Source organism: Dasypus novemcinctus, chromosome 14 (genome assembly GCF_030445035.2).
Source record: "Dasypus novemcinctus isolate mDasNov1 chromosome 14, mDasNov1.1.hap2, whole genome shotgun sequence".
Taxonomy (NCBI): domain Eukaryota; kingdom Metazoa; phylum Chordata; class Mammalia; order Cingulata; family Dasypodidae; genus Dasypus; species Dasypus novemcinctus.
The window spans coordinates 109,679,854-109,734,739 of record NC_080686.1 but is presented as its reverse complement, the minus strand read 5'-3'; the positions used below and the strand labels follow the sequence as shown (position 1 = coordinate 109,734,739).

General features: G+C 45.9%; 2 protein-coding genes across 8 annotated transcripts; both read right to left on the bottom strand.

Moving 5' to 3' along the window:
- Positions 1-2,585: 2,585 nt before the first annotated feature.
- ZNF34 (zinc finger protein 34) lies at positions 2,586-23,199 on the bottom strand. 7 transcript variants are annotated; one of them, XM_004454591.4, is made up of 6 exons: positions 23,130-23,199; positions 18,620-18,667; positions 18,179-18,266; positions 17,736-17,862; positions 17,139-17,258; positions 2,586-6,151 (listed from the first exon to the last, which is right to left on the bottom strand). In XM_004454591.4, the coding sequence occupies exons 3-6, from the start codon at positions 18,209-18,211 to the stop codon at positions 4,788-4,790; spliced, it is 1,644 nt and encodes a 547-aa protein (XP_004454648.1). In that variant the 5' UTR covers positions 18,212-18,266; positions 18,620-18,667; positions 23,130-23,199; the 3' UTR covers positions 2,586-4,787. The 7 variants fall into 7 exon arrangements, with proteins under 7 accessions (XP_004454648.1, XP_071064208.1, XP_004454650.1 ...); XM_071208107.1 differs by having other exon boundaries at positions 17,139-17,217; positions 23,130-23,188; XM_004454592.4 differs by having other exon boundaries at positions 3,474-6,151; positions 18,179-18,263.
- A 1,983-nt stretch (positions 23,200-25,182) lies between these two features.
- On the bottom strand, positions 25,183-27,553 carry RPL8 (ribosomal protein L8). The gene is made up of 6 exons (XM_004454590.3): positions 27,476-27,553; positions 27,106-27,253; positions 26,890-27,031; positions 26,394-26,612; positions 25,590-25,705; positions 25,183-25,376 (listed from the first exon to the last, which is right to left on the bottom strand). Exons 2-6 carry the CDS (start codon positions 27,241-27,243, stop codon positions 25,218-25,220), a joined length of 774 nt encoding a protein of 257 aa, XP_004454647.2. The 5' UTR covers positions 27,244-27,253; positions 27,476-27,553; the 3' UTR covers positions 25,183-25,217.
- Between the last annotated feature and the right edge of the window lie 27,333 nt (positions 27,554-54,886).

Sequence of the window (54,886 nt, the reverse complement as noted above, 5' to 3'; positions counted from 1 at the left end):
GGAAAGGGGTTGCACTGTCCATCTTAACTTCCCTCATTTTCTCAGCTGGGGTGCTCACCACAGTCGGATGCTGTATCATTCCACATGCCCGAGGGCTAGTTCAAAGACTCACCGAAACCACCCTAACCAACAAATGCCCTTACAGTGTAGGCAAAACAATCTGCACCCCCTTCAAGAAGGAGATCCCTACGATGAAGAGTGTGAGCTAGTGCTTAGAAAATTTGAAGAATGGAAATGTGAAAACCAAAAAGAATTTAAAAGAAAGAGGAGCAATTGTAAGAAACAAAGATTAGTTTAGTTTTCACATAAAGGAAGACAGTATTAATGAACGTAACCTGGCAGCCTCCTGCCTCAGTCTCCCACTCCCGGGTTAAACAGCAACAGAGGAAAGCAGCTTAAGGCAGTCTTATAGGCAGTAAAAAAGATGCCCAAGAAAGAGCTAAATCATACCAATTCAGCACTAAATTCCATTCCTTATTTGGTAAAAGGAGCAGGTAAAAACTAAAATGGTTGGAATGTGATGGGGGAAGCGGTTAACCACAAACTTTTGCATGGGAAAGTTAGATCTTCTCAGACAGGCTGTAACCTCTGAAGTATCCAATCTATGGAGAAACAGAGGAAGGGCCTGCGTGCTAGGCTGAGGGTATAAATTGTGTCATTCTTCTTCATTCGGGGTATCAGCCATGTTTTCTGGTTGCGTGCCCCTTCTTACAAGATTGAGAATAAATTTTTTCTTCTCCACAATCAGGTGAGCCTTATTTTCTTCCAGAAGATTTCTTTCTTACGTTAGTAAAGATTATCCTGTAGCGCCCAGGAAAAACGGGTGCTTCCTTGCATTGCTGATGACATTAATATAATCCTTTGTCATGCAACATGAAAACTTTTCTAAATAAAATTACATCCAATAACCATACAATTTGTCTCTTGAGTTTTCCTTGGCATACCTTAACTCTAAAGTAGCTGCTCCTATTTTTCCTAATCAAGCTTTGGGGCCACAAAGTGGCCTCTGCCGTGTCCAGCCTGACAGGTGTGGGCACGCAGTGGCATGTCCTGCCCCTGCCCTGGAGGAAGATGGCAGTGCACCTGGACTTGGCTTGGCAGCGCTAAGAAAAACAAGGATGCGCCCAGGGCACAGGCTGAGCAAGCTCAGGCCACCAAACGCCACTCAGAGGGCACAGGGGCTGCTGGTGGGGCCGGGAGGACTTTGCCCAGGACTTGGACTTGGGGGGCAGCCTCTACCCTGGCCCATCTGGGTGAAAATTGGGCACATTTTGGTTTCGAGCTTTAAGGTTCCCAGAGCTGACAGACGCAGGTGAGGTGGTGAAGAGCAGGCCAGCGCGTGCCTCACCGAGTCTCAGGTTCTCATTTCTAGACGAGAACAGTGTCGTCTGTTAGGGGCGACTGTGAGGATTAAGAGGATTCACCACAGCAGCTGGACGCGGAGCCAGACCCTCGCGCCACGGCCGCTGGGCTGGGCCTGGGCAGAGGGGGGCTCTCGCGGAGCCCCTGGACCTGCGAGTGGGCAAAGCCTGGCTGCCCGCCGCGGTCAGCCTCCAGCAGCGGCCACGCCGAGCCGCTTGCCGTCGGGCCTGGAGTCTGAGCTGACCCTCCTGACCCGCTGTGCCTCGTGGACACTGGCCGGAGGAGCGCGGGGCAGCGGCGAAGGCTTCTGACTCGCGCCGGGGACGCGGCCTGAGCACCCGCAGTCTGCGCTGGTTTCTCGCCGGAGAGTCGCACGGCGGGTGCGCGGGCGCAGGTGGACGCTGCGGGGTCCTCCTTCCCAGTAGCCGGGCCGGCGAGCTGCGCGCGGACCGGGAGGGCCGAGGCCCTCCCCGCACGGCCCGGCGGCCGGAGGTGGCTGGGGCGGGGGACCAGCTCGGCCTGCAGGGCCGCGGAGGCTGAGCCGGGCTGGTGCCCAGGCTGGTGTGGGAGGGCCTGAAGGGCCGAGGGCGCGGCCGGACGCCGCGGGGCGCAGGGCCAGGGGCGGGGGGCGGGCTCCACGGACGCCGCGGGGCGCAAGGCCAGGGGCGGGGGGCGGGCTCCACGGACGCCGCGGGGCGCAGGGCGCAAGGCGGGGGGCGGGGGGCGGGCTCCACGGACGCCGCGGGGCGCAGGGCGCAAGGCGGGGGGCGGGGGGCGGGCTCCACGGACGCCGCGGGGCGCAGGGCGCAAGGCGGGGGGCGGGGGGCGGGCTCCACGGACGCCGCGGGGCGCAGGGCCGGGGGCGGCCACGTCTGCTCCGCGTCCCGGCTGCGCGCAGGGGCGGGGGGCAGCACCGCCAGGACCACCGGCTGGGGCAGGCGGGAGGAGCCCACGGGCGACTCGCCGGCCCGCCCGCCCTGCTCGCGGCCTCGCCCAGGGGCAGGCTGTCCACGCGGGGCGAAGGGAGCCCGGCCTCGGCCCTGGGGTCAGTCGGCGGCCCCCCACCACCCAGGCGCGAGGTGCGGCCGAGGGGGTTGGAGCGGAACGGCTTTTATTAGCCCGAAGGATAAGCAGTTGGGGGGCGGGAAGGGGGGTCACAAAAGGAAACCAGGAAGGACACTGAACAATCCTAAAACTAGAGAAAATTAAAACAGGAAAAGTAATCACTGAATCAAATCGTTTTTATGGAAGAAAAAAAACAAAGCAAAAAACCACGAACGCCAGTCTTACCCGGGGTAGGAGGGAAGCGCGAGGGTCGCCCTTCCACTGCACGGCCGCAGTGACGCCCCCTCCCACGCCGGGCCGCCCGCCCCGGGGCCGAGGCCAGGCCAGCGGAGGCGGCCACGCGGAGCTGCGCCCCGCAGCGCGGGCTCCCCCGGGGCCTTTCCAGCGGACCTGGTCCCTTCCAGCCCCGGCGGGGACGACCTGGCTCCGAGGCCCTGCGCTCAGCCCACGCGGGAGAGGCGGGAGGAGTCACGAGCCAGCGGCGGGCGCCCGGGCCCGGGGGTCGGGGCCCGGGGGTCGGCCGCCCCGGGCTGCCCGCCCTCCCCGCGCGCCCCGGCCCTGCGAGGGCCTCCCGCCTCCGCAGACACGGGAACTGCTGCGAAACCTTACTTCTGTGGCTTGCGTTTTGAAAACCAGCACAGTTCCCTTTTTCCAGCGTTTATACCGTTAAACACGCTTCTTGGGACTGCGCTGCCCCCGCACCAGGCCCCGCCACTCCTCCAGCCGCGCCCAGGCGCCCCGGGCCCCTGGGGCCACCGGCTCTGGAACCGCCACATTAATGGCACGAGGGGACCCGGAAGAAGGCCCCAACAGCCCGATGACAAAGCATTGGGCTTGAAGGACAGGAAGCTACGGGCGCGAGCCTGCGGAACAGAGACAGGCCAGCGCAACGCCGGCTGCAGAGCTGGGTCTATCAGCCAGCAACAGGCGAAGACGCAGTGTGCAGTGCGGGGAGGTGGCGTGGAAACCGCTGTCCACGCGGCTCTCCTCGACCTTGCAACCCGGCAGGAAGGGCACCCTCAACAAACGGTTTTTCAATGAATTAGTGCTGGTGTCATATATTGGTATATTATAGAAAACATTTGTCAACAGACATATTTTAAAATAAGTTAAAGACTTGAAATTAGTCACTGAGAAATAACATACGTCCAAATGATAAACTTTATAAACTAAAATGTCAACTGGAAAGAAATTATGTTGCTATTTAAAAACAATTACTGGGAGCAGATGTGGCTCAAGTGGTTGGGCACCCGCCTTCCTCATGGGAGGTTCCAGTGCCTCCTAAAGAGAAACGAGCAGACAACAAGCAAAAACAAGCAGGGAGCAGACGTGGCTCAAGCCGTTGGGTGCCCACCTCCCACATGGGAGGTCCCGGGTTTGGTTCCCAGTGCCTCCTAAAGAGAAGACAGATAATGAGCAGACAATGAATGCAAACAATGAGCAAAAACAACGAGCAAGCAGACAAGGGAGCCATCTCGGAGGGCAAAGCACTTTTAAAAAAAGACAAGACAATTATTGCCAACTCTGTTAACATATTAATTTTTTAAATGTAGAACACACAAAAATATGCAAATACGTAGAATTCTCTCCAGGCTGGATTTTCCGGCACTGAGAAAATCACAAAGGAGAAGTGCTAAGGTACTACAATCACAGGTGTAACAGTATATTCATTTAAAAATGCTCTTCAAGGGCGGCGGACTTGGCCCAGTGGTTAGGGCGTCCGTCTACCACATGGGAGGTCCGCGGTTCAAACCCCGGGCCTCCTGACCCGTGTGGAGCTGGCCCATGTGCAGTGCTGATGCGCGCAAGGAGTGCCCTGCCATGCAGGGGTGTCCCCCGCGTAGGGGAGCCCCACGCGCAAGGAGTGCGCCCCGTAAGGAGAGCCGCCCAGCGCAAAACAAAGTGCAGCCTGCCCAGGAATGGCGCCGCCCACACGGAGACACAGATTCCCATGCTGCTGACAACAGAAGCGGACAAAGAAACAAGACGCAGCAAATAGACACAGAACAGACAACCAGGGTGCAGGGGGAGAGAAGGGGAGAGAAATAAATAAATAAATCTTTAAAAAAAAATGTTCTTCAATAGATTTGAAAGGAGGCATAGACCAAAGTGTCAGTGGTGAATAATTCTCTTTTTTTTCCTAAGTAAGGACATTACAGAAGCTTCTCTTTTGGCTCCACTTCCTCTCTGTTTCTCTAAAATGAACGTGCATTCCTTCTGGGTTTAAACAAGAGGTTTCTTTAAGGAGACATGCCCCCTCACCCTGTGTCAGCTCTCTGTGGACAATAAATAAGGGGAGCTGGGGTGCAGAGGTGCCTTGGGGAAGCACGCGGGGATGCTGCCCTTGGCTCTCCTTCCCCTCACGGGGAGAAGTCCTCGCGGAGGTGGAGCCTCTGGTGCTGGAAGACGTTGGAGCTGTGCCGGAAGGCCTTCCCGCACTCGCTGCACTTGTAGGGCTTCTCGCCCGTGTGGACCCGCTGGTGCTGGGCAAGGTAGGTGCTCTGGCTGAAGGCCTTCTTGCAGGCAGCGCATTTGTACGGCTTCTCCCCGTGATGGGATCTCTGATGGTGAATGAGCCGGGAGCTGTTGTGGAAGGCCTTCCCGCACTCGCTGCACTTGTAGGGCTTCTCGCCCGTGTGGATCCTCTGGTGCTGGATAAGATGTGTGCTCTGGCTGAAGACTTTGCCGCAGTCGTTACATTCATAGGGCTTCTCTCCAGTGTGGCTTCTCTGATGTTCAACAAGTTTGGTTTTTTGGATGAAGGCTTTCTCACATTCATTACACTTATAGGGTTTCTCTCCAGTGTGAATTCTCTGATGTTGGATAAGGTTAGAACTCTGGGTAAAGCCTTTGCCACATTCTTTACACTCAAACGGCTTCTCTCCAGTGTGAGTGCGACGGTGTCGGATGAGGATTGAGCTATCGCTGAAGGCTTTCCCGCAGTCGGTACACTTATAGGGCTTCTCTCCAGTGTGGATCCTCTGGTGATAGATAAGGGACGAGTAGGCGCTGAAGTGCTTCCCACACTCGCCGCACTTGTAGGGCTTTTCCCCAGTGTGGATCCTCTGGTGCTTCATGAGGTTGGGCCTCCGGTTGAAGGTCTTCCCACACTCCTCACACCTGTAGGGGATCTCCCCCGAGTGCATCCTCCGGTGGTTGATGAACTCGCAGCTTTGGCTGAAGGCTTTTCCACACTCGTCACATTTATAGGGCTTCTCTTCACTGTGGAGCCGCTGATGCTTGACAAGGTTAGCATTGTACCTGAAGGTTTTCCTGCAGTAACTACAATAATGCAGTTTTTTCCCAAGAGGAATTTTCTGATCTTCATTAACAATTACATTCACACTGAAAATTTCCCCAGAACCATGAACTGTACTTGTCTTTTTCGACTTGTGCACACGCTTGTGGTTGTTGAGGTACGACCTCTGCTCAAAACTCTGCTCGCATGTGTCACATTTGTGAGGCCTCTGATCAGGGACAGGGCCTGACCTCACTCTGAGGCTTCCCCCGAGCTCCCGGCCGCGCTCCTCGCAGGCCACCACGGCTGGCCTGGGGCCTCTCAGCCCCACTGGCGTGTCTGGGCACTCCTCTGGCTCCCCAGCATGTTCGTGCGCCGCTCCAGGCTCAGACTCCTGGGGAGCGACCTCCCTGAGCCGGCCTAGCTCTTCCCCATCAAACATCTCTCCTGAAGTCAGTTCATTGAACTCAGTCCTCGTCCCAGGATCTGAAACAACAAACAGAACATCTCAGGTCAACGGTTTTGATTCTGGAAGGAATGTAAGAAGATGCTGCCTACCACCTAGTACCAACTTGATCACCTCCAAAGCTGCAACAGCCTCACAGGGAGGAGCGCCTGGAGCTGAGAGCGCAGGACCTCAGCCAGAGCCATTATGCAGCAGTGCAGGGACTTAAACGCAGGTTGACTGTAACACTCATGCCCTTGCAACACTTGCCCCCAGCCTTCCTGTCTTTCTGCCCATAAAACGTGACTGACTCAGAGTGTCGGAGACCTGTCCTCATCACTGCCAAAAGGACAGAAGATGGAGACTTTACAGCACCATGGAGACCACAGCAAGGAGGGAACTGAGGCCAAATTAATCTAAGGCTGCCTCAAAATAGCTAATCCACCCCCAAAAACCATGGCAGGAAAACCAGTGGCCTTCCCGGGAGGATAGTGGGCCGAGCGCATGCCAGGGAAGGGGTGAAGCACCCCTGGGTCTGGTGCCCCCTTTCCAAGGGCTGGGGTCCTTCTTTCCTCCCTAGCAGGTCACATCCAGGGCTCTCCATGGGCACCTGTGAGTCAACTGAGGTGCCATCAGCACCTCAAACTCAAGACACCTATAGGGAACGTTTCATATTCTACTACTGACTTCTTCTTATTCTAGCAACTAGAAGAACTTTTATCACTGATACAAAGGTAGTAGCCATGAAGTTCTAAGGGGAGGGAGAGGGAAGAATAGGTGTGATATGGGGGCATTTTGGGGGCACTGGAATTGTCCTGCATGACACTGAGATGACAGATACAGGCTATTATATATTTTGTCATAACCTATAAAATTGTGCAGGACAGAGTGCAAACTATAATGTAAACTATAGTCGGTTAATAGCAGTGCTTCAATATGTGTTCATCATTGTAACAAATGTTCCACACTAATGAAGGATGTTGTTGATGTGGGAAAGTGTGGGAGCGGGAAGGAGTGGGGCACATGGGAATACCCTATATTTTAATGTAACATTTATGTAATCTAAAGCGTTTTTAAAATTTTTTTAAAACTTAATTAAAAAAAGAAGAATGTTTCATAATGCCCCTTCAAACCTCCATTCCTTCCTTCCTTGATTCAGGGCACACATTCCAAGCTCCTCCTGTGTGGCCACTCCCCAAGAGGCAGAGGGACGAACTCCCAGGTGGATACCTGTGTGAGGCCCCTCAGAGGCCAATGCCAGCAGCCATACTCAGGATACATTCTGGACCCTACTTGCCAGCTGAATGACCCAGGGCAGCTTATCTACCTTTCTGAGTCTCAGTTCCTCCATCTAGAAAACAGAGGTCATTCCAGCTAGTACGTAATAGCACTGTTGTGAGAATGGAGAAGAATTAAACAACAGAATGACCCTAAAGCACTAAGCACAGCACCCAGCACAGTAAGCCTCAAGCAGGCAGCTGCACAATTGCTACTTTCGGTCACTGCTCCCTTCCCAGCCCTGAAAGTGCTGTCCATTGCCCCTCTACCCACCCCCTCCACCGCAGAGGCCAATTAGCATATGGAAAGGGGTTGAACCACCTCAGTTCTCAGAGAAATGTAGGTTAAAAGCACAGGGTGACCAGAACAAGGAAAGACATACAGAGCAATGGAATAGAATTGGGAGTTCAGAATTAAACCCTCACATCTATGGCCAACTGAATTTTGATAATCTCTACAACAAATGATACTGGGAAAACTGGAAATATACATACAAATCAATGAAAGTGGACCCCTACCTCACACCATATACAGAAGTTAATTCAGGGATCACTGACCTAAATATAAGATTTGAAACTATAAAACTCTTAGAAGACAACATAGGGGAACATCTTTATGACCTTGTATTAGGCAATGGATTCCTAGACTTTACACCAGAAGTAAACCATAGGGAAAAAAGAAGCCATAGGGAAGAAGAAGTGACTCCAGCAGTTGGGTGCCCACCTACCACATGGGAGGTCGCAGGTTCAGTTGCCAGTGCCTCCTAAAAAGAAGATGAGCAGATAGAGAAAGCAAACAAGGGTGTGTGGGGGGGGAATAAATTAAATAAAATCTTAAAAAAAAAAGAAGCAATAAATTGACTTCATCAATATTAAAAACATTTGTGCATGAGGATAACCAGCAAGATGGCGGCAGAGTAAGGAGCTCCTAGAGTCAGCTCCTGTTGCAGGGCAGTTAGTGAACACCCAGAGCTCTCTTGAGCTACTGAAGCACCTGTTTGGGGGCTCTAGGAGACCAGAAGAGCATCCTGCAACATCTTTGAAGGAGTGGAAGGAGGAGACTGCCCATCTGCAGAGAAGACTTGTAAGTACAGCACTCCAAGCCACGGAGGCCAGTGCCCATCCTCCACTGGAGGCACAAAACACCTTGGGAAATGTTCCATGGCTGGAATCAAAAGCTCCACTTCCCCAAAACAGGTTGGGCACCAATTTCAGCTACTGATGAGGAAACTCAGTGCACTACAGTATAAATCCTGAAAACAGCTAAAGCTTGAGCCTGTCCAAGTCAGAAAGAGGCCAGGAGCTGCCATCTTAACTCTGCGCCTGGCACGAGTGGAAGCGGGGTGGACTGAAAATCCCAGTACTGGTGGAGACCAGCTTCTTCCTATCTAGACCATATTGCAGGTCTAGCCTAGGCCCCAGAACCACCTCCAGCAGGGAGGAAGCTGTGGGGACTTGTGCCAGCTTCTCCGGGAAATTACCAGCCAAACCGTGGAAGCTGGTGACTATCCTACTCTGGCAGCACAAGCCGCCCCTGTTCTATGACGGGAGTTGGAAGCTCCAGTTCCCAGAACCAGGGGAGGAGGAGAGGGTTGGCTGCCAATTTCAGCTACTGATTGGTAGACTTGGCTGGCTAAGAGATAACCCTGGGAACAGCTGGGGTGAGAACCAGCTAAAGCCAGAAAGAGGCCAGTAGCCGCCATTCTGATTCCATCCCCAGCCTGAGGGGAGGTCAGGCTGACTGAAACTCTCAGTGTTGGCAGGAACCATTTCTTGCACGCAGATCAGCCCACAGCCCTAGCCTAGGCTCCAGCCCCGCCTCTGGCAGGGAGGAGGCTGAGGAATCTTGCACCAGCCTATACAGGTAATTGCAGGTAACTTTGGTTGCCATAGATTGAAAATCAGAAGTCTATCAGGGCAACTGCGGTCATCTTGGACCCGCACTGCATAGCTTGCTGCCCACACCCACAGCTCCATCCTGTCTCAGGCAGGGGAGAAAGGGATGTGAAGCTTTATCAGTCTCTCTGGGCAACTACAGTCTAGGCCTGCACGTGGATTATTCCACAGAGCTGTGACTCTGTCCCTATCCCTGGCAAAGGAGAAAGTTGGAGGAAGCTTCATCGGTCCCTGGCACGATGAGGGCAGCTTGAGCCTCCAGAGCTTACAGCACCAACTACATGCTTGGCTCCTATTGCACCAGCAAGGGAGAAACAATAGGAAACCCTAACTAAAGAGAAAAACTGCACCCAGAATAAATACTCTAGTAAGCCAGATGCAAAGACACCAACAAAAAATTACAATCCACACCAAGAAACAGGAAGCTATGGCCCAGGTAAAGGAACAAGATAAGCCTCCAGATGACATAAAGGAGTTGAGACAACTAATTACAGATGTTCAAATAAATCTCCTTAATAAATTCAATGAGATGGCTAAAGAGATTAAGGATATTAAGAAGACATTGGATGAGCACAAAGAAGAATTTGAAAGCATAAAGAAAAATAGCAGATCTTATGGGAATGAAAGGTGCAATCAATGAAATTTAAAAAACATTGGAATCATATAATAGCAGATTTGAGGAGGCAGAATAAAGGATTGGTGAGCTTGAAGAAATGGCCTCTAAAAGTGAACATACAAAAGAAGAAATGAAGAAAAAGAATGGAAAAAATTAAACAAGGTCACAGGGAACTAAATGACAGCAAAAGATGTGCAAACATACATGTCATGGGTGTCCCAGAAGGAGAAGAGAAGGGAGAAGGGGCAGAAGGAATATTTTTAAAAATAATGGTAGAAAATTTCCCAACCCTATTGAAGGACATAGATATCCCTGTCCAAGAAGCATAATGTACTCCCATCCAAAAAAAAAAATCCAAATAGACCAATTCCAAGACACATACTCATCAAAATGTCAAAAGCCAAAGACAAAAAGAGAATTCTTTTTTTTTTAAAGATTTATTTATTTATTTCTCTCCCTTCCCCCGCCGATCCTGGTTGTCTGTTCCCTGTGTCTATTTGGTGCGTCTTCTTTGTCCACTTCTGTTGTTGTCAGCGGCTCAGGAATCTGTGTTTCTTTTTGTTGCATCATCTTCTTGTGTCAGTTCTCCGTGTGTGCGGCACCACCCCTGGGCAGGCTGCTCTTTCTTTCGCAATGGGCAGCTCTCTTACGGGGCACACTCCTTGTGCGTGGGGCCTATGCGGAGGACACCCCTGTGTGGCAGGGCACTCCTTGTGCCCATCAGCACTGCGCGTGGGTCAGCTCCACACGGGTCAAGAAGGTCCGGAGTTTGAACTACGGACCTCCCATGTGGTAGACAGACGCCCTAACCACTGGGCCAAGTCCGCCACAAAGAGAGAATTCTGAGAGCAGCAAGAGAAAAGCAATGCATAACATATAAGGGATATCTGAAGAGATTAAGTGATTTCTCACCAGAAACCATGGAGGCAAGAAGACAGTGGTTTGATATATTTAAAATACTACAAGAGAAAAACTTTCAGCTGGATATAAGGAATCTTATATCTAGCAAGACTGTCTTTCAAAAATGAGGGTGAGGGAAGCAGACTAGGGTGTCCGCCTACCATATGGGAGGTCTGCGGTTCAAATCCCAGGCCTCCCTGACCCGTGTGGAGCTGGCCCATGCACAGTGCTGATGCGCGCAAGGAGTGTCGTGCCACGCAGGGGCGTCCCCTGTGTAGGGGAGCCCCATGCACAAGGAGTGCACCCATAAGGAGAGCCGCCAAGCGCTAAAGAAAGTGCAACCTGCCCAAGAATGGCAGCACACACACGGAGAGGTGACACAACAATAAGATGACACAACAAAAAGAAACACAGATTCCCGGTGCCGTTGATAAGGATAGACGCGGTCACAGAAGAGCACACAGCGAATGGACACAGACAGCAGACAACTGTGGGAGGGGGATGGGGAGGGGAGAGATATAAATAAAAAATAAATATTTTTTAAAAAATGAGGGTGAAATTAGAACACTCACAGATAAACAGAAACTGAGAGAATTTCTAAGCAAGAGACCAGAATTTCAGGAAATACTAAAGGGTGTGCTAGAGCCTGAAAAGAAAAGACAGGAGAGAGAGGCCTGGAAGAGAGTCTAGAAATGAAGATTATAACAATAAAAGTAACTAAAAGTATCAAAAGAGTGGTGAAAATAAATATGACAGATAAAACTCAGATAGTCAGGAATAAACCTAACCAATGATGTAAAGCACTTGTATTCAGAAAATTGCAATTCAATGGTAAGACAAATCAAAAAAGCCCTAAATAGCTGGAAGAACATTCCATGCTCATGGATTGGAAGACTAAATATCATTAAGGTGTCAATTCTACTAAAATTGATACACAGATTTAATGCAACCCTGATAAAAATAATACCAGCATTAAAGAAAAAATTGAAAACATGATCATTAAATTTATTAGGAAGGATAAGGAGTCCTGAATAGGCAAAAACATCATAAAAAGGAAGAGTGAATCCTCATCTCCAGACTTTAAATCATAATACCTACCTATAGTGGTAAAAACAGCATGGTACTGGCCTAAAGACAGACACAATAAACCAATGGAACCAAATTTATGGTTCAGAAACAGACCCTCGCAAGTATGGTCAAGTGATTTTTGACTAACCTGTCAAACTCACACAGCTCAGACAGAACAATCCATTCAACAAATGGTGCTGAAAAAATTGGATATCCATCGCTGAAAGAAGGAACGAGGACCCCTATCTCACACCTTTTCCAAAAATTAACTCAAAATGGATCAAAAAACTAAAAACAAAAGCAAGAACCATAAAACTTCTATAAGAAATCACTGGAAAATATCTTCAAGACCTGGTGGTAGGTAGTGAATTCTTAAAGGAGATAAGAGAAGGACTGAGATGGACTACTGATGTTTAATGTATGTAGAAGTTTTAATTAGCTTTACTGTAAAATTGTGAAAATGTATAGAGTGGATTGTAACACAGAGTAACAGCTAGTTTATAAATGGGGATATGACTGAAAATGGTAGTCTAGTTATGTAAATGCTAATTGATAGAATGCTTGAGAATAATCTAGGAACTGGATAGCACAGTAAACCAAGAGTTGGGTGAAAATTGTGGTTGATGGTACAGATGCAAGAGTGACCTTTGTTAGCTAGAACAAATGTATATACTACTGCAGGGTTATGGGAATGTGGAAAGCATGGGAATAATACAGCTGGAGGGACCTATGAACTGTGGTTAGTAGTAATAATATAATATTCTAGCATCCATGCAAAAGATGTACTGTGTCAATACTGAGGCAGTATGGCAAATGTGAGTCAAAAGTACACTATGGACATGGTAACAATCAGATATTATTTTATCTGCAGCAAATGACACACCACATTGTGGTGTGTTGATGGAGGGATATTGTTTGGGAACTCTGCACATATGCATGATTGTTTTATAAGTTTATAACTTCTGTCATAAAAAATATATATTTAAAAAATAATAATAGGGTGGGTTGGGGAAAAAACACACCAAATGTGAGATAAGAACTATGACTAGTAGTAAGATTTTGACAGTGTTCTTTCATAATTTGTAACAAACATCTCATGACAATGCAAGGTGTTGGTGGAGGGTTGATGTATGGGACCCCTGTATGATGTTATACATGTCTGCTTTGTAAGTTCAAAACTTTTACTATACACTTGTTTATGTATGTTTGCATATAAATTATATAAAGATAATAATTGTATTGGTTAGGGGAAAACTACTTTGTTTAGTAGTAATATTTTGACAATGCTCTTTAATCATTAGTTTAAAAAGTTTAAAAACAATGCAAGTTATTGGTGGTAGGGTGAGATATTATATATGTTTGTTTGATGTTATATATGTTTGGTTTGTAAGTTCACTATTATACACTTATTTTTTATGTATGTTTATGTATGAGCAATATATTTCAGCAAATTAAAAAAGAACAAAAACATTTGTGCATGAAAGGACATTATCAAGAAAGCGAAAAAACAAGCTACAAATAGGAAGAAAACATTTGGAAACCATATCTGACAAGGGTTTAATATTCTGAATATATAAAGAACATTCCTACAACTCAACAATAAAAAGACAAACTCTTTCACGCTGGGCAGCTCTCCTTACGGGTGCACTCCTTGTGCGTGGGGCTCCCCTACGCGGGGGACACCCCTGCACGGCACGGCACTCCTTGCACGCATCAGCACTGCGCATGGGCCCTGATACCAAAGCCAGATAAAGACAGCATAAGAAAAATAAATTACAGACCAACATCTCTTATGAATATAAATGCAAAAATCCTCAACAAAATAGTGGCAAAGTGAATCCCACAGAATGTTAAAATGTTTATACACCATGACCAAGTAGGATTTATTCCAAGAATGCATGGATGGTTCAATGTAAAAAAATTAATCAGTGTAATACACCACATTAGTAGAGTGAAGGAAAAAAAACCACGTGATCATCTCTGTTGATGAAGAAAAAGTATTTGACAAAATCCAACATTTTTTCATGATTAGAAACACTCAGAAACTTTATCAACATGATAAAGGGCATTCATGAAAAACCTACAGTAAATATCGTACTCAACAGTACAAGACTGAAAGCTTTCCCCCTAAGGTCAGGAACAAGACAAGGATGCCCACTTTCACCACTGTTATTCAACATCATACAGAAGTTCTAGCCAGAGCAATCAGGCAAAAGAAAGAAATAAAAGACATCTGAATTGGAAAGGAAGAAGCCAAATCATCCCTATTTGCAGATAACATGATCCTACATATAGAAAATCCCAAAGAATTCACAATAAAGCTACTAGAACTAATAAATGAACTCAGCCTAGTTGCAGGATACAAGAAAACACAGAGAAGTCAGTTGGGTTTCTATATACCAGTAATGAAAAATCTGAAAAGGAAATCAAGGAAACAATGACCTCTAAAAGAATAAAATACTTAGGAAAAAATTTAACCAAGGAAGTGAAAGACTTGTAGACTGAAAACTATAAACAATTGCTGAGAGAAACTGAAGACCTAAATAAATGGAAAAACATCCTGTGTTCATGGATTGGAAGACTTAATATTAAGATGTCAATTCAACTGAAGCAATCTACAAATTCAATGCAATCCCTCTCAAAATTCCAGCAACCTTTTTTGAATAAATAGAAAAGCTGATCCCCAAATTCATATGAAATCGCAAGGGGCCCTGAATAGTCAAAACAATCTTGAAAAAGAAGAACAAAGTTGAAGGACTCATACTTCCTCATTTCAAAACTTACTATAAAACTGCAGTAATTAAATAACATGGTACTGGCATAAGGATAGCTATACAGATGAACAGAATATAACTGAGAGTACAGATATAAATCCACACATTTATGGCCAGCTGATTTTTTATAAAGATGCCAAATCCATTCAATGGGGGAAAGAATAGTCTCTTTAACAAATGGTACTAGGATAACTGGAAATCTACATGCAAAAGATTGAAGGTAAATCCCTCTCTCACCACATACAAAAATTAATTCAAATGGATCAACAATCTAAATATAAGAGCTAACACTACACAACTCTTACAAGAAAGCATAGGGAAATATTTTCAGGATCTTTTAGTAGGAAATGGACTTTAAGATTTTATATCAAAAGCAGAGAAAAAAATTATAAAATGGATTTCTTCAAAATTAAAAAAAAATTTTGCATCAAAGGACATTATCATTATCAAGAAAGTGAAAAGACAACCTCAGAATGGGAGGATATATTTGGAAACCACATATATGATAAGGGTTTAATATCCAGAACATATAAAAAAACTCCCACAACAGCAAAAAGACAACCCAATTTAAAAAAAAACACAAGGATTTGAATAGACATTTCTCCAGAGAAGACATTCAAATGCCCAATAAGTATATGAAAACATGTTCAACATCGTTAGCCGTTAAAGAAATGCAAATTAAAGCTACAACAAATATCACTTCATGTCCCCTAGGATGGCTATTATTTAAAAAACGGAAAATAACAAGTGCTGGCGAGGATGCGAAGAAATAAGAAAACTTGACCATTGTTGGTGGGAATGTAGAACAGTGCAGCCACTATGGAAAACAGTTTGGCAGTTCCTCATAAAGTTAAACATAATTACCATATGACCTGGCAATCCCACTCCTAGGCTTATACCCAAATTAAGCCAGAACTCAAATATTATTTGCACACAATGTTCATAGCAGCATAATTCACAATACAGATGAACGAATAAACAAAATGTGCTATATTCATACAATGGAATATTATTCAGCCATAAAAATGAACTTCTGATACACGCTACAACATTGATGAATCCTGAAGACATTATGTTGAGCGAAATAAGCCAAACACTAAAGGACAAATTTTGCATGATCTCATTTACATGAATTAAACAGAATCTGCAGATTCATTTTTTTAAAAAAGCACTGGGTGCGACCCATGGCATATTCACCAGACTGGGTATAATCTTTAAAGACGATTCCACTGCTGGCCAGATTGTGCAGCAAATGAAGCTCTCAGCACTGCTGGGAGGGTGAGCTGGAGCCACCATTCTGGAAAGCTTTGGCAGCATCATTCAGTGCTGATTCTGTGCACATCCTAGAAGCCAGTACACACTGGACAGAAAGATGCACTCTGTGCACCAAGAGACACACATGCACAAGAACATCCCAGCATCGGACACAGCAACCCCAAACTGGGAACAAGGAAAGTCTACGCAAGCAAACCAGAAACTAAACCACACTATGTTCCTACAACGTAAAACTACATGGCAACAAAACAAAACAAACTGCTACTAGGCACAGCAACAGGGAAGAATCGCATAATGCTGAGGGAAAGAAGCCAGGCAGAGAAGATGCCCTGTAGGATTCCAGCCATAAAATGGAAAGCATGGAAAGCAAACAGGAGTCAGGAAGAGAGGTTCATGTGGGGTAACAGAGGAGGCACAGGGGCTCCTGGAGGCTGGGAATGTTCTCTATCTTGACCTGAGGATGGGTTTGTGCCACTTCTGTATGTATTTATATTTGAATAAGTAAATTTCCAAAAGAAAAATTTGAATCCTGTGAGCCAGCAAGTTCCTCCACGGACGTTATCAGACAGGTGTACACAGTGCTCATTAGAACCATCCACAACTGTGAAAACCACAGAAGAGCTTTCCTGTCGGCACCTCAGTTAGTGAGGAAAGGTGTTGGCACAGCACTGTCTGGAGGTGCCACTCGGTTACCAGGCAACACTGTGTCCAGGTGTGACCAAGGGAGTGGACAAGGTAAGCAGGGTGTGTCTCCAGTGTGGGGTCTATGGCCATCGGGGGGGGGGGTTGACTTAGGAGCAGGGCTGCAGGAAGGTACTCCATCACAACATCTTTGCCTGGCTCTCTGCACAGAGCATGTGCTCTTGAGGGCACAGCTGCTTGCCCGTGGGGTCCTGTGGGCTCCCAGCTTCCTCTCACAGCTCACCCCTCTCTGCATTTCTCCCTCTGAACTGGCTCTGCCCAGAACACCCTCGCCCTCTCCATCCTCCTGGAAGACTCAGCCTGAGAATCATCTCCCTGAGGGCTCCTCAGCTCTGGAAGTCAAGACTCAGACTGACACAGGGTTATTGTCACAGGCTTTGGCCGAGGCCACTCTCTCAAGCTTCCTGTGCTGACACCAGTACACTGTCCCCCAAATTCCTGAGTCAGTAACCAAACACCTTGGGCTCCAACAAATGCTCATTCAAAAGCTGAGCTGGAGGGCACACTCCCTCTCACTCACCTGAGCCGTCAACTCGCAGTCGTTCTTTCCCCTTGGCACCCCGTGCGTCCAGGACCCATGGCTCAGCCCCTCGCTCCAACTGCAAGATCACCCCAGGTTTAGGACCTGCAAGTCCTTCTCCTGGGAAGCAGACGGGGTCTGGGAGTTGGTACCAAGGACACGTGGCTGAACCGAGCACAGCCTAGCACTGGGGTCTGCAAATGGCAGGTGGGAGGGGAAGCACAGGTACAGAGAGGGGGGACGTGATGTAAGACCCAGGACTTGAGGGGACTCAAGATTGGGCTGGGGCCAGTTGTGAAGATGAAGACCTGAGCAAAAAGAATAAAAGCTCAGGGGTGCTCAGCACCAGGGTAGGAAAATGCCCCCTGGAGAGGGGTCTGCCCTGGGCCTGGGACAGGGAAGCTGGTTTCTTGCATGTGCTCAGAGGCAGAGGGGCTGCCTGGAAGGGTTTTCCCAGCCTCTGCACCAGGGCTGCCTGGGGCAAGGGTCAGATCCGCCCATCTCTGGGCCCAGGGGCCAGGAGCTGCTGAGCCCAGCCCAGCCAAGCCTCAGTCCCCAGGGCTGTCCAGGGAGCTGAGTCCTGGAAAGGGGCCTTACCCAGAGAGACCAGGTTCCCGTAGGTCTCCAGCATCACGTCCCTGTAGAGGCCCCGCTGTGCAGGGCCCAGACGGCCCCACTCCTCCCGGGAGAGGAGCACAGCCACATCCTCAAAGGTCACCAAGGCCTGGAACAACAGGACCCTGCTGCAGCCCTGGGTCCAGCCCAGGGGGTCCCTGGAGCAGAGGGGCCAGAGGAGGTGGCCTGGGGGCAACTGCACAGGGGGTACTTGCAGGCATGACAGTCCCCCGCTGGCCCAGGGGAGTAACCTGACCCTTTTGCTGCTAAGTCAAGCAGAGGCCGGGGAGAGGAGCAGGGTGGGGGAGTCCAGGATCCTCCCTCCTCTACTGTCAGCACCCCCGGCTGAGACGCTGGGCAGTGCTCGCTGGGGCAGAGAAGCCTCAGCTGGGACCTCGCACCTCCCAGGAAGGACAGACGCTCACCTGGGGCCGGGCAGACAGGAGTTCGGTTGCCATGGCCCCGTGCCCTGGGCGTCCCTTGGGTGGTGGGCAGGACCCTGTCACTCAGCTGCTGAGGGGAGAGAGAGGAACGTGTGCGGCCGAGGCTGCAGACTGGCCTTCTGCTTCCACAGCTCAGTCCTGGCCCTCCCGCCGCACCCTCGGGCCCTTGTCATGGCCGACCCTGGCCAGTCTCCCTGCCGCCGCTGCTCCAGGGCCCTCCCGTGCCCATCCAACGTGGGCACCAATGGCCCCAGCACAGGGCCCTGCCCCCTGCCTCGGGCTTCCCTCCCTGCAGGCCGTCTGTGCCTCCTCCCTGGCAGGCTAAGTTGCCATCTCCTTCAGGAGTTCATGAGCACAGAGTAAGTGGTTGGAAAAAGTCCAAATGCATGAGTAGTGAAAGAAATATAAAAAGATTAAACTCACCTATTAGAAGTACAAGACTCTCCAATATACAAAATGCAGCTATTTAACCTAAAACACAACACAAAAAAGGCTGAATATGAGTAAACGAAAACAGACCAGACACACAAATAAAGCTGCTGCTGCTATATACCTTTTCTTGTACTCTTTAAGCTTTTTATTGGTATGATTTATGCAGAAAAGTAGACAAATCCTAAGTGTAGAGCTTGAAGAATAATCACAAATTGCACGCATCCACATAACCACATTTAGATCAAAAGATAGACCAGGACTGGCTCCCGGGCAGCCTGATTCCCCTGCAGTTATCGCTTCTGCCCCAGGACCCTCAACGGCAGCCTTGAACTCACAGAGGGACGGGGAAGCCCCTGCTCCTCCGCCTGTCTTCCGTTCAGCACGGTATTTGTGAGCTTCATACACACTGCTGGGTGTGGTTTAGCAATAATAACACCAATCAAAACAGAACGGAAAGCAGAAATCATTAACAGGAATAAAGACGGACATTCCATATAAATAAAAGGAGAAAGTCACCAAAAAGTGGAAATAATTATGAAAGTGCATGTAGCTAACAACAAACCCTCAAAAGTAAAGGCAAAGTTAACTGAACTACCAAAGGAATTGGCAAATCCTTCTTTGTACTTCCCTCAGAAACAAGTGGATTGAGTAGAGAATTCTGGACTTAAAATATAGAGAACAAAGACATTTTTTCAAGATGCTCACTGAATATTACCAGGCAACAAAGGAAGTTTTAACAAATTCCCAAGGCTGATATCATTTGCAAAACAATCTCCAGTCATATTACTGATATAGCAGAAATGTACGATAAAGAAATATATGTAAAATATATGATAAAAAAAGCACAAAAACCACAAAAAACATAGAAATGGAAACTACAGTGGAAATAGAAACAAAGACTACCTGCGGAAAAATGTGTAGCCTTTCAGCATGTATTTTAACACAAGAGATTGAAAAAACCATGACCGACACATTTAACAAGCAACTAGAAACAGAATAAGGAGGTAATTCAAAGAAAGATGAAAGAAATAAAAACAATTTAAAGAAACAGATAATCTAAACATAGGTTCTTTGAAAATGTTAAATAAAATACACAAAAACATTTGGCAAGTTCAAACAAGGGGGAAAGAAACAGCAAAGTAAATACTGTTAGGACCAAAAAAGGGAACATACCTTAAGATACCATAAAGCAGTATTTGTCAGAACGTGGTCCAAGGACCCCATTGCACCCATGTGCACACAAGTCTATTTTCATAACAATACTAACATGTTTTTGCTCTTCCACTCTTATTTTCTCACAACCCTACCATGGAGCCTCCCAAAGGGTCTATGAGATCAGATGATGGCTAACAGACTGTGATTGTTAATTCTTGTGTTTTAAATTTTTGTCTTCATTTCTAATACCCTAAGTATTGATAGCTATAACACATAAAAGTTCTTTGGGGCTCCTCACTAATCTTTAATAGTACAATGGGGTCCTAAGACCATAAAATTTGAAAACACACCCATCGAAGTTTAAAACAATAATACTATAAACATTTTTTAAAACAATTTAAAATAGGTAACACAGACAATAGACTCAAGAATAAAAATCTGACTAGGTCAATAGCCATTAAATAAATTGAATGAGTAGTAAAAAAAAAAAAATCTGTCCTGGCTAAGAGGCAGAGGGCCCAGACAATTTTACAGGGGAGATTTTACAAATCCTTCAATAAACGGATAATTCTGTCTTTATTCAAATTGTTCCAGAACAACAATAACAAAATAGTGCATGCTTTTCCAATACATTTTCTGAGGTTAATAAAACTAGACAAAGAAAATATAAGAAATTAGGGGCCAAAGTCATTTGATGAATATAGATGCAAAAATCCTTAATAAAATACAAGCAATTCAAATATAGGCTTGGAATTTACGATGTACACAGAGTAAAAATGAATTCACATCCAACCTGGAGGAGGATGACAACTGTGATAAATAATACAAATACAAGGATGTTCTTCTATGAATTAAAACAAACGTGCATCACTATTACAAGGTGTTAAGAATATGGTGATGCACAGGAAAAATATAATTAATGTAACCTATGACTATAGTTACGGAAATATTGTAATATTTTTGCATCAATGTCAAAGAAAGTATTAATACTATATCAAGGCTAAGGATCAGTAATAGGGGGTAAAGAAAATGTTCAAAACTTTACTGAGGCGATGACTGCACAAATGAGGAAAGTGAGAGCCACTAAGTGTACACTTTGGATGGATGGTGCAAGGCATGGGACAGTATAACACAGTGAACCATATGATGGGAGATGACTATGGCTAACAGTACAGATATAAGAGTGTTCTCTCATGAACTATAACAAATGTACAATACTAATACATAGTGTTAATAATAGGTGGTATATGGAAAAAATATTACAAATGCAAGCTATAAACCATAGCCAGTAGTAAAATTTTGATGATGTTTTTATAATCTATAACAAGCGTTCCACAACAATGCAAAGTATTGGTGGAAGAGTGATGTATACAAATTCTGCATGTTATGCATGATTATTTTGTAAGCTCATAACTTTTTTTCCAAATGTACAAAGTTATTTTTTCTTGGCAATTTAAAAATACATAACCAACATAACTTCTTTAATAATAAAAATTTATTAAAAATATATATAGGGAAGCAGATGTAGCTCAAGCAATTGGGCTCCTGCCTATCTCTGGTTCGATTCCTGGTGCCTCCTAAAGAAGACAGCAAGCTGGCATGATGGGGAGGCACAGCAAGCTGATTTAACAAGAGACACAAGAAGAAAAACATGAGAGACACAATAGAGCAGGGAATGGAGGTTCTTGGTGCCTCCTAAAGAAGACGAGCAAGACAGTGAGCTGACACAATAAGATGATGCAACAAGAGACATGAGAAGAAAAACGTAATAAGACACAACAAATCAGGGAACAGAAGTGGTTCAAGTGATTAGGTGTTCCTCCCACACTGGAGGTCCCAAGTTTAGTTCCCAGTGTGTCCTAAAAGAAACAAGGAAGATGAACAGACACAGCAAGTGCAAACAATGAGGGGATGGGGAGTACTAAATAAAAAATCTTAAAAAGAATCAGGGAGTTGATGTGGCTCAGTGATTTGAGTGCTGGCTTCCCTTGTATAGGTCCTGAGTTCAACCCCCAGCCCCAGTACCCAAAAGAAAAGAAAAGAAAAGAAAAAAAAAAAAATATATATATATATATATATGTATATATGGGAAATGCAAATTAAAACAGCATTGTAAGCCTTCTTTCCCCAGCGTGGGGGACAATATAAAATACTTTGTAATATCAAATTCTGTTGAGAACTGGAGGAAACATGAAGACTGTTAGTACAACCAGTCACTCTAGAAATCTGTTTGGATGCCCCTGATAGAACCAAAACCCTACATACTTCTAATTCAGGAATCCTATTTCTAAGGATGTGCCCTATAGAAATGCTTGCTTATGCATTCAAGGAGACTCACAAGAACGATATGACATGCCCATATACTAGAAGAAAAGGGAAACAACAGCAATGTCCATTATCAGGGTAAGGGGCAAGTGAACTGGGGTCACCGGGATTCAAAGGAATGAAACACATCAATGTCATGGTACCAAGGGCTGGGAATTGAACCTGTGACCTTGTATGTGGGAAGCCAGCGCTCAACAACTGAGCCACACAGGTTTCCCTGAGTTGGTTTTTTCATTTGTTTTGCTTGTTCCTTTTTTTTTTTTTTCAGGAGGCACTGCAAACTGAACCCAGGACCTCCCATGTCTCCCTTAAATGTGGATTTTTAAAACACAAAAACAAAGGTAGAAGAAAGTGGGTTAAAAGGATATTGCTCAGAATAGGGATTGCCTGGGAGGAGGTGAAGGGAACACGGAACACTTTACCAGTATTCAGAATTTTTCTTTAAAAAAAGGAAAAAGAAAAAAGAAAAAGACTTGCTCAATCTCAATACTTTCTTCTATTTTAAAATAAAAATTAAAGACTTATAAAAATATTAAAACTCACAAAACCATGGGGCAAATAAAAACGTTTCAGACCTTGAAAAAAGGCCTCTAAGAACCAAACACATGGGGGAGGGCGGCCTCGGAGGGCGGAGGCGAGGACGGGTGGAAGGAGATAAGGCATACCCAGTGGGACAAGCATTTTGAGAAATCTGGCAGCTAAAGGCAAGCAAGGGATGTGGGGGCAAATGGGGGTTAGCAGAGCGCATTAACCGTTGGCAGGACAGCTGTGTGTGCTGGGCGGGGCGGAGTTAATGGCCCCCAGCCCGAGACCAGGTGAGAGAATGAGGGGGACGGCGGCTGTCCTGGAACCCCCGGGAGGGAGCAGTCCGGTGGTGGCACCTCGGGGAGAGGCGGGGAGAGGCAGGGAGCGGAAGGGAGGGGAGTACAGTGGGTCCTGGGCCTGCTCGCGAAGGAAAGTCGGGCTTCTCCCAGGGAATGGGTAAGGGATAGCACCCCCGCCCCAGCTGAGCCTCACTCACCTGAGCGCCGCTCACAAGCGGCCGCCGGACCAGGCCCCGCCGCCCGGCCAATCGGAGTCAGGCCGGAAGTGACGTTCGGTCGAGCCCCCGTCCTAGCAGGAGGCACTGTAAGGGCCGCTCTGGGCCGCAGGATGACTCGGCGTCTCAGTGGTAGCCCTTGAGGGCTCAGTGGTAGGTACCCGCGGAAGAGAACTGGCAATGCCGTAATCGGGATCGCTGCCACCAGGTGGCAGTCTGGAGCCACGACCCCTAGACCTCAGATAGGAGGCGGCAGGGGCTTTGGTGGCCAACTTCAAGAACGGATAACAGTAATTCTTTACCGCGGAAAATCTCAGTGAGCACCTGAAGGCCCAAGGTCAGCAAAGGATCTGGCCTTGCCTATACAGGGAAAGGTCACGTGCTCAACCAGGATAAATGAAATAAATTGCTAAATGGCCAAAGAACCGTTTTAGGGCTTAACCCATTGTCCCTCACACCACCCCTGTAAACGGCCCAGGGCCCATTCATGAGAAAAGGGGTGAAGAGGGCCGCTGCCCACGTGTGAAGTTCAGGTCTATGCCAAGCTGTCTTGCCTCCAGCGCCTCCCGGGTGGTCGAACAGCCCTGCCATGCCCAACAAGGCAGTCCTCTGGATGGTGGCTGGGAAGGATCCCCACACCACTGGCTAGTCAGGCCATTCCGAGGCGCAGATGGCTGGGCCAAACCCAGCTGACCCTCCCAGGTCTGTTTTCACCATCCCTAAACAAGGAAGATGATCCCCAAGGTCCAGGGTGCCAGAGGAATGTCTAAATATTGACCTGTCAAATGTCCAAGGAATCAAGATTCTACAAGTCATGTAGGTAATAACCTGAACGTAGATATGGAAAACACAAACATTAGTGAGTCACCTGAAGATTCTATGGGGTTTTTTTGTTCTCTATGAACTTATTTTCCAAAAGGTGAAAATCCAAGTTTTATGGATCCTGGAACTAACAAAATTTGGGAATTAAGGGAAAAAATGCAAAATTACCGAAACAAATTAAGCACAAGGCTTGGAAGGACCTCCATCTTCCTTAGCCTCTCAATGAATGTGTCACACACCCAGATGAGAAAATAAGGTCATAAATGGACCTTCACTCATTTCCACTACAAGATGCTAGGTAAACCCTAGAGACATCATCTGAAGCAGCTCTTGGCTGCCTCAACCTGCTTGGACATCTGTGCTGCTCCTGGAGCAAGCCTTCCCTGGTGGCTGGGACCCTTAGCCAAGCCCCCAGCACACTTTGCCTAGAGGGAACAGAACAGCAACAGCAGCCCATTGGTGAGACAACCCAGGCTAGAGCTTTCCCAACACCCTTGTTACAAATCTCTTTTCCTTTCTTTACTTCCATGTAAGTATAATTTGGGAGCGCTGGGCCAGCCATGTGCGTATCCGAGATTGTCAGGATGATGTCCCAACCCTGCTGGGGCTCTGCCTGGTAGAGTGAGCCCAGGAGCTGGTGGGGACTCCACCAGGAGGATGGGGAGGATGGGGCCAAGAGCCCACCTGACACCAGATTGCAGCCTCATCCCAGAGGCCAGAAGTAGCTAGTTCTCATGCATGAGGATTAGACTTGGGTGGTAGCTCAGCCATAGGGACCCTCCCAGAAAGGATGCTTTCTCAGGAGAGCAGAGGTATCTGCCTCCTTGCACTGCCAGAGGCTTATGATTTCATCTGGGGCCTTGGGCAAGAAAGTAGTTCTCAAAACTTCATCACTTCACTTGTTTTAACGAAGTAGTCAGTCCATTACCACTCATCCTATCACACTCAGCACAAAGACCAAGCACTGTGCAGAGTGGACAGAGCCATTCCTGGGGCCAGTACAGGAGTGTAAGTGCTCACCTTACCTACCTGTGAAGCCGGGACAACCCGGAATTGCTGGGTCCTTGGCCTCCCAACCCCTCCAGTAAGCAGGCCTCTAGGGACAGTGCCCCCCTTAAACTTCTGCCATCCACGAGCTTGTCCTGAATCTTCTCTCTGAACATGAACTCCATGAGACACCCCTCTGAAACCATGGGCATGCACAGTTCATAGCTCCAAGTAGAACAATCTTTATTAAAACTCCCATCCCTAGTTCTCTTTCTCTTGCACAGTCTTGGTTCCCCGGAGTCGCCCAGTACGACGGGCAGCAATAAGACCCACTTTGCGACCAGCAGGGGCATCTCTGCGGATGGTGGAGGGCTTTCCGATGTGCTGGTGGTTGCCACCACCAAAGGGATGCTCCACAGGCTGCAAGCAGAAGAAAAGAGCATTAGTGTGGGGTAAGACTGCACCTGCCAAGGGCTCGGGGGCTGAGACAAACCATCACCTTCGGCCGCCATCTACAGATCATTTACTTTCCACTGGGATAAAGGACATTCTTGGAAGGAAGCCAAGAACAATCCACCCAGCCACTGGGTCCCTGTACCCCATATACCCCAAACCATACTTCTGGCTACTTACGTTCATGGCCACGCCCCTTACACGAGGCCAGCAATTCCTCTTTGCCTTGTACTTGTGGTAAGCACGGCCAGCCTTCAGGATGGGTTTGTCAATGCGGCCACCCCCGGCCACCACACCTGTGGGCAGAGCAGGCAATCTCAGGGCCACGCATCACACTCCAGGACCCTCCCCATCACTACCACTCAGTGCCTTGCTAGCTGGGTCCTTGCTTGCAAATGTCCAACTCCTGCCCTAATCACAGTCCCCAGGAGGCTCAGGATAGCTACAGCCCACTGACAGGTTTCTCCAAGCTCCCACAGCAACCACGCCAGGCTCTTACCCCGTCAACTATGGTACTGAACAAGTTCCAAGGTGCTCCAGGGGAGACTTTGTTCCCAGCTTTCCCTTCGCCACATCTGATATCATGCCCCAACTCAACAACAGCTTTGCTTATTCTGTGAACACACCTCTCAGAACTTCCTCTAGACAGCTGGCACAGCAACTCAAAAATATTACAAAACAATAAAATGAACAAACCTCGGCTTATACGCAGATTTCTCCACTTAATTTACGGCAAATCACAATCTCTAACCCTGCTTTCCCTGAAAGAGTTGTTCATCAGGTGGGTGCAATTATAATAATCACAAGAACTGAAGATATGTGCCTGCCTGACAAGTCCTGTGTGGTTAAACCCACTGCCTCATGCAACTGTACCCACTTTCCAGACAACTTGATTCGTAAGTGCTCACGGTCACAGCCCTAAGAAAGTGGTGACAGGATGTGCAAACAGGCAATCCGATTCGAGGACCTGGTCCCAACACTCACCAACCACAGCTCTGTTGGCCGAGGAAATGACCTTCTTGGAGCCTGATGGCAGCTTCACTCGGGTCTTCTTGGTCTCGGGATTGTGTGAGATGACAGTGGCATAGTTCCCAGAAGCCCGGGCTAGCTTGCCCCGGTCACCAGGCTTCTCCTCCAGGCAGCACACGATGGTACCCTCAGGCATGGTGCCCACCGGGAGGACATTACCAATGTTAAGCTGGGCTGCAGGGGAAGCAACACAGGGCGATGGGGACAAGACCGTGAACTGACCACCGAGCCAGGGAAAATTACATAACCGCGCTCCAAACAGCCCCCACGCAGCTCAGAACATGCAAACGTTCAGTCTCTTACGGCTCTCCGCTACATCCTTGGATACCCGTTGGCTACGGTCTTCCCGGGTAAGGCTCCGCCCAAGGTGCTCCTCTCCGACTTGGGGAGTTAAGCTCCTAAGGCCGCCCCCCAACTCCCCCAAGCCTTCCTTCGCAGGCGCCATCCTCACCTTTCTTGCCGCAGTACACGAACTGGCCCGTGTGGATGCCCTCGGCAGCGATGAACAGCTCCGTCCGTTTCTTAAACCGGTAAGGGTCCCGGAAGACCACCTTGGCGAGGGGCGCGCCGCGGCCCGGGTCGTGGATGATGTCCTGCGGGCCAGGCGGCGTGAGCGCGAGGTCCCGGCCCGCCGGCCCCCCGCCCGGCCCCGGCCGACGCCCCGCACCTTCACGATGCCTTTGATGTACCCGTGCCGCTCAGCGAAGTCCACGGCGCGCAGGCGCGCGGCGCCCTTGCGGTGCTTCACGTGCGCTCGGAACACGGAGCCGGCGCCCTTCCTCTGCCCGCGGATCACGCGGCCCATGGCGGCGGACCTGGAGGGAAGGGGCCGTCAGCTCGCGGCGGGCCAGGCCCCCGCGCCAGCCCTGCTCCCCGCACCCCTCGCGGCGTCCGCCTCCCCAGCCCCGACGTGAGCCGCGGAGCCCTCTGGAAGAATCGGCCGCGGCCCCCCGTGGATCCCGCGGGGACGGAGGAGGGCGGATGGCGGCGGATGGCGGCGGATGGCGCCATGGCCGCGGCGCGCTAACGCGTCCTACCTGCTGACTAGCGCGGCCGGAAAAGGAGCCCGGCGCTGCGCGAGCGCCTTATCTTCCGGGGCGGGGCCCGCGAATCGCGTATCCTTCCGGGACGGCCGCCGCCGCGCGGTGCACACTGGGACTTGTGGTCCGCGCGCGGGCGTCCCGGCCCCTCCCCCGCCTCTGTGGCCTCGCGCAGGCGCACTCTGGCTGCCGGACCCGAGGCCTGTCCACCTCTAGGCCCTAGGATCCAGCCAGAAGGGAACAGACTAGGCCGCCTCGGAATGTGTCCAGGGCTCGCTGACCTCGAGTTGGGTCAGGGACCAGATGAGCCATCTAAGTGGTCAGCACCATGGTCTATGGTGCGACCAGGATGCCTTGCTCCGCAGAGCCTTCCTTCCCGGGGGTGACGGTGTCTTCGGCCATTGGGCCAGGCTCACCTGCAGGTGACAGGTGTGGACTCGGAGGTTTAGTCACCCACCTGATCATTACCTCACCCGACCTTGTGCTTGATGCATCTGTCCGCACAAAGAAGGGGTGCTGGCCGGTGCCTCCCTGCCCCCCCCCCTTCCTGCTGAGCGCTGAGCTCCCTGTGAGGGCCCCAGACTGTCCACTTCCCTCCACGCCTCCGGGTCCCACCACCTGGAGTCCTTGCCCCCTCCTCTGTCTTTGCCTGAATCCTCCAGGAAACCGTTTTGGTCCCCCCTGCTCCTCCCAGCCTGCATCCATGTGCTTCCACGCGCTTCCCCATCCGGACAGGGCAGCACCGACGTGAACATGCCATGCCCCGTCCAGCTCCCCCGGGCCTGGCTGCGCCCTGCTACAGCGGACAGTAAAATAGGTATTTGTTGACTGAAGGAGCGGGACCCCAGAGAGGGAAGTGGAGCCCATCAGAGGCCTGTAGCAAGCAAGGGTCACAGATGCCCTCCACAGTGGGCACGGGGAACACGTTCCGGGCGACCAGCAGTCAGTGCCTGGGCAGCCCTGGCTGGGGCCCCTCGCAGTCCCGGACGCCTGTGGGAGGCCTCGTCAGGTCTGCTTCGTGGGAAACTCCTCCATGCAGGGGCAGCTCCACAAGCCAAGCAGGACAGAGCTCCTGGACGGATTAGGATTCTGTCATCACTCTGTGTATAACACACAGCAAGAAGGGGAGAGAAATGGCACACTTCATGCCAGGACCACCCAGCTGAACCCTAGTTTGGGAGGCTTGTTTGTCCTGCGTCGGCCTTGCCCACTTGGTGGGTAAGGAGGAGCAGAGCTGAGGCGTGAGTGAGAGGAGTCAGCACAGAGAAGGTATCTGAAGCCAGCCTGACATCCTTGCTCAATAGGGTTAATTTTGTCTAATTTTCTCAGTACTAGTAACAACAAGTTAACAGTTACTATAAACAACTAGTTTCGTGGGGTTTTTTAAAGATTTATTTCTTCCCCCTCCCTCCATTGTCTGCTTTCTGTGTCCATTTGCTGTGTGTTCTTCTGTGTCTGCTTGTTTTCTGTTCTCATTGGGTGGCTCCAGGAACCCATCCTGGGATCGTCCAGAGTGGGAGAGAGGCGATCATTCTCTTATGCCACCTCAGCTCACTAGCCTGCTGCATCTGTTATTATCTCTCCTCTGTGTCTCTTTTTGTTGTGTCATCTTGCTGTGTCAGCTCTCCACACAGGCCAGCACTCCTGTGCAGGGCAGCACTCCGCGTGGGCCAGCACTCCGCGTGGGCCAGTTCACCACATGGGCCAGCAGCAACTAGTTTTTAATAATCCATACTTGGTTGGTTTTGTTATACACAAAAACAATGTTAATGCCTTTATTTTGCTTAAGCAATCTGTCAGACATGCACTGGCAGCCAGGGAATCGTGTGTAGGCAGTCCCAAGGATCTTTTCTTTGTCTTAAGGCTGAAGGAAAATGAAGAATGTGGTCCATACACTGTTGACATCAGTAATTCTTAACAATACATTGTGTGGGAAAATGTGGGAGGGCTAGGAAGCGGGACATATGGGAGTCCCCTATGCTTTTTGTGTAACATTTATATAATCTAAATTTCTTTTTTAAAAAATAAAAATAAAAAAGTATATTAAAAGTGGCAGACTTGGCCCAGTGGATGAGGTGTCCATCTACCACATGGGAGGTCCACAGTTCAAACCCCGGGCCTCCTTGACCCGTGTGGAGCTGGCCCATGCACAGTGCTGATGCGTGCAAGGAGTGCCCTGCCATGCAGGGGTGTCACCCACGTAGAGGAGCCCCACGCGCAAGGAGTGCACCCCTTAAGGAGAGCCACCCAGCGCAAAAGAAAGTGCAGCCTGCCCAGGAATGGTGCCGCACACACTGAAAGCTGACACAAGATGACGCAACGAAAAGAAACACAGATTACCGTGCAGCTGACGACAACAGAAGCGGACAAAGAAGACGCAGCAAAAAGACACAGAGAACAGACCCCCGGGGTGTGGGTGTGGGGGGGAGAGAAATAAATAAATAAATCTTTAAAAAAAAGTATATTATAAAAGAAAACAATACATTGTACCCTGTTGGCATTTCTTTGGTTCTGAGATGTTTTTTACATCTGTTATTGGGACCAATCTCTTAAATCCATCAACTGGCTTTTCAATTTTAATTATATTTCTTAATTCGTTTGGCTTTTTTCAAACTGGATTGTACTTCTCTCAAATTTCTCAGATTCTTTTACTTTTTTTTTAAGGTACCAGGGGCAGGGATTGAACCCAGGACCTCATATGTGGGAAGCCGGTGCTCAATCACTGAGCCACATTGGCTTCCCTGAGTTTTGGGTTTTTTTTTTTTCATTTAACTTGCATCTTGTTTATTTTTTTGTTCTTAGGAATCACAGGAAACCAAACCTGGGATCTCCCATGTGAGAGTTGGGTGCTCAACTGTTTGAGCCACATCCGCTCCTTCTTTTACTTCTTGAAACCTCCAAAATATACTTAATGTTTTTTTGTGTAATTCCATTTTCTGAAGTCTTTGATGCCTAGTAGACTACTGGCTGTCACTTATGGTGCCTGATTCCTCATTTGTTTCATTATATATATATTTTTAACATTTATTTTGAAGTAATTTTAAACTTATTACAAAAGAACTCCAAATGTAATACAAAACCTATACAGAGAACTCCAACACACACAGCCCATCTAGATACCCAGATCCACCAACTTTGAACAGTTTGACACATTTGGTATATTGTTCTATCTACCCATCTGTCTTTCTACCTATTTATCTATTTTCTAAACACTTGAGAGTAGGCTGTATACATTATGCTCCTTGAACACTTAACACTTTCATGTATATTCCCTAAGAACAAGGATATCCATTTATGTAAACAGCTTCAGTACAATTATCAAGTTAGAGAACTTTATCATTGATATAAAGCTACATTCTATATTCCAATTATTTCCTATGCCCCAATAATGTTCTTTTGGGGATTTTCTCCTCCATTATTAGAGAGTTAGAATCGTGTATTGTCTCTTTAATTTCCCTTTTAAATTATGGAAATATATACATGAACTTTCCCATCTTAGCATTCCCAAGCGTACACTTCAGTGGGATTAATCACATGTGCACTGCTGTGCTCCCCTCACCACCACCAGTTACCAGGACCTTCCCATCCCCCCACAGAAGCCCTGCGCCCATTATGCCTCAACTCCCCCTTCCCCCACCCCACCCTGGTAAACTGTAGTCTACTTTCCATCTCCATGAATTTGCATATCCTAGCTATTTTATGTAAGTGGAATGTTACAATACCTGTCCTTTGTGTCTGATTTATTTCACTCAACATGATGTCTTTGATGTTCATCCATGTTCTCTTTTTTTTGCTTTAAAAATTTGATAACAATACAAATTTATAATGCAAGCATTATATTATTAAATTTTGAGTTATAACCAATTTTTTTTACTTTTTAAAAATTAATTTATTGAGATATATAACCCACACACAGACATACATAAACAATAAGTGTATAGTATTATGAACTTAAAAAACAAACATATATAACATCATAAAGGACTCTCATAACTCTACCACCAACACTTTACATTGTTGTTAAACCTTTTTAATGATTAAAGAGCATTGTCAAAATATTACTACTAACCAAAGTATTTTCCCCAACCCTCCATATTATTATTATCTTTATGTCATTTGTATATGAACATACATAAATAAATGTATAGTAAAAGTTGTGAACTTACAAAGCAAACATGAATAACATCATACAGGGGTCCCATACATCAACCCTCCACCAACACCTTGCATTGTTGTGAGATGTTTGCTACAAATTATGAAAGAATATTGTCAAAATCTTACTACTAATCATAGTCCTTATCTTACATTTGGTGTGTTTTTCTCCCAACCTATCATTATTTTTTAAATATATTTTTTATGACAGAAGTTGTAAACTTATAAAACAATCATGCATATGTGCAGAATTCCCAAACTACACCCCTCTATCAACACACCACACTGTGATGGAATATTTGTTACAGATAAGATAATATCATCTGATTGTTACCATGTCCACAGTGTACATCTGGCTCACTATGCCTCATTATCAACACAGTACATATTTGACATAGATGTAAGAATATTATATTATTACTACTAACACAGTCCGTAGGTCCTTCCAGTTTATTTTTCCCATGCGTTCCCAATACCCTGCAGTAGTGATGGACATGTGCTCTAGCTCACAAAGGACACTCTTGCATCTGTACCATCAACCACAATTCTCATCCATCTCTTGGTTTACTGTGCTATTCAGTTCCTAGATTATTCTCTAGCGTTCTGTCAATTGGTATTTACATGCCTAGGCTACCATTTTCAGCCACATCCCTATTTATAAACTACCTATTACTCACAATTTGTTACCATCCATTCTATACATTTCCACACTTTTCGGTAAAGCTAATTAAAACTTCTACATACATTAAACATCATTAGTCCATCTCAGTCCACCTCTTATCTCCTTTAAGAATCCACCACCTACCACCAGGTCTTGAAGATATTTTCCTACAATTTCTTCTAGAAGTTTTATGGATCTTGCTTTTGTTTTTAGTTTTTTTATCCATTTTGCATTAATTTTTGGATAAGGTGTGAGATAGGGGGTCCTCTTTCCTTCTTTCGGCTATGGATATCCTGTTCTTTCAGCACCATTTTGCCGAATGGACTGTTCTGCCCAAGCTGTGTGGGTTTGACAGGCTAGGGAAAAAATCACTTGACCATACATGTGAGGGTCTGTTTCTGAGCTATCAGTTTGGTTCCATTGGTCTATGTGTCTGTCTCTATGCCAGTTCCACTCTGTTTTTACCACTATAGCTTGGTAGGATGATGTAAAATCTGGAAATGAGGGTTTGCTTTTCTTTTTATGATGTTTCTGGCTATTCAGGACCCCTCACCCTTCCAAATAAATTTGATAATTGTGTTTTCAAATTTTTTTTAATGCTGGTGGAATTTTTATCAGGGTTGCATTGAATCTGTATATCAATTTGAGTAGAATTGACATCTTAATGATATCCAATCTTCCAATCCATGAGTGTGGAATGTTCTTCCAGTTATTTAGGATTTTTTTTAAGATTTATTTTTTATTTATTTCTTTCCCCTTCCCCTTCCAACCCCCCCATTGTCTGCTCTCTGTGTCCATTCGCTGTGTGTTCTTCTGTGACTGCTTCTATCCTTATCAGTGGCACCAGGAATCTGTGTTTCTTTTTTGTTGCATCATCTTGTTGTGTCAGCTCTTCATGTGTGTGGCACCATTCTTGGGCAGGCTACACTTTCTTTCATGCTGGGCAGCTCTCCTTACAGGGCACACTCCTTGCGTGTGGGGCTCCCCTACACAGGGGACACCCCTGCGTGGCTCACACTCCTTGCGTGCATCAGCACTGCACATGGGCCAGCTCCACATGGGTCAAGGAGGCCCAGGGTTTGAACTGTGGACCTCCCATGTGGAAGGCGGACACCCTATCCATTGGGCCAAGTCTACTTCCCTTATTTAAGCTTTTTAAAATTTCTTTTAACATTGGGTTGCAGTTTTCTGAGTACAAGTGCTTTACATCATTGGTTAGGTTTATTCTTAGTTGAGTTTTATCTGTCATATTTTATTTTCACCACTTTTTTGACACTTTCAGTTACTTTTATTGATATAATATTCCTTTCTAGACTCTCATCCAGGCCTTTCTCTCCTGTTTTGTTTTGTTTTTTTTCCAGGCTCTAGCACACCCTTTAGTATTTCCTGAAATTCTGGTCTCTTGTTAGAAATTCTCTCAGTTTCTGTTTATCTGTAAATATTCTAATCTTGCCCTCATTTTTGAAAGACAGTCCGGCTGGATATAAAACTCTTGGCTGGAAGTTTTTCTCTCATAGTATCTTAAATATATCAGACCACTGTCTTCTTGCCTCCAGGGTTTCTGGTGAGAAATCAGCATTTAATCTTACTGGGCATCTCTTATACCTTATGCATTGCTTTTTTCTTGCTGTTCTCAGAATTCTCTCCTTGTCTTTCTTGTTTTTCATTCTGATTAGTATACGTCTCAGAGTTGGTATATTCAGATTTTTTTCAGATGGGGGTACATTGTGCTTCTTGTACATGGATATCTATGTACTTCAATAGAGTTGGAAATTTTCTACATTATTTCTTTAAATATTCCTTCTGCCCCTTTTTCCTTCTCTTTTCCTTCTGGAACACCCACGACATGTATGTTTGCACATCTCTTGCTGTTGTTTAGTTCCCTGAGACCTTGTTCAATATTTTCCATTCTTTTCTTCGTCTGTTCTTTTGTATGTTCACTTTCAGAGGCCATTTCTTCAAGTTCACAAATCCTTTCTTCTGCCTCCTCGAATCTGCTATTATATGATTCCAATTTTTTTTTAAAGATTTATTTATTTATTTCTCTCCCCCCTCCCACCCCAGTTGTCTGTTCTCTGTCTATTTGCTGCGTATTCTTCTTTGTCCACTTCTATTGTTGTCAGCAGCACAGGAATCTGTGTTTCTTTTTGTTGCGTCAGCTCTCCATGTGTGCGGCGCCATTCCTGTGCAGGCTGCTCTTTCTTTCATGCTGGACAGCTCTCTTTATGGGGCATACTCCTTGCGGGGCACACTCCTTGCACGTGGGGCTCCCCTACTCAGGCACACCCCTGCGTGGCACAGAACTCCTGGCATGTATCAGCACTGCATGTGGGTCAGCTCCACAAGGGTAAAGGAGGCCCAGGGTTTGAACCGTGGACCTCCTATGTGGTAGAAGGATGCCCTAACCACTGGGCCAAGTCCGCTTCCCCCAATGTTTTTTTTTATTTCATTTATTACACCTTTCATTCCCATAAGATCTGCTGTTTTTCTAGTGCATGCTTTCAAATTCTTCTTTGTGCTCATCCCGTGTCTTCTTAATATCCTTAATCTCTTTAACCATCTCATTGAATTTATTAAGGAGATTTGTTTGAACATCCATGATTAGTTGTCTCAACTCCTTTATGTCATCTGGAGGCTTATCTTGTCCTTTACCTGGGCCATAACTTCCTGTTCCTTGGTGTAGATTGTAATTTTTTGTTGGTGTCTTGGCATCTGGCTTACTAGAGTACTTATTCTGGGTGCAGATTTTCTCTTTAGTTTAGGGCTTCCTGCCCTTTCTCCCTTGCTCATTGTACAGTAGGAGCCAAGGATGTAATTGGTGCTGTAATCTCGGAGGCTCAAGCTGCCCTCATTGCCCCAGGGATGGATGAAGTTTCTCCCAACTTTCTCCTTTCCCAGAGGTAGGGAGAGAGTCACAGTTGTGTGAAATAATCCAAGTTGTGCAGGCCTAGACTATGGTTGCCCAGAGAGACTGATGAAGCTTCACGCCCCTTTCCCCCCTGCCTGGAGCGGGAGTGGAGCTGCAGGTGTGGGCAGCAGTCCATGCAGTGTGGGTCCAAGATGATCACAATTGCCCCAGGACACTTCACATTATTCAGTTTGTGGCAGCCAAAGGCACCCAACATTACCTGGACAGGCTGGTGCAGGGCCTGCCAGCCTCCTCCCTACCAGAGGCAGGGCTGAAGCCTGGGCGAGGGCTGCAGCATCACTGTGATGTTTGGTCAGCCAGGCTTCCCCTCAGGCTGGGGGCAGACTCAAAATGGCGGCCACTGGCCTCTTTCCTTTCCAGCTTGGACAGATTTACACCCCAGCTGTTCCTTGGGTTACTCCTTAGCCATCTGAGTCTCCCAATCAGTAGCTGAAATTGGCAGCCAACCGTCTCCTCCTCCCCTGATTTTGGGAAATGGAGCTTCCAATTCCAATCACAGAATAGTTCCTAGGGTGGCTTGTACCACCAGAGTAGGACAATCACTGGCCTCCGTGGCTTGGCTGGCGATTTCCTGGAGAGGTTGGCGCAGGTCCCTGCAGTTTCCTCCCTGTCGGAAGTGGCACTGGGGCATAAGCTAGACCTGCAGTCGGACCTGGATGGAAAGAAGCCAGTCCCCACTAGCACTGTGATTCTCAGTCTGCCCCTCTTCCCCTCATGCCAGGTGCGGAGTTCAGATGGCAGCTCCTGGCCTTTTTCTACTTGGACAGTCTCAAACTTTAGCTGTTCTCAGGATTATACTTTAGCCCACTGAATTTACTCATCAGTAGCTGAAGTTGGTGACCAACTGTCTCTTCCTCCCCCATTTTTGGGAAGTGGAGCTTTCAATTCCAGCAGCAGAGCCGCTCTCGAGGTGGCTTGTGCCTCCAGTGGAGAATGGGCACTGGCCTCCAGGGTGTGGAGTGCTCTACGTATGAGTCCTCTCTGCAAATGGGCAGTCTCCTCCTTCCATTCCTTCAAGGATGTTGCAGGATGCCCTTCAGCCAGCTCAGATAGCTCTGAGTGTTTACTAACTGCCCTGAAGCCATCTTGCTTCCTTTTCCATGTTTTCTCTTGTATCAGAATGTCATTCCTTTTCATGGCTGGATAATATTCCATCATATGTATATACCACATATTTTTTATCCTTTCATCTGCTGATAGATATTTCACTTGTTTCCACATTAGGCTATTGTGAATAATGCTGCTTTGAACATTCATGTATAAATATCTGTCCAAAAGTCCTGCTTTAAATTATTTGGGGTATATAAATAGAAGTGAGATCACCAGATCATATAGTACTTCTAGGTTTAACCTTTTGAGGACTTGCAGAACTGTTTTTCACAGCCCCTGGACCATTTTACATTTCCACCAACAATGGACTAAGGTTCCCATTTTCCCACTTGTAAGCACTTGTTACTTTTTTTTTTTACTACTCATAGTGGGTGTGAGGTGGTATCTCATTTTACTTTTGATTTGTATTTCCCTATAGCTAATGATACTGAGCATCTTTTCATGTGTTTATTGGCCATTTGTATGTCTTTGGAGAAATATCTATTCAAGTCTTTTCCCACTTTTGTATTGACCCTTTAGAATTCCTTGTCTTTTCTTTACTGTGCATATCTTTCAATATTTTCTTTTTGGTAACCAAGGGGCTTAAATTTAACATTGTAAATCTTTAACAATCTCGTTTGATTTGATACTAACTTAACTTCAATAGCACACCCTTACCATGTTCCTATAATCCTCTATCCTCCCACCTTTATGTAAGTTATTTTTAATATAATAATGTAATGAATTTTAATATAATAAACTTTATTTTTAGAGAGGTTTTACATTACAGAAAAGTTACATCAAAAGTATAAGGGATTCCCATATACTCCACCCCCTCTACATCTTTCCCAATTAATAACATCTTACAATTGTGTAGTACATTTGATAAAATTGATGGATAAATATTGAAGCACTGCTACTAACCAAGGTCTATAGTTTACACTGTGGTTTACACTTAATTCCAATGCCCCCAAAATACCCTATGTTCCACCTATTATTCCCTCCCCTTCCCCTCAGAACCTCTGATAACCACTATCTTTATAACAATGTGACATATTCTTCCATTAGTATAATATTAATGCTTACTTTATCCATGGTTGCATTCCCCCCTTGTGTTTGTTCATTCCTCAACCTTTGAGGATTTGGGCTGGTGATGTCTGCTCTACCTCAGATTGCGAGGGACTTAAATATTATGGGGAAGATAGTAGGAAACGTTTGCTTGCAGTTGTATTTTCAACAATTTTGGGGATGGGCATTGTCCATCATCATCATTTTGTTAATTGTCCTGGGTGAGTCCAATGACCTGGAGAGTAGGTGTTGGCCCAACTCTTCTGAGTCAGGGTTCAATCAGCATATGAACAGACCAAAGATATTAAGTCTCTGAGACATATATTCAATGGGTATAGTGCTAAATATAGACTCAAAGGGTGTAGAAGAATAATGTGTAGGGAAATTATAAATGAATAACTCTGTTACATTGGAGAAATAGGTTGTCATATATGTCAAGGTAAGGCCTACTGACAGGGTGCTGATTTCAAGAGATTGTGTGCCTTGCCTACAGAGTCTGGATGGTTCTAGAACCCTCAGGAGCACCCCTATTTCAGACTTTGTTCTCAGTGGCATTTAGTGAAATCTGCCTGGGACATGCATAAGTGCAACCTCTGGAATCACATCCAGACTCATTTTGAAATCTTAGCCATAAAAACTATTTTGTATTTGATGTTTCCCCCTTTTGGTAAAGGTCTTTTCCCAAATGCATCACTGATTGGTGCTTGGTATTAGTCCCTTGGTGCCAGGGAGGCTCATCCCCAGGAATCACATCCTACATCAGGAGGAAGATAGCGCATTTATTTGCTGAGTTTGGCTTACAGAGAGGCCACAGTTGAATAACAAGTTTTCAGGAAGTAACTCTTAGGCAATAGTTATTATTAGGCTAAGTTTTAATTTTACAAGAATAAGGTTCATAGTTATATGCATTAATATTGAGGGCTTGATATGTTGGTTTCTGTTCTTTTATTAGGCGCTAACTATTTACTTGAGAGATACTTGCCCTTCAATTTGAGAACATAGCAGGACTCCCCAGGATGCGAGTTTAATATTTTTTGTTTATTGTGTGGGTGTCCACACACTGAGATAAAACCCTGTGACAAGATGAACACATTCATATTCCGTAGACGCATGCCCCTGGTGCACCCTTTCTCACACATCCCCCCACCGCTGGCACTCTACCCTGTGACTCTCCCCTGCCATATTTGTGAAGAGCATTCCCATAACTGTATTTTCAACTACAGACCTCCACCTCCCCCAGAGTTCACCTGTTTCTTCATGCAGCCCTCCCCCCAGTTCCATGGATAGTCCAACCCACCCCCCAACCCTGCTCACCCTAACAGTCCAGCGCCGTTGACCCCACTCATATCCCTGCACCACCATCACCCCTATCCACAGACAAACCACTCCCTTCCACCTTATCATAGGCTCTGTCCAGACTGAGCGTCAGCTCACCACTCTCCACTCCCTATCTGTCTCCTGGTAACCTGTCTTCTAGACTCTAGCTCTGCGAGACTGCTCAGTATGCTTAGGTCATATCAGTGAGGTCATGCAGTATTTGTTATTTAGTGACTGGCTTACTTCACTCAACATAAGGTCTTTGAGATTCATTCATGTTGTTGCCTGTGTCAAAACTTCAATCCTTCTTAGAGCTGAGTAATATCTCATTGTATGACATTTTGCTTATGCATTCATCTGACAAGTAGCATTTATACATTTTTGGTCTAAAACCATTGATTTATTATTACTTTTTGTGCATTTTAGACCCTGTAGGAAGTAAAAAGTCAGCTTACAAACCGAAAGTACAAGAGTACTGGAATTTATATTTACCCATATCATTACCTTTACTGGATGTATTAGTCAGCCAAAGGGATGCTGATGCAAAACACCAGAAATTGGTTGGTTTTGATAAAGCATATTTATCTGGGGTAGGAGCTTATGGTACTAGGCCATAAGCATAAGTTACTTCCCTCACCAAAGCCTGTTTTCATTTTTTGGAGCAAGATAACTGCTGACGTCTGCAAGGGTTCAGGCTTCTTAGGTTCCTCTGGGCTCAGCTCCTCTGTTTTCTCTACAAGGTCAGCTGTAGACTATGCGGCTCTCTAGACTTGGCCCCTCTTCACAAGATCAGCTGTAGATTATTAGGTGAAGGGCTCTGTCTCTCTCTCCCTGGGGTTTCTACCATGTCTAAGTAGCCATCTCTATTCCTCTGTGTTCTTCTCCTGGCTCAGATCCTCTCTTCCCAGGGCTTGCTTCTCTTTCCTCTGCGTGCTGACTTCCCGGGGCTCCAGCTTAAGACTTCAGCATCAAACTCCAACATCAGAAACCTCACCTCTGTCCCCTGTCATGCCTTCTATCTGTGAGTCCCCACTCCTTGGTGTCAACACCCTAATGACATGGCCCAATCAATGCCCCAATCATAACTCAGTCACGTCCAGGTACAGACCAGAAGGCAAACATAATCTAATATGTATTTTTAAAATTCATAACCATATCAAACTGCTACACTGGACATCTGTATTTCCTCATGGAACTTCAATCTATCATCTATATCCTTTTCTTTCAACCTGAAGAACTCCCTTTAGCATTTTTCAAAGGGTCTAATGGTGATGAACTTCCTGAGCTTTTGTTTATCTAGGAAATAAACAATTTTTTAAAAGACAGGTTTTGCAAATACAGAATTCTTGGTTGGCAGTATTTTCCTTTCAACACATAAATATGACACATCCCACTCCTTCTTACCTCCATGGCTTCTGATAAGAGATCAGCACTTAGTTTTATTGAGGCTCCCATATATGTATCATATTGCTTCTCTCTAACTTTCAGAATTCTCTATCTTTAGCATTTGGCAGTTTATCATATGTCTCAATGCAGGTTTATTTGGGTTTATCCTGTATCTTTAGTCAGGGTTCTCTAGGAACACAGAATGTAAATATTATGACATTTTTATAAAGATTATCTCACTCAACTGTGGAGATGGGGAAGTCCAAATTTCATAGGTCAGGCCACAAGCTGGAAACTCTGAAGAAGATTTTGGTGAATTCCTCAGGAGAAGCTGGCTAGCTAAGGCAGAGATGAAAATTCTCTCTTCTGATAGCTGAAACCATCATTTCTCCTTTTAAGGTCTTCAACTGATTGGATAAGACTTTTCTCATTGTTGAAGGCACTGTCCTCAGTTCATTGTGAATGTAATCAGCCATAGATGCAATCAACTGACAGATGATTAAAATGTATGAAAATATTCTCACAATAACAATCAGGCCAGTGTTTGCTTGACCAACAATGAGCCACCATAACCTGGGCAAATGACACGTGAAGTTTGCTGAGTTTGGATGTGTATATTCATGTCTTTCATTAAATTTTGGAAGTTTTCAGCCATTATTGTTTTTCAAGTATTCTCTCTGCCCCTCAGTTTTCTCCCTCTGGGACTCCCACAAAGCACGTATTGGGGTGCCTGATGGTGTCCCACAGGTCTCTCAGTCTCTGCTCATTTTTCTTCACTCATTTGTCTTTCTGCCCCTCAGACTGAATAATTTCACTTGCTGTATTTTCAAGTTCACTGATTCTTTCTTCTGCCAGCTTCTAGCTGTTGTTGATCCCATCAGGAGCATTTATTATTTCTGCTACTGTGATCTTCAGCTCTGTTTGGTTCCTTTTCATAATTTCAATCTCTTTATTGATATTCTCTTTGTAGTCATCAATCATTTTCCAGATTTCCTTTAGTTAATTGTTTTTTTTTACTCCCCACCCCCACCCCGCCGCCTTTTGTGGCTTTTTGCATGCTGTCTGCTCTCTGTGTCCATTCACTGCGGGCTCTTCTGTTCTTGCTTGTCTCCCTTCTTTTTTTGTTGTGTCACCTTGCTGATTCAGCTCTGTGCAGCATCTGCTGGCTGGGTAGCCCTCTGCAGTGCTTGTGGGCCAGGCGGCGCTCCACGGCTTCTGTGGGCCATTTAGTTCATTGTTGAATTTTTCCCTTAGCTCTCTGAGCATATTTAGGATAATTTTTAAAGACTTTGTCTCCTATGTCTGAACTTTGGCCTTCCTCATTGATGGCTTCTAGTACTGTATCCTGCTCTTTTGCACAAGCTATCATTTTCTCTTTCTTTGTTTTATAACATTTTGTTGCAACTGGGGCGTTTTGATATTTTAATGTGTTATCGCTAAACTTAGACACTGAGGCATGTGTTCCTTCTGCTTGTAGCCAGCTAATGTTATGGCAGTGTTCCTTGAATGCCAGGAACATACACACACACACACCTTTCCAGTTCTTTGCAGACTGGCCTGTGAGAGTAGTCTCCTTCAGAGCTTAGCTGTGCTAACAATAAATGTACAAAACACCTCATGGCAAAATTGTAGAGTCAGCCCCAGTCCCTTCTGCATGTGTCTTGGCTTGGGTATGTGTATATGGCCCTAGGAATCTAAATGCCCTCTTTCCCCTTGGAAATATGTTTCTTCTTGGTCCCGGGCACTGTACTCTATATCCCACAGCAAGCAAAACTTTGTCTCAGGTAGCTTCAGTTTGGTTATTCCTCTACAGCATTCTGCAGAGAGCTCTGTGAGCTACCTTCTATATGCAGGGCAAGTTCTGGGATAGCAGGCCCTCGATACATGTCAGGCTGCCACCAGCAAGACTGGCACAGTCAAACATGCTCCCAGTATGGGCACAAGGGTTATTCTACAACCCCTCAACCTTCCCCCATACTGGGACAAGGGACCTGCACTAGGAGCATGAGTAGGCTCCATATGCTGAAACCGTGAGGGGATGGTGGAGGGGCCAGCCAGGGAGCCATGAGGTTTTCCTACCATGTTTAATTTGCCTCTTTCTTGATTCAGCTCTTGTCCTGTTTCTGCAATCCTTTAACTGTGTTCTGAGGCTTTGAGAAGGGTTGTTCTGCCCTATTTCATTATATTTTACTATGATCTTATATAGCTGAGGCTATTCTCTGAGGCCTGGGATGAAGGTCATTTGGTCCAAAGAGAACTTTTATTTGCTCTATCAGGTGCCTCAGGGTGTCTTCTGTCCAGAATGCATTGGTAAGAGTGGCAGACCAATCTAAGAACAGCAACCAATGTCGAAAGGACATGAATGACTGAAAAGTCAGCAGAAGGTGGAGAGATCAGAGGGAAGAAACATAAAACTACTGTATTAGTCAGCCAAAGTGGTGCTGATGCCAAATACCAGAAATTGGTTGGTTTTTATAAAGGGCATTTACTTGGGGTAGGATCTTACAGATACCAGGCCATAAAGCATAAGTTACTTCCCTCACCAAAGTCTATCTTCACATGTTGGAGAAAAATGGCTGCAGAAGTATGTGAGGGTTCAGGCTTCCTGGGTTCTTCTCTTCCCAGTGCTCCAGCCTAAGGCTTCAACATCAAAGTCCAACATCAAAAACCCCCAACTCTGTCCTTTGCCATGTCTTTTATCTGTGAGTCCCCTCCCACCAAGGGGTGCGGACTGAATGCCCTACTGGTACAAGAGGTTTACCTGATTACTTAATCAAGTAAACCTTTGAATCCAATATAATCTAATATGCCCAGGGGAAAAGATCAGTTTACAAACATAACCCAATATTTCTTTTTGGAATTCATCAATAATATCAAACTGCTACAACTACCAAGTCCTACATTGAAGAGAAATGACCAGGAATCCTATTCAAATTGAGCAGAACACCCTTAGGTGCAAAGGAAGAGAGAAGGTACAGTGAAAGATGAGGAGTGGGAAGGAGAAGAGATCTCAGGAAACATAGAGCTTTTTTTTTTTTATCATTGGAAAACAAAAGAGGAAGCTTAGGAGCTGTGAAGTTGATCCTTCTCTTCATCTTAATTCTTAATTCTTCTGTCTTAATTTTCTTATGTTGAACCACCATTGCATACCAGGAATAAATCCCTCTTGGTTGTGGTGTATAATTATTTTGATATGCTGTTGGACTCTATTCTCAAGTATTTTGTTGAGAATTTTTGCATTTATGATAATTGAAGAGATTAATCTGTAATTTTCTTTTCTTGTAGTATCTTTATCTGGCTTTGGTATTAGGATGATGGTGACTTCATAAAATGTGTTGGGTAATTTTCCCTCCTCTTCAATTTTATTTTGGAAGAGTTTAAAGATGTTTGGTGTTAATTCTTGAAATATTTAGTAGAATTCACCTGTGAAGTTATTTGGTCCTGGACTTTTCTTAATTGGGACTTTTTTTTTTTAAGATTTTTTATTTATTATTATTTATTTAATTTCCCCCCTCCCCTGGTTGTCTGTTCTTGGTGTCTATTTGCTGCGTCTTGTTTCTTTGTCCGCTTCTGTTGTCGTCAGCGGCACGGGAAGTGTGGGCGGCGCCATTCCTGGGCAGGCTGCTCTTTCTTTTCACGCTGGGCGGCTTTCCTCACAGGCGCACTCCTTGCGCGTGGGGCTCCCCCACGTGGGGGACACCGTTGCGTAGCACGGCACTCCTTGCGCGCATCAGCTCTGCGCATGGCCAGCTCCACACGGGTCAAGGAGGCCCGGGGTTTGAACCGCGGACCTCCCATATGGTAGACGGACGCCCTAACCACTGGGCCAAAGTCCGTTTAATTGGGACATTTTTGATGACTGATTGAATCTCTTTAAAATGTGGCTGGGTTGATAAGTTCTTGCATTTCTTTTTTTTCTTTGTATTTATTTTTTGTTTTTTTAAAGATACATAGGTCACAAAAAATTTTACATTAAAAAATATGAGGTTCCCATATACCCCACACACCCCCACTCCTCTCACATCAACAACCTCTTTCATCACTGTGGCACATTCATTGCATTTGGTGAAAACATTATGAGCACTGCTGCACGGCATGGATTATAGTTTACATCGTAGTTTACACTCTCCCCCAGTCTATTCAGTGGGCTATGGAAGGATATAGAATGTCCAGCATCTGTCCCTGCAATATCATTTAGGACAACTCCAAGTTCCAAAAATGCCCCCACATCACATCTCTTCCTCCCTCTCCCTGCCCTCAGCAACTACTGTGGCCACTGTCTCCACATCAATGACACAATTTCTTCCATTGCTAGAGTCACAATAGTTATGTTACTATTACTGGTAGAATACCAGTAAGTCCATTCTAATCCATATTTCATTCCTCCATCCTGTGGACCCTGGGATGGTAATGTCCACTCCCCCTCTAAATCAAGAAGGGGCTTAGATCCCACATGGCTGATGGGTGCAACTCTCCTGCTTGCAGGTGTAGGCACTCTCGGTTCTCTGGTGTGGTGGTTGACCATCCTCATCTCCCTGTTAGCTGACCTGGGTAAGTCCAATGAACCAGAGAGTAGGCGTTGCAACTCTACTGAGGTTCAGAGTCCAGCTGGCACATGGCCAGTCCAGAGATTCAAGTCTCCTGAACATACACCAACCCCAGCACCAACCACAGATTCAGTAAAAGTGACAAAAGAGGCATGTGTAGAGAGGTCACATCTGAGTCCAACTCCACCACACTCAGGAGCACAAATTCCAAAGTAGGACCCACTAACAAGGCACTGAACTCCAGAGCCATCTGCCATGACCATAGAACCTGTGTCTCCATAGCCCTCAGAAACACCAGTACCTGGGGTTGTATCTACTTTGGCTGTCTCTGAGATCCTGCTGAGGCATGCATAAGTATGAACCCTCTGATGGCCTCCCGACTCATTTTGAAGTCTCTCAGCCATATAAACTAATTTGTCTTTACCATTTCTCCCTTTTATTCAACGTTTTTTTCTAGTTGCATCACCAGCTGATGATTCATAGTAATCCCTCAGCACCAGGGAGGCTTATCCTGGGAGTCATGTCCCACGCTGGAGGTTTGCATTTCTTATAGCGTCAATGTAGCTTGTGTATTTCTAGGAATTTGCCCATTTCATCTAGGTTGCCTAGTTTGTTGGCACAGTTTCTCATAATATCCTCTGTAGCAGTTTGACATGATTATGAATTCAAAAAATAGATATTGGATTATGTTTGTCATCTGGTCTGTACCTGGGTGTGATTAGTTATGATTAGGGCTTTGATTGGGCCCCGCCATTAGGGCACTGAGTCCTCACCCACCAGTGGGGACTCACAGATAAAAGGCATGGCAAAGGACAGAGTTGAGGGTTTTTGATGTTGGAGTTTTGATGTTAGAGTTGGATGCTGAAGCTGTAAGCTGGAGCCCAGGGAAATAAGCTCACAGAGGAAAGAGAAGCAAGACTCTGGAGGGGAGGAACCCAGGAAGATGGAACGCTGGCAGATGTCAGCATCCATCTTGCTCCAAGATGTGAAAATAGACTTTGGTGACAGAAGTAACTTATGTTTTATGGCCTGGTATTTGTAAGCTCCTATCCCAAATAAATACCCTTTATAAAAACCAACCAATTCCTGATATTTTGCATCAGAACCCTTTTGGCTGGTTAATACATTCTCTTATGATTCCTTTCATTTCTGATTTTATTTGCATCTTCTCTTTTTTCTTTGTTAGTCTAGTTAGTAGTTTATCAATTTTATTGGTCTTCTCAAAGAACCAGCTTTTGGTTTAGTGAGTTTTCTCTATCTTGTTGTTTTCAATTTCATTTACTACTGCTTTAATCTTGGTTATTTCTTTCCTTCTGTTTGCTTTGGGATTGGTATGCTGTCTTTTTCTAGTTTCCCCAGTTGTTCACTTAGATCTTTGATTTTAGCACTTTCTTTTTAAAATATAGTTTAGGGTTATAATTATATTTCCCTCTCAGAACGGCATCCCTGTATCCATGTTTTGATAAGTTGTATTCTCATTTTCATATCTCTCAATATATTTACTGATTTTATTGGCAATTTCTTCTCTGAACCACTGATTATTTAGGAGTGTGTTATTTAGCCTCCGCACATTTGCGAATTTACCTCTTTGCTGTCTATTATTGATTTCCGGTTTCATTCTATTATGATCTGAGAAGATGCTTTGTATAATTTCCATCTTTTTCTATAATGTAGTCTATCCTGGAGAAAGATCCATGGGCACTTGAGAAGAATGTATGGCCCACTAAGTTTGGATGCAGTGCTCTGTATGTCTGGTAGGTGTAACTTGTTTATCATATTGTTCATGTTCTCTGTTTCCTTGTTGATCTTATGTCTAGTTTTCCTATCTAATGATATGAGTGGGGTATTGAAGTCTCCAACAATTATTGTAGAGAAGTCTATTTCTCCCTTCAGTTTTGCAAGGGTTTGTCTCATGTATTTTTGGGCACCTTCGTTAGGTGCATAGGTATTTATGACCATTATATTTTCCTGGTAGAGAGTCCTTTTTATTAAAATATAATGGCCTCTGTATCTCATAACTTTTTAAAGTCTGTTTTGTCTGATATTAGTATAGCTACCCCTGCTCTTTTTAGGTTCATGTTTGTATGGAATATCTTTTCCCAAACTTTCACTTTTAGTTGGTTTTTATCCCTGGATCTAAGGTGAGTCTCTTATAGGCTGCATATGGATGACTCATGTTTTTGCCATTTGTTTTTCCCCCCATTCTGTCAGCCTGTATCTTTTGATTAATCCATTCACATTCAATGATATTACTGTATATGCATTATTTACATCCACAATTTTATTCTTTGGTTATCACATGCCATATCTTATTTTCATCTGTGTTTTTACTCCTTTGGTTATCCTTTCTGCTATTCGTGCATTCTACACTCTCCTCTAAACCTCTCTCCTGTCTATTTCTTTCAAACTGTAAGCCTCCCTTTAATACTTTCTGCAAAAGTGGTGTCATTTTTATGTTTCTGTTTATTTGTGAATATTTATACTCATCTTAATATTTGAAGGACAATTTTGCTGGATAAAGAATTCTCAGCAGGCAGTTTTCTTTCAGTATCCTAATTATATAATGCCACTGTCTTCTTGCCTCCATGGTTTCTGATAAGAAATCCGCACTAAGTCTTACTGGGCATCTTTTGTATATGATGGTTTGCTCCCCCTTGCTATTCTCAGAATTTTCTCTTTATCTTTGCAGCGGGTCTATTCAGATTTATTTTGATTGCAATACACTCTACTTCTTGGACATGTAAATTCATGTCTTACATTAGAATTGGGAAACTTTCAGCATTATTTCCTCAAAGACTTTCTGTCCCTTTACCTTCTTTTCTCTGGAACTCCCATGACATGTATGTTGTTGTGTTTCATGTTATTATTCAATGACCTAAGGCTTTGCTCATTTTTTTCCCATTCTTTTCTCTGCTTGTTCTTCTATCTCTTCTATTTCAACTGTTGTTTTCTCTTTCACTCATTCTTTCTTCTATCATTTCAAGTCTGCTGTTGTATGCCTCTAATGTTATTTTTACCAGTGCCCAAATATTGAACCCAGGACCTCATATGTAGGAAGTTGGTGCTTAACTACTGAGCTTACCAGCTTCCCCGAGTTTTTAAAAAATATTTTATTTCTCCCCTCCTCATCGTTTACACTTGCTGTGTCTGTTCATCTTCCTTGTTTCTTGGAGGCACTGGGAACTGAAGCCAGGACCTCCAAAGTGGGAGGGAGTCACCTAATTGCTTGAGCGACCTCCATTCCCTGCTTTGTTGTGTCTCTCATTGTTTTTCTTCATGTCTTGTTACATCTGCTTGCCGTGCCTCCCTACCACACCTGCTCACTGTATTCTTTAGGAAGCACTGGGACCAAACCAGGGACCTTCCTTGTGTAGGCAGGAGCCCAATTCACTTGAGCCACATCCGCTTCCCCCGAGTTGGTTTTTTCATTTGTTGGTTTTGTTTTTAGGAGGTACCCAGAATCCCCATTTCCTGGGGAGGTGTATCCCTGTGGCCCCCTCTGTACCTGCTGGCCTGAGGCTGGAGAATTCAAAATTGTCTGTTTGTAGGGAGGGGAAGGGCGCTCGCTGGCAGCTGGAGCCATGGCTTCTTCTCACAGTCTTTCCTTTGAGATTTTCTTCCTTTGCCCCTCTCTTTTCTAAGTGGTGCCCAGCCCTTCCCTATTGTCCTAAATCCTAGAACATTTTTGTCCAGGCTGTTTTGCCTGTCCTCCAGCTATTTTTCTTGAAGGTAAGAAAGTCCTGTATCTTTATAATCTGCCATCTTCCTGGAAGCCCCTCATGACCTTCCCCTTCTTACAGTGCAGGATCCTGACTTCACTTAAAAGCAAGTAATGGGGAAGCAGACGTGGCTTGAGTGTTTGGGCCTCCACCTACCATATGGGAGGACCCAGGTTCAATCCCTGGGGCCTTCTGGTTAAAAAAAAAAAAAAGCTTGCCCATGTGGCAAGCCGAGTGCCCATGCAGTGTGCCAAGTGCCCACGCAAATGAGTCACGCAGCAAGATGATGATGCAACAAAAGAGAGACAAAGGGGAGCGTCAAGGCGAGGTGCAACAGAAACCAGCTACTGAGGGGGCACAAGTGACAGGGAACCTCTCTCCACATGGGAGGTCCCCAGGATCAAATCCCAGTGAATCCTAGAAGAGAAAAACAAGAAGAGAAGACAAAGAGTGAAATAGATACAGAAGATCACACAGTGAATGGACACAGACAGCAAAAAAAAAAAAAAAGGTGGAGGAGGGGGAAGGGAAAAAAGTAACAGAAAAGACTCAGAAAGATAGTAAAAGAAAAAAGATAGTTATACAAAAGTACTATAAGAAAAACAGAAAATAAACAGAATAACTTAAAAAAAAAAGATTTATTTTATTTCTCTTCCTCTTCCCCCCTCCAGTTGCCCATTCTGTGTCCATTTGCTGTGTGTTCTTCTGTGTCCACTTGCATTCTCGGTGGCACCGGGAATTTGTGTCTCCTGTTGTGTCATCTTTTTGAGTCAGCTCTGTGTGTGTGTGTGGTGCCACTCCTGGGTGGGCTGCACTTTTTTCCATATGGGGCAGCTCTCCTTGCACATGGGGCTCCCCTACATGGGGGGTGCCCCTGTGTGGCACGGCACTCCTTGCATGTGGCAGCACTGTGCATGGGCCAGCTCACCACATGGGTTAGGAGGCCCTGGGTTTGAAACCTGGACCTCCTATATGGTAGGCAGATGCTCTATCAGTTGAGCCACATCCACTTACCCAGAATAACATCTCTACAGACAAGAGCATGCTAGAAATATGCCCACAAAACAGATAAAAACTATTCACTAATATCTAAAATTTGCTAATAGATTAAGAAAATTATAGAATCTATAAAAGAACAACATAAATTGGGATTGGAAAACAAAGAAATGTATGAAGAAAAGAAATATTTGGAGAAAGAGGTGATAGAACTCAGGTAAGAATTAGAATAAAAGAAAAATAATTTCAGCAATGAAGTATTTGAAGAAAATCTAAGCAACCAAAGAAAACAATGGTTCAATGCCATAATTGCAAACTTTTACTGAAATAAAAGATGACTTGAATCTATATATTGAAAAGGTACATTGCATATCTGAGAAAATTGGCCCAGGAAAACCAACATCAAGACATTCTCCGCCCCCTTCATTGTTTGCACTCTGTGTCTGCTCTTTGTGTCTGTTCATAATATGCTGTGCCTGCTCGTCTTCATTTTTGGAGGCATTGGAAACCGAACCTGGGACCTGCCATGTGGGAGGGAGGTGCCCAATCACTTGAACCACCTCTGCTTCCTGCTTGTTGTGTCTCTCATTGTTTCCTCCTTGTATCTCCGTTTTGTCATCTTGTTGCGTCAGCTTGCCATGCTAGCCCATTGAGTCAGCCCACTGTCTTGCTCATCTTCTTCAGGAGGCACTAGAAACAGAACCCAGGACCTCCCATGTGGTAGGCAGATGCCAAACTGCTTGAGCCACATCTGCTTCCCTAAACATATTCTAATAAATGTGTTGGATGTTAAAAAAAAATCCTTTGGTCATTCTGGCAAAAAATACCCACAACCTTATAAGATTGAGTCATGTCTGAAAACTAATGTGCATTAGCTGTCTAAAATTCACAATGAAACTTGGAAAATATTTGGAAAACAATGATAGTTAAAATACTACATATTAAAAATCATGGGGAAGGGAAGCGGACTTGGCCCAGTGGGTAGGGCATCCACCTACCACATGGGGGGGTCCACGGTTCAAAACCCAGGCCTCCTTGACCCGTGTGGAGCTGGCCCAGGAGCAGTGCTGATGCGCGCAAGGAGTACTGTGACACACAGGGGTGTCCCCCACGTAGGGAAGCCCCACATGCAAGGAGTGCACCCCGTTAAGGAGAGCCGCCCAGCACGAAAGAAAGTGCAGCCTGCCCAAGAGTGGTACCGCACACACAGAGGGCTGACATAACAAGATGATGCAACAAAAAGAAACACAGACTCCTGGTGCCGCTGATAAGGATAAAGGCGGTCACAGAGGAGTGCACAGTGAGTGGACACAGAGAGCAGACAACTAGGTGGGGGGGAAGGGGAGAGAAATAAATTTAAAAAAAACTCATGGGGGAGCAGATGTGGCTCAAGCACTTGGGTACCTGCCTCCCACATGGGAGGTCCTGGGTTCAGTTCCTGGTGCCTCCTAAAGATGACAAACAGAATCAATGAGCAGAGACAACAGGAAGAGGCAGCAAGCAGACACAGAAAGCAGACAGATGAGGGAGCCATATTGGGGGGTTAAAAAAATAAAGTATTAAAAGACATTATTAAAAAAACTTGTGGGGCTCAGCTGAGTTTAGCATTTTATAGCAATAAAGTATTTTTTAACTAGTATGTACATTTTCTAGACATATTCCTATTGCAGACTTAGGCTACAGAATACTGTAAACTTTTATATGCACTAGGAAACCAAAGAATTTGTGTGACTCACTTTATTGATTCTGCTTTACTGCGATGGTCTGTCATTGAACCCACAATACCTCTGAAGTATGTGTATAACTATATAGTTACCTCTATCAATATTCTTTATTTCTTATGGCTTTGAGTTACTATCCTTTTTTTTTTTTTTTTTTTTTTTGAGCTTGAAAGACTCCCTTTAGCATCTTTTTTGTAGGGCAGGTCTTCTTGTAATGAACTTTTTCAGCTTTTATGTATAGATGTCTTAATTTCTCCATTTTTTTTTTTAAAGATTTACTTTATTATTTCTCTCCCCTTCCCCCCCCGCCCCCACCCCGGTTGTTTGTTCTCTGTGTCCATTTGCTGCGTGTTCTCTTGTCTGCTTCTGTTGTTGTCAGCGGCACAGGAATCTGTGTCTCCTCTTGTTACATCATCTTGCTGCGCCAGCTCTCTGTGTGTGCGGCACCATTCCTGGGCAGGCTGAAATTTCTTTCACACTGGGCGGCTCTCCTTATGGGACGCACTCCTTGCACGTGGGGCTCCCCTACGCGGGGGACACCCCTGCATGGCAGGGCACTCCTTGCACGCATCAGCACTGCACATGGGCCAGCTCCACACGGGTCAAGGAGGCCCGGGGTTTGAACCGCGGACCTCCCATGTGGTAGACGGACGCCCTATCCACTGGGCCAAGTCCACTTCCCTCTCCTTCATTTTTGAAAGACAGTTATGCCAGACATAAAATTCTTGGTTGATACTGTGGTTTTGGTTTTTTTTTTTTTCCCCTCTGAGGACTTTAATTATGCCACCCCGCTGTCTTCTGGCTTCTATGGTTTCCAATGAGAAATCTGCTGGTAATCCCTTGTACATACAAGTAGCTTCTCTCTTGCTGCTTTCAAAATTCTCTTTAGTCTTGGATTTTGACAATTTCAATATAAAGTGTCTTGGATTGATCTCTTAGAGCCTATACTGCTTGGAGTTTGTTGAGCTTCCTGGATGTGTACGTTCACATCTTTCATCAGGTGTGGAAAGGTTTCTGTCCCCTTCTCTCGCCCTTGTCCTTCTGGTAGTCCAACAGAGCACATGTTGGTGAGCTTGATGCTCAAGTCCCTCAGGCTGTTCATTTTTCATTATTTTTTATTTCTGCTCCTCACACTGATTGATTTCTATTGTCTTATCTTCAAGTTTGTTGATACTTTCCTCTGCCTGTTCAAATCTGCTGTTGAATCCATCTAATGAGTTTTTTTTTTGTAATTTATTTAATTTCCCCCCCTCCCCTGGTTGTCTGTTCGTGGTGTCTATTTGCTGCGTCTTGTTTCTTTGTCCGCTTCTGTTGTCGTCAGCGGCACGGGAAGTGTGGGCGGCGCCATTCCTGGGCAGGCTGCTCTTTCTTTTCACGCTGGGCGGCTCTCCTTATGGGGCGCACTCCTTGTGCGTGGGGCTCCCCCACGCGGGGGACACCCTTGCGTGGCACGGCACTCCTTGCACGCATCAGCACTGCGCATGGGCCAGCTCCACACGGGTCAAGGAGGCCCAGGGTTTGAACCGCGGACCTCCCATGTGGTAGACGGACGCCCTAACCACTGGGCCAAAGTCCGTTTCCCCTAATGAGTTTTTTACTTTCTTTACATCTTCAAATTTCTATTTGGTTTCTTTTTATAACTGCCATTTCTTTATTATCTTCAGACATTTTACTCATTTCCATAGTTCTTGATTCTTTTAGCTCCTTGAACATATTTAAGATAGCTGACGTAAAGTCCTTGACCAAGAGCTGAACTTCTTCAGGGATGGTTCCTAGCATAGTCCTTTTTTTCCCTGTGAATCAGTCATACTTTGCTATTTTTTTCTATGTTTTGTAAATTTTTTTGTGTTGAGAACTGGACATTCTATTATTTTGTTGCTACTGTGGAACAGTTGTGGAAATCTAGTTCTCCCACACCTCTAGGATTGCAAGCGCTTTGTTATTGTTGTTGATACTGCCATGGATTGGAACCTTTAATTTGTGACTTTTCCAAACCATTTTGCTCCCAATTGGGGAAGGGAAAGCTTCAAGAGGAAAAAAAACACTGCCTCTAAGAATCATCTGCCATGTTTTTCTGAGGGGGGTTGGAGTAACGGCCACCCTCAGAGCCAGTCCCCCAGTGACCTGAACAACTGCTTCAAAGCAGTGATCGGCAATGAGACAGGGGACGGTAGTCCCTGCGTAGAGAACGAGACTCACCAGGACCCTTCAGTTTCCCAGCTCCTTCCTCCTGCTCTTCCCTGGCTGCTCATAGTGTCCCACCAGACTCCAGAGTTTCAAAACATTTCATTCAGTTTCTGCCAGGTCAAGACTTGTTCTGGTGGAGGGACTGGTTCCTGGAGATTCCTACTCCCCCATCTTCCCACAATCCTCTATTGTTTTAAGCATTTCAACACTCTATTATGGGAAGTGGACTTGGTCAACTGATAAAGCATCCGCCTACCACATGGGAGGTCCGTGGTTCAAACCCCAGGCCTCCTTGACCCGTGTGGAGCTGGCCCAAGTGCAGTGCTGATGCGCGCAAGGAGTGTCCCCTGTATAGGGGAGTCCCATGCACAAGGAGTGCACCCTGTAAGGAGAGCCACCCAGCGCGAAGGAGGGAGCAGCCTGCCCAGGAATGGCGCCACACATGGAGAGCTGACACAGCAAGATGACGCAACAACAATGACAAAAAAGAGACACAGAGTCCCAGCACCACTGACAAGGTTAGAAGTGGACACAGAAGAACACACAATGAATAGATACAGAGAACAGACAACTGGGGCTGCAGGGGGAGAAGAGAAATAAATTTGAAAAATAAATCTTTAAAAAAAAAACAAACTCTATTATTAGGTGCACGTATGTTTCATTTCTTATAGCTTCCTTTTACCTGTTTATAAGGTTGCTTTGTGTGTGTGTATGTGTGTGATCTTCTGTATCTATTTCTCTCTCTCTTTTTTTTTTAAAGATTTATTTAATTCCCCTCCCCCGGTTGTCTGTTCTCTGTGTCTATTTGCTGCGTCTTGTTTCTTTGTCTACTTCTGTTGTCGTCAGCGGCACAGGAAGTGTGGGCGGCGCCATTCCTGGGCAGGCTGCACCTTCTTTCACGCTGGGCGGCTCTCCTTTCGGGGCGCACTCCTTGCGCGTGGGGCTCCCCTACGCGGGGACACCCCTGTGTGGCAGGGCACTCCGCGCGCATCAGCACTGCACATGGGCCAGCTCCACACGGGTCAAGGAGGCCTGCGGCCTCAACTGCGGACCTCCCATGTGGTAGACGGACGCCCCAACCACTGGGCCAAGTCCGTCTCCCTATTTCTCTTTTTTGTCTTCTCTTCTTTCTCCTCTAGGATTCACCAGGATTTGGTCCCAGGGACCTCTGATGTGGAAAGAGGTTCCCTATCAATTGTACCACCTCAGTTCCTGGTCACTGATGTGCTTCACCTTGACTCCCCTTCGTCTTTTTTGTTGCATCATCCTGCTGCGTGACTCACTTGTGAGGGCACTAGCTCACCCTCCGGACACTCGCATGGGCACTTGGCTCACCACGCGAGCACTGGCACTGGCTCACAAAGGCACTCGCGTGGGCACTCAGCTTGCCACACAGGCATCCATGCAGGCACTTGGCTCACCACGCAGGCATTTGGCTCACCACCCAGGCACTTGGCTCACCACCCAGGCACTTGTGCGGGCACTCAGCTCACCACAGGGACACTCAGCTCACCGCACAGGCACCTGGCTCACCATGCGGGAACTGGCTCGCTGCACAGGCGCATTTTCTCTTCCTCTTCACCAGGAGGCCCCAGGGATCAAACCTGGGTCTCCCATACGGTACGCAGAGGTCTTG

Coding starts and splice junctions, on each gene's coding strand:
- ZNF34 (XM_004454591.4), bottom strand. CDS start 18,211: ATGGCAACCGAACTCCTGTCTGCCCGGCCCCAG. Junction 17,259..17,735: donor CGGGAACCTGGTCTCTCTGG/GTAAGGCCCCTT, acceptor TCTGCTTCCCAG/GAGAAGGACTTGCAGGTCCT. Junction 6,152..17,138: donor ACTGCGAGTTGACGGCTCAG/GTGAGTGAGAGG, acceptor TTGTTGTTTCAG/ATCCTGGGACGAGGACTGAG.
- RPL8 (XM_004454590.3), bottom strand. CDS start 27,243: ATGGGCCGCGTGATCCGCGGGCAGAGGAAGGGCGCCGGCTCCGTGTTC. Junction 27,032..27,105: donor ACATCAAAGGCATCGTGAAG/GTGCGGGGCGTC, acceptor CCTGGCCCGCAG/GACATCATCCACGACCCGGG. Junction 25,377..25,589: donor TAAGGGGCGTGGCCATGAAC/GTAAGTAGCCAG, acceptor TTCTGCTTGCAG/CCTGTGGAGCATCCCTTTGG.